General features: G+C 45.4%; 1 long non-coding RNA gene across 2 annotated transcripts; it reads right to left on the minus strand.

The window, feature by feature from the left end:
• Positions 1–25213: 25213 nt before the first annotated feature.
• LOC147109174 (uncharacterized) lies at positions 25214–60679 on the minus strand. Of its 2 annotated transcripts, none has more exons than XR_015080183.1 (6): positions 60294–60679; positions 51249–51372; positions 35000–35042; positions 34149–34263; positions 33162–34055; positions 25214–26404 (listed from the first exon to the last, which is right to left on the minus strand). It is a non-coding gene; the product is annotated as an uncharacterized LOC147109174 (long non-coding RNA). The 2 variants fall into 2 exon arrangements; XR_015080184.1 differs by having other exon boundaries at positions 34849–35042.
• Positions 60680–60948: the final 269 nt, after the last annotated feature.

Here is a 60948-nt window from a genome sequence, read left to right on the forward strand (position 1 = left end):
CTGAGGTAGACGCAATCTGTACTTCGGGCTCATTACCAGGTGCACATGCTGGTGGTACAGGTTTGGCTTGTTCCTGTGACTCTAGAATCTGGTCAGCATGGCGTCTCACGGTGCTCTCTCCAACGTCCACTGTGTACATTAGTGGTCCCTGCTGTGTGCATATCGTGCCTGACTGCCATTTTTCCGTTCGGTAGTCGTGGGCCAAGACTGGTTGCCCTATCTTGAAGCTCCTGGTTGGCTTCTCATTTATGTGCTGGAACTGCTTATCCTCAACATCTCGTCTTATGTTTGGTTTGAGCAAATCCAAGCGACATCTTAGTCTCCGGTTGAAAAACAGTACGGTTGGAGTTTGGTTGGTTACTGCATGTGTCGCATTCCGGTAAGCAAACAGGAAGTTATCCACCTTGTGTTGCAGTGGTATGTCGTCATTATACATTGCCTTTATGGCCTTTTTAAAGGTCTGAACAAACCTCTCAGCCAATCCATTTGTGGCTGGATGATATGGGGCAGATGTGTAATGTTTCACCCCATTATTCTTCAGGAACCTCCGGAAATCCTCAGACACAAACTGTGGGCCATTGTCGGAACAGATCTGTTCTGGCAACCCATTCCTGGCGAAGATGGTCCTTAGGACTGCAATAGTTTTCTCCGTGGTGGTGGAGGACATTTTAATGGCCTCTGGCCATTTCGAATGGGCGTCCACAGCGATTAGAAACATTGAGTCCATAAATGGACCAGCGAAATCAATGTGTACCCGTTGCCATGGAGATGAGGGCCACTCCCATGGATGTAGCGGGGCCTGTGGTGGAGCGTTTTGGACCTTCTGGCATCCTGTGCATCTCTTGGTCATATCCTCGATTTCTTTATCGATTCCCGGCCACCACACAAACGCCCTGGCTAGGCGCTTCATTTTTACCCCTCCCAGATGGCCCTCGTGAAGCTCATTGAGTACTCTATCTCTCAACTTGGGTGGAATTACCACTCGGGATCCACACATCAAGGTTCCCCGGCACACTGACAGCTGTTCCCTCCTCGGCGAGAATGCTGGCAACAGTGAGTCGCCATATGCTGGCCATCCCTTCACCATCAAATCATAGACCCGAGAGAGTGTCGGGTCATTTCGGGTTTCCTTCTCAATACTTGCGTTTGTGACAGGCAAACATTCGACTATGGTTGCATGGAATATCTCCACAGGGTCCACTGCAGGTGCTTCTTCCACCGTAGGCAATGGTAGGCGCGACAGCCCATCAGCGTTTCCATGTTGTTTCATACCTTTGTACTCTATGTCATACTGATGTGCCCCTAGAAAAAGTGACCATCTTTGCAGCCGTTGCGCCGTCATCACCGGAACGCCCTTCTTTGGGTTAAAAATTGAGACCAGGGGTTGATGATCAGTCAGTAGGGTGAATTTCTGCCCATGCAGATAGTGATTGAACTTCTTCACCCCCCACACCAGGCTGAGGGCCTCCCTGTCAATCTGGGCGTAGTTACGCTCGGCTGAGGTTAGCGAGCACGATGCAAAGGCTATTGGCCTCTCTGAACCGTCACGGAATTTGTGTGACAGCACCGCTCCAATGCCGTAAGGTGACGCATCACATGCCAACCGAATCGGTAGTGTTGGGTTGTAGTGGGCCAATACTTCTTTTGAAGTGATTTGGCATTTACATTCCTGAAAGGCACGCTTACACTCATCACTCCATTTCCATGTTACACCAGTTTGAAGGAGGGCGTTCAGTGGGTGCAGAATTGTAGATAAATTCGGCAAGAACTTATGGTAGTAGTTCACCAACCCGAGGAACGACCTCAGTTGCGACACATTTTCTGGTGCTGGAGCCTTGACTACAGCCTCAATCTTGTCCGGCGACTTATGCAACCCTTCCTCATAAATCATGTGGCCACAATACGAGATTTGTCTCCTGAAGAACTCGCATTTGGGACGGTTGGCTCGTAGCCCATATTCCTGCAATCTTGTGAGCACCTGTTCCAGGTTGGCAAGGTGTTCATTTTCATTTTCGCCCGTAACCAGGATGTCGTCCAAATAACACTGGGTCCCCGGGATCCCTTGCAGGACTTGTTCCATTGCCCTCTGCCACATAGCCGGGGCCGATGCTACCCCAAATACCAGTCGATTGTACTGGTAAAGGCCTTCATGAGTGTTTATCGTGAGGTATTTCCTAGATGCTTCTTCACCTCCATTTGTAGATACGCTTGAGCCAGGTCAATCTTTGTAAAACGTTTCCCTCCAGATAGTGAGGCGAAAATATCTTCTATCCGCGGAAGCGGATACTGTACTGTGTGCAGGACTGGGTTCACAGTCACCTTGAAGTCCCCACAGATGCGAACCTTCCTTTGCTCCCCAGGCATGCTGCTCAATGCTTTCTTCATTACAGGAACGAAGGGTGTGGCCCACTCGCTCCAGTCCACCTTAGACAGCACCCCCGAACGCTCCAGACTCTCCAGTTCAGCTTCCAAAGCTGGGAGTATCGCGTATGGCACCGGTCTGGTCTTGAAAAATGTTGGGGTTGCGTTATCCTCAATCTTTATGGTTGCCTTTACTCCTTTTAGAGTCCCAAGTCCTTGTTGGAACACCTCTTCCGCGTCAGATAGAATTTGTGACAGACGTCCAGGTGCGACGTCATCATCTTTTTTGTCAGTCACAGTTAGTGCCAGAATGGAATGCCAATCCAATTGTAGTTTTCGGATCCATTCACGTCCCAATAATGGTGGTCCTCCATCTCTTAGTATATACATGTACAGTTTCTGTGTTTCCTTTCCGTTATATTCAACTGGCACCCTTATTTTTCCTCTGGGGTAGACCTTTTGCCCCGTGTATGTCTTCAATACAATGGACGTGTCCTTTAAGGGTATGTGTGAGAATAGCCGCTCATAGTCTCGGCGATTCATGACAGTTAGGGCTGATCCTGTGTCCAATTCCATCTTTACTGGGGACCCTGCTATCATGAGGGTGACCCAAATGGTTCAGTGATTTTCTTTTGCGATCACGTTGTGTAACTTTAAACAACTTAGTCGCCTGCTCCCGGAGTTCTTATCACTCTCCTGATCTTCCGAACTACTATCTGTCAGTTTCTTTACTTTCCTGTACTGTTCCTTAGTAGTTCTTGTCGTGTTGGTCTTTTTTCCCGACCTGCAGACTCTTGCTATATGTCCCATTTTCCCGCATTGCTTGCATATTTTGTCTTTAAACCAGCAGTCCTTCTGCTCATGGGTTGTTCTGCCGCAGCGATAGCACTTTTCGGCTCCATACGCCATTTCGTTAGCGCTGTATTCTTGTGGTTTCTATTGTATTTCCGCAGCTCCCCGTGCTGCTGCTTCGTAGGATACTGCCACGCTGAAAGCCTGTTCTAGCGTCAGGTCCTTTTTTGAAAGTAGTCGTTTCTGGGTTCCTTCACTCTGGAGCCTGCAGACAAACTTATCCCGTAAGGTGTCTGCATGTCCTGCTCCGAACTGGCAGTGCTTCGATAACTTGCGTAGTTCCGTAAGATAGTCAGCATTGCTCTCATCTTTGTGCTGGTTTCTTTTATGGAACTTGAATCTTTCTGCTATCAGCAGTGGTGTAGGGCTTAGGTGTTCCTGTAAGATATGAACAATCTCCTCAAAACTTTTCTCCATTGGTTTAGCTGGGGTAATTAAATTCCGCAATAGGCCGTACGTACTCGCACCCATCAGATTTAATAATACCGATGCCCTCTTTCCATCAGCCACCTCATTTGCCTTGCAGTACACTTCAATTCTTTCCACATACGTGGTCCAGTCTTCTACCTCGTTGTCGAAAGCAGTGATACTGCCACTTTTCGGCATCTTGGGCGATTTAAAATGGCGCCTCCTGTGCTTTTGCTTCTTCCCCAATGGAATAAAATGGCGCCTCCCGCGCTTTTGCTTCTTCCCCAACGGGATAAAATGGCGCCTCCCGCGCTTTTGCTTCTTTCCCTTACTGCCACGCTGCTCCTAGCGTTCTACGGGGTAATGGCGGCGACCCGCAGCTTCGGCGCATCTCGCTTTCCTTCCCCCCCGTTTAGTTTCTCTCCGCTGTCCTGTTCTCGAGCACCGACCGCACCCTGTGCGCTCCACCCTCTCTCTCTTGTTTTCTTTTCCCGGCGACGCTGCGCGGCCCGATTTGTAGAGCCGCTCGATCGAGCTTGAGCCCGCCGCAGTCCGGAAGGGTTAGCGCGCTACCTGCTACCAGCACGATTCGCTGGAACCACAGTCTCTCCCGCAATTCTCTGAACACCGATGGATTCTTTGGGCGGTTGCCCTCGGTCGACGCCTGTTGCTCAGACTACGACCTTCCAGGACCTTCCTTTCAGGCGAGATCCCCGTGAGATGATGCCACACTGCAGGTGAGTTCGAACTTACTCGTCGCCACTGTAAAGTCCGCGCCTCAATAATACACGGACTTCGGGAGAACAGTTTAACAGGTACTTTACTGAACAGGAGGCAGCGTCAAACTGAAACTACAGAAGCCTGCTAGGGCCTTTTATACAGGGGTGGTCACTGCCGGCACTGCAGTCTAAGACCAGTTATTCCCTTACAGGTACATACACAACACTATAAGGTGTCCAATAAGGTGGAGTAGCACAGTACTCACTCTTTTTAAGTGAAGTCCTCAGAAAATTTCCAAAATAAATGTCAATAGAGTGTTGATGAAATCTTGACAAACTGCTCCAGAAAGTCTCCCGATGTGTTTCAAAAGTCCTCTTCAAACCCCAGCAATAAGTGACCAGTAAAAGGTGAGTATAAATTCAAGTAGAGCGCTCAATCCTCAGCAATGACTTGTTTACTCCCAATCAGCTGATCGCTGTTAGGAGAGGGTGTTAGGTAAAGCGCTATCCATCAAAATGCCATGCAGCCTCATTAATGAGTGCTAGCAGGCAATTTAAGTGGCAATCAGCTCCTTAACAATCCTCCGGGCCGCCGTTCCTAGTGCGCGCTTCAACTACTTTACCAATATGGCATCTTGCGCGAAACATGGGCTAAACCAGCGTTTCAGCTCAAGACCCCATCTAGGCCACCTCGGAGGCTCTTTAGCACCGAAAGGAGCTGGCGAAAATTGCCCCCCTAAGAGTTTCTCCATAATACAGGCTGAGAAGCTGGAAATGCAAAACTGAGGTGCGAACAGGTACTAACTAAGGTTGTCATGTTGTAATTGCACCATCACTGACAGGAGGGTGCAATTACAACATGACCACCTTACAGAGGTAGGCCACGATTTCCCCTACCTCAGCAGGTTCGGTGCGGCCGGGGTCGATGGCGGATCCCGACCTTGCTGCTGGCTCCAGCCCGCTCTGTGAAATGATTTTACGATGATTGGGCCCGCCCAGCGTGTTTTCCGGCCAATTGAAGGAAGCAGCTCTGATGATGTCATTCGATGACGCGTCATCAGCCTGTTTTCTTAAAGGGACCACACGCAAATTTAATTTGACAGTTGTGCTGTCAGTATTCTACAGCATTGAGGTGCTGCAAACACGACAAGCACTGCCCAGAGGTGCAGGGCTGCACCCAGGCTCTCCCATGACTCCCTCCATATGCTTATGAAGGGAGTCACAGCACCCAGGGAGATTCTCTTCCCTTCCCATGGGCGGAAGAGACCTCCCCAGGAGATCAACGCAGCCTGGTTGCACATTGCACAGGAGGGCACAAGCAGGGATGTCTTCAGGCGGACCAGACAAACCTTTAAATGATCTCAGTAGACCACGAAACGTTACTGCAAAGCCACATTCAACCTCATCCTGCTGTGCCACTCATCACATCCCCATCACTCTGCCTTCCCTACCCTACTCCTGCACATCCTTACTCACACCAACTTACCTTGCACCTCCACCCATCCCTCTCTATCTACATTATCACTTCCCCATCTCACTAGCCACCCCTCACACCCACCCTCATCATAGTCCAATCATACCAACTAACAACACACAAGGGTAGGCACTTGTGTGTTTTAACCGACGTTCATGTAAAGTTTCTGTTAATGTGCTGTCAAACATTGAAATCTTTATTTTCAACACTTTGCGTTCTTGAACAGATTTGTGTGCACCTTTGGAAGTGGCTTAGCGAGTTGCAGTGAATGGTGAGACATAATGGTACCCCCCGCAATGGTGATGAGTGTGAAAGGAATGGCTTGGGCATTGTAGGGATGCTTTATGGTGTTGGTGTGGGGTGGTGCCAACCTGGCTCATCATGTGACAGCCAGGGTGTACAGCGTCAAGTGAAGTAAATCTGGCCATGGTGAGACCATCCCTGGGCCTCCCGGACAGCAATGTGGTTGGGTGCTGATGTCCTGTGTCCTGTGCAGTGTCAGTTGATTGCGGAGAAGGTTGGTGTTGTTGTTGCTGCTGCTGGCGTGCCTGGTGCTGCTGGTGTTGGGGCTGATCATGGTGGGATTCTGAGGACCAAGGTGAGATTTTTTCAAGGGCACCGATGCTGATGGAATAGATGCCAGCTGAAGTTGAGATGACAGAAGCGATCTGTCAATGGTGAGAGAGGGGGATCCAATGAGGTGACACTGGATAGAGAGCTTGCTCCAAACACTTGCTAGCTGCATAAAGCTCAACCTGTCTTCCAAATGCAGTAAGCAACAGTTTCTAACCTTGGAAAGTGAACACCTATGAAATGCAGGCTTTTATAGACCATTTGCAGCTGTCAAGTTAGTAAATCATCCCATGCTGACACAACACCCGACCTCCTTACCTGACGTGATCCCCGAGCAGCGGGGAAGCCGTTGGCGAACTCTAAAAATCTAAAGGTAAGCTTAAAATAAGATTTAATTGCCCCTTAACAATCCAGCTAATGATCTAAATAGCCTCCCCCGCCGCTTGGTGTCAGGTCTGTTCAGCGCTGACAGACCCTATGAAAGAATAAGCCATATTCAGAAAAATACACCATTCTATGAAATAATTCTGGTCTTATTAAAACATGACAAACTGGGTTTGAAAATCTGGAAGCCTCAACAATCTAAAGCTGTAAACAGCATACAGGCTATTGAGATAAGATAAGTTGTTGACACTGAATCAATAACCTTATTGAAACAGAAGGTTGGAGGCTCCTGACGGTCTGGATCTTTGGAAAGAGGTGTATCCTGGGTAAGGTGTTCTAAGTTACACTTTATAAAGAGGCACATAAAATTAAGAAACATATGCCTTCGTAAAAATGACATCAAATGAAACACAGGAGACAAGATTCTGTGTTGCAACCAGCTGAAGTGACTAAGAATTGCATAAATCACCTTGGTTGAGGTGTTTTAATTTTCACGTCGTAAAAAGACTCAAACAGAAGACCTTGGTAAGAATGACATCAAATAGATGCACCTGCTGTTACACTGTTTTTTATGATAAGCTTCAAACACCTAAAGGAGAGACATGAGTCTGCATTGCTACCAGCTGAGGTGACTGTAAGAATAGCAGGGGTCAGCAGAAAAATAACTAGAGATAATTAGCTTACATCAGCAGAAAACTTCAAAGGAAATACCACTGAGGAAGGATATAAATACTGAACTTTCAAATGGGATGATAGATTCGCTGTAAAGGGGCAAAGCGATTCTCAGGTTTCAGAGGCAGGCTCTGTAAATCTAGAATTCTTTGTGTCATGGGGATCAACAGTACTGTATTTGATTTTGGTGGATATTCTGAATAAGACTGAGAAGTGTAAAACTGAAGCGAAGTTAAGGTCTGATGATAAGAATTGTAAGCTTTCTCTTTTTGAAATTGTTAGTGTTGCGATTGAAACACCTACTGTAATTACATGTCGGTTCTTTAATAAATCTCTATATTTTTGTATATACTTCTGTATCAAACTCGCGAACTCAATCTCTGTACGCTCTTTGGTGAGGAGTTGCAGAATTCTGGGGGAGTTATCCGGACCCTCATAATATCCGGAACATTACAGTCTAGCTAAACTTATTAAAACTGCTATCTGGAGGACGGTAACATCTTCAGGGTATTCTTTTCCTTTAGGGAGAGATGGTCCGGACCTTTAGACCCAATTAAGCATCTTTAGGATTCAGCTACCTCAAACTTTAGTTGAAAGTGAACATCTGGGAAATACGCCTGATCCGGGGTCCTGCTTTTTGTGGACAGGACATACCTGGGCAGTTTTCCACATTGTCGGATAGATGCCAGTGTTGTAGCTGTACTGGAACATCTTGGCTAAAGGCGCGGCTAGTTCTGGAGCACAAGTCTTCAGCACGATAGCCGGGATGTTGTCGGGGCCCATAGCCTTTGCTGTATCCAGTGTGCTCAGCCGTTTCTTGATATCACATGCAGTGAATCGAATTGGCTAAAGACTGGCTTCTGTGATGGTGGTGACCTCGGGAGTAGGCCGATATGGATCATCCACTCGGCACTTCTGGCTGAAGTTAGTTGCAAACGCTTCAGCCTTGTCTTTTGCACTCACCTGCTGGGCTCCACCATCATGGAGGATGGGGATATTCTTGGAGCCTCCTCCTCCCATTAGTTGTTTAATGGTCCACCACCATTCACGACTGGATGTTGCAGGACTGCAGAGCTTTGATCTGATCCGTTGATTGTGGGATCGCTTAGCCCTGTCTATAGCATGCTGCTTCTGCTTTTTAGCATGCATGTAGTCCTGTGTTGCAGCTTCCCCACGTTGGCACCTCAGTTTTAGATACGCCTGGTGCTGCTCCTGGCATGCTCTTCTACACTCCTTGTTGAACCAGGGTTGGTCCCCTGGCTTGGTGGTAATGGTAGAATGAGGGATATGCCAAGCCATGAGGTTACAGATTGTGGTGGAATACAATTCTGCTGCTGCTGATGGCCCACAGCACCTCATGGATGCCCAGTTTTGAACTGCTAGATCTGTTCTGAATCTATCCCATTTAGCACGGTGGTAGTGCCACACAACACGATAGAGGGTGCTCTCAGTGTGAAGATGGGACTTCGCCTCCACAATGCCTGTGCGGTGGTCACTGCTGCCAATGCTGTCATGGACAGATGCATCTGCGACAGGTAGATTGGTGAGGACGAGGTCAAGTTGGTTTTTCACTCATGTTGGTTCACTCACCACCTGTCGCAGGCCCAGACCGGCAGTTATCCTTCAGGACTCAGCCAGCTCGGTCAGTGGTGGTGCTCGCGAGCCACTCTTGTTGATGAACATTGAAGTCCCCCACCCAGAGTACATTCTGTGCCCTTGCCACTCTCAGTGCTTCTTCCAAGTAGTGTTAATGATTTTAAACATTTTTGGACTTTGTAACTTGCAAAAAGTTTATTTACAAAGGTATCCCATTTCAATGAGTATTGTTTAACAAGCAGTTGGTGAGTTACCCCTATTGTAGGAGTATTGGCAGTGTTGACTCTTTTCAACAAGTCACATGACAGAAATTTTCATTCATCATAAGTTATTACACTTCTGTTTTATTTGATGATTTTTACATAAAGTATTATTTTGATTTTCCTTTCATCATGGGCTCCCCACAACATCCCTAGCCAAGAGGACAGACTGATCTCTGCCAATGCTACACTGTAACTGACCACTAGGAAGCAATGCTCCTTATAATCTGTCCTTTCTCCTTGTGAGGAAGTACCCTGCCTTTTAATTGCAATTTTAGTAAGGCATGGGGGTGATAGCAAAACAAAATCAGGATGTGGGTTAGTATCCAACATTTCTATTGCCTGCTTCACCAGTGTAGGGGGTGGCGTGTGGTGGTGTTGTTTGGCGCGTACGCCCAGTCAGTTATGCCCGACTGCTTTGTGAGCGGTTCGAATCGCGCCCACGCCCCTGGGTTCTAGACACCGGACTTAGGTACAAGGCGGCGGTACAGAGAAGACTCGAGTAGACAGGTGGTTGGATGTAAACAAAACCCAAGATTTTATTGAAGAGGAAAACTGATACAATCTTATGGAAAAATTACTAGCGTACACTTCTACAGGCAAAAATACCAAAGAAGAATAACTATATACTTATACAGGGAATGGGGAACACACGGCACATCGAGTCAAAACAACTATCTTAACAATCCCCTTATCTTTATCGCACCCCCATACCTAACTAGGTTAAGCTATGAGGGGTCAGAACTTCATGCTCACCAATCAAAAGGTTTGTTGGGCTCAAAACAGCGGTGGGGTTCGGGGGTCACTCTTGGTGCTCTCTGGAGCCTGCCGTCGTCACGTGGCCTCCGAGCGCTGCAAGGGCGTTGTCCAGGTTCGAGTACACCAAAGTTAAAGTCTCTGTTTGGGTACTTTACCTTGCAGGGATGATTCTTCGTCGACAGCCGACAGATTGAGTTGGTGTGCAGATATTCGAAGGTCGGCTGAGGCTGAAGGCCCGATAATTCGAAGCCTCCCCTCAGTTCATCTCCTCAGTTGGTCTTCTTCAGCTGGACTTCCTCAGGTGGCCTTCCCTCCGGTGGTCTTCCCTCCTCCCCTCGTCGCGTCCCGCCTCACCTGGCCTGAATTGTCCGTGTCCGCCCGATCCGGTGCTGGGGCGATTCCAGATGGAATGGGGAAAGGCACGGGCAAAGGCCAGGGGGTAAGCGCGGGACAAGGAAAGAGCGACAGCCACGAGGGCGAGGGGCCAAAGAGCAGCAGCACCAGGACAGCACAGCACACCACACCGATTGCTACCCGGGGGCCTTCAATTATACTCCTTTCGAAAACCCTTATCTGCGCGCCAAATCAGGTTAGTTCTTTGTCTTAATCTTGTCGGGCTATTTTAAATAATGGTAGCAATCCATACTAACTGTTTTTAGATGGCTGGTAATCGCATCTACCGGCCCGATAATTGACTTGTATTGTCATGAATGTTCCTTGATGGGCCTGTCCACCCTCGATTGCTCTCTTAATCTGTTTCTGATTATATATGTAGACTGCTTGATGGCCTTAACTATACGCCTAAACTGTGTCTCCAATTCAGTCTAATACATAATTCAGAGTCCTGTCTGGTTTCAAAATACAAAAGCCCCGATTTTCTGCCAGCCGTCGGGCAGGTTTTCAGGCGGGCGGGGGCTGAAAATCGCAGAAAAAGGGGGTCGCGGCCCCCCCCTGCCTGATTCCCCGCCCCTTCCGACTTTCGGACCGCCGTTTCTCTGTGATTCGAATCAGTCCCGCCCGCCACTGGCGGGACTGGCCGTCAGAACACTAATCACCAATTATTACCATGTTTAAACCTATTTTCAGGGGCCGTTGCGATTTTGTGGCTTTCCCCACATAAAACATGCCTTGTGGGAACACTGCTGATGAAACCTGACGTGAAAAGAGTTGGCTTGCTTGCTTTTGTTAAGTCTGTGTGTTATAATGAGAATTACTACACAGACCACAAGAGTAAACTTTAACAGGTCTTTACTAATCGAAGGTCAGGGCGGAACTGCCCAATAAATCATTACACAGCACTTATATACCGGTGTGGTCACCACCGGTATTACAGTATACAGCAGCCAAGATAAAGTAGTGCACCCTTAAAATAGTTCTCTTAAAGGTGGAACGGTTACATACACTACAATCCTCCCCTTTTAGCTTAACAGTATATATTCCCCATTAAACATAACATCATAACATATATACACAACTTCATGTAAAAACAGTTCACAGATTCAGTCTCTCTGGAGGCTTCCTGACTCGGTCCGGATAACGCCTCGGTGGTGTAGTAGTTTTCGGTGATGTAGTAGGTTCTTTTGGCAAGGTCGATTCGGCTTGAATGCCAGTGTCGGGTTCGTCTGATTCCAGTATCACCGGATCGGAGGTAGATACTATGGGTATCTCTGCTTCATCATTAGGCGTATAGAGTTGTGGAGTAGGTTGTCCCTTTTCGGATGACCCTATGATCTGGTCAACATGGCGCCTTATTATGCTTTCACCAATGTCCACGGTATACATCAGCAGTCCTAGTCGTGTGCAAATAGTTCCAGGCTGCCATTTCTCGGTACGGTAGTCCCGGGCCAAAACTTGTTGACCCATCTGGAAGGTTCTAGTTGGCCTTTCATTCATGCCTTGAAATTGCCGGTTCTCTACGTCCCTTCTGATGTTTGGCTTGATCAAATCCAGCCGGCATCTTAGTCTTCTATTGAAAAACATCATGGCGGGAGTTTGGTTTGTAACCACATGTGTTGCATTCCGGTACGCCAACAAGAAGTTATCTACCTTATGTTGTAGATTTATGTCTTCATTACCCATGGCCTTTATGGCCTTCTTGAAGGTCTGGACAAACCTTTCAGCTAATCCATTGGTGGCGGGATGGTATGGGGCGGACGTGTAGTGCTTAACCCCATTGTTTTTTAAGAACTTCCTGAATTCTTCGGACACAAATTGCGGTCCATTATCAGAACAGATCTGTTCCGGCAGCCCATTCCTGGCAAATATGGTCCTTAATACAGTGATGGTTTTTTCCGTGGTGGTGGAGGACATCTTTATTACCTCCGGCCACTTGGAGTGTGCATCCACCGCGATTAAGAACATTGAGTCCATAAATGGACCAGCAAAGTCGATATGTACCCTTTGCCATGGAGATGAGGGCCACTCCCATGGATGTAGAGGGGCTTGTGGTGGGGCGTTTTGGACCTTCTGACATCCTAGACAGCTCTTGGTCATTTCTTCGATGTCTCCATCGATACCTGGCCACCACACAAACGCTCTGGCTAAGTTCTTCATTTTCACTCCACCCAGATGCCCCTCGTGAAGCTCCTTTAGCACTTTATGCTGGAGTTTGGGTGGAATCACCACTCTGGATCCACACATCAAAGTTCCTCGGCACACTGACAGCTGTTCTCTTCTTTGCGAGAATGCTGGCAACAGTGGTTCGCCATGTGCTGGCCATCCCTTCACCGTTAAATCGTAGACTCGTGAGAGAGTCGGGTCATTTCTCGTTTCCTTTTCGATGGTAGAATTTGTTACTGGTAGACATTCCACTATGGTTGAGTGGAACATCTCCACTGGGTCCACTGTAGGCGCCTCTTCTACCGTTGGCAACGGTAGGCGCGATAACCCGTCAGCATTCCTATGCTGTTTTGATCCTTTGTATTCTATGTCATATTGGTGTGCCCCTAGGAAAAGGGACCACCTCTGTAGCCTTTGCGCTGTCATAATGGAAACGCCCTTTTTAGGGTTGAATATGGATACCAACGGCTGGTGGTCTGTCAGCAGTGTAAACTTCTTGCCCTGCAGGTAATGATTAAACTTCTTTACTCCCCACACAAGGCTGAGAGCCTCCCTATCTATCTGAGCATAGTTGCGCTCAGCGGAGGTCAATGATCTGGATGCAAATGCGACTGGCCTTTCCGAGCCATTTGGCAACTTGTGTGAGAGTACTGCTCCAATACCATAAGGAGAAGCATCACAAGCTAAACGAATAGGTAGTGTTGGGTTGAAGTGAGCCAACACTTCCTCTGAGGTGATCAATGCCTTGCTTTTGCGAAAGGCCTTCTTACAGTCCTCGCTCCACTTCCATGGTACTTCTTTCTGCAAAAGAGCATTCAGCGGGTGCAGCACCGTGGATAGATTTGGCAGAAACTTATGGTAATAGTTAATCAACCCTAGGAACGACCTCAACTGGGATACATTTTCCGGAGCGGGAGCCTTCACAACAGCTTCGATCTTGTCAGGTGACTTGTGCAGCCCCTCCTGGTCAATGACATGACCACAGTACGAGATCCGTTTCTGAAAGAACTCACATTTCTGGCGATTAACTCGAAGGCCATATTCCTTCAACCTGGTGAGCACCAGTTTCAAATTTGGAAGGTGTTCCTCATCGTCATCTCCTGTAATCAGGATATCGTCCAAGTAACAGTGAGTGCTTGGAATTCCCTGTAATACCTGCTCCATGGCCCTCTGCCAAATTGCTGGAGCCGAAGCCACTCCAAAAACCAGTCTATTATATCGATACAAGCCTCTGTGCGTGTTGATTGTGAGATACTGACGCGACTCTTCCTCAACTTCCATCTGTAAGTACGCTTGCGCCAGGTCTATCTTGGTGAAGTGTTTCCCGCCAGACAATGAAGCAAAGATATCCTCAATCCGCGGAAGCGGATATTGCACCGTGTGAAGCACCGGATTAACTGTGATCTTGAAGTCTCCACAGATGCGGACCTTCCCCGGTTCCCCTGGCTTGTTACTCGATGAACGCTTCATGACGGGAACAATGGGCGTGGCCCACTCACTCCAGTCCACCTTAGACAGTACTCCTGAACGTTCAAGCCCTTCCAGCTCAGCTTCCACAGCAGGTCGTATCGCATAAGGTACCGGTCTGGCTTTGAAAAATTTTGGGTTTGCATGTTCTGCAATCTTGATTTTTGCCTTAATTCCTCTCAGTGTTCCCAGTCCCTGTTGGAACACCTCTTTAGCCTCATCCAATATTCTGGACAATCGTTCAGGTTTGACATCTTTTTTTCCGGAATCTACCGTTATTGCTTTTAGGGAGTGCCAGTCCATATTTATTTTCCTGATCCACTCCCGTCCCAGAAGTGGTGGACCTCCCTCAGGTAGTACATATAAGTCCATTCCTTGGTGTTCTTTGCCCTTGTGTATCACCTTGACTTTTATCTTTCCGATGGGGTATACTTTTTGCCCCGTGTATGTCTGCAATACTATCTCCGTATCCCGTAGGGGAATATGTTTGAATAACCTTTTGTAATCTTGCTTATTCATGACTGTCAACGCTGATCCGGTGTCCAATTCCATCTTCACTTGGACTCCTGCTATCTGCAGTGTGACCCAGATAGTTTGTCGGTCAGCTTCCTTACTCACATTGTGAATTCTCAGACTACCCAGTTCCTTGCTGTTGGAGTCTGAATCCGAATTCTGTTCATCCGAACTCTTCTCAGCCACCTTATGTACCTTTCTGCACCTTTCCTGCGGTGACTTTTTGTTGCTGGTCTTCTTTCTTGACCGGCATACTTTAGCTATGTGACCAAGCTTGCCACATTTTCTACATTCCTGGTTTTTAAACCAGCATTGGTTCTGATCGTGTGTTGTCTTTCCACAACGATAACATTTCGTTGTACCCAAAGCCATTTGATCTACGCTGAGTACCGCTGCCTTCAGCTGCATTTCCGCAGTGCCTCTCGCTGCGGCTTCGTGCGATGCTGCAATAGTGACAGCCTTATCAAGTGTAAGATCATTCTCTTCAAGCAGCCGCTTTTGTGTTCCTTCTTTCGACAATCCACACACTAATTTGTCTCTCAGTGCCTCTGTCAGACTTTCCCCAAACTGACAGTATTTCGCTAGCTTACGCAGTTCAATTAAATACTCCGCATTGCTTTCCTCTTTCAGTTGCGTTCTCGCATAAAATTTAAATCGTTCCGCTAACATCAGCGGTGTGGAGTTCAAATGATTTTTCAGGACAGCAACAATATTAGCGAAAGCCTGATCCGCCGGTTTAGCTGGTGATAGAAGATGCTTCAATAGCCCATATGTCTTCGCACCCATTGAGTTTAGTAAGGTTAGTGCTTTATCTTCATCTGATATTTTATTTGCCTTACAATATATCTCTATGCGTTCTACATACGTGGCCCAATCTTCCACATCGGGATCGAAATCATTGATGTTACCACGCTTAGGCATCCTCGCAATCTTTTTGAGAAACAAAAAGAAATTTTTCTTTTATTTATTTATTTATTTTTCAAAATGGCGGTTTCCCGCGCTTGTCTTCTTCCCCCGCCTACGAAAATGGCGGCTTCCCGCGTTTGCCTTTCTCCCCTGCTGGCTGTAATGGCGATTGCCGTATTGCTGCATTCGCCCTCCCCAGCGGTTCTCAAATCGTGCCTCCCAGCCCCTCTTGCAGTCCGGTCCTTTCCCCCGGCTGCGGCTGAGTTCTCCGCGGTTTTTTATTTTTTTATTTTCTCCCGCGCCTTACGCTGTCCCGGTCGCTGTGCCTCGCGGCCTCGGTAGCTGCCCGGCCTTTCTCACCGGTCGCGGTCGAGCTCTCTCTCGACGCTGTTGCGTCTCCCAGCCCGCTTGCAGCCCGGTCTTTTACACCGGCTGCGTTTGTATTCACCGCGGCTCCCGTGCCTTACGCTGCCCCAGTCTCAGCGCCTCTGGCCCCGACTTCTGTCCGGCTCTTTTCCCCAGCCGTGGTCGAGTTCTCCGCCCTTATATCCTCCGTTCTTCCCTCCCCTACTTCACAGCCAACGTGGCCGACTTGCTGCTCGTCGCTGATCGGCTTACCCACCACCGTGATAGAAGGGATGATCACTGCCTGTTGCTGATGGAAGGCTTCGTGTCAGAATTCTTCCTTTGCTCTGCAGACCCGAGTCTTCTCTCAGCAGGATGATGAGGGCGGATGCCTCCTCTCAACGCCCGTCAACTGCCTTGGATGTATCTCTGCCGCAGGGTAAGATCGTACTCGTCGCCACTGTTAAGTCTGTGTGTTATATTGAGAATTACTACACAGACCACAAGAGTAAATTTTAACAGGCCTTTACTAATCGAAGGTCAGGGCGGAACTGCCCAATAAATCATTACACAGCACTTATATACCGGTGTGGTCACCACCGGTATTACAGTATACAGCAGCCAAGATAAAGTAGTGCACCCTTAAAATAGTTCTCTTAAAGGTGGAACGGTTACATACACTACAGCTTTTAGCTGCAGGTCAATCAGGACTGAAGAGATTTAAACAGGCAGCATTTGCAGGCTGCAGGACCTTGTTGCTGAAGGTTTGGGGGAACTTTTTGAAGGCTTAGGCACAGCTGTGGAAGGTTGGAGCATCACACACTTCTCCAGTGTGAGCTCCTGGGAAGCCCCTCTCACCACCCTAACTCAGCGCCTCCTCAATGGAGGCATCTGCCAGAAGCATGGGAGGTCTTTTGTACCTTCCCTTCCTGGCATTAGAGGATCTCCAACAGCAGAGGAGGCTGGAGCAACTCCAGCAACAGCATCACCAGCAACAACAGCATCACCAGCAGGAGCGGCAGGCTGCGGCTCAGCCACCTGGGACAGCACAGGCCAGAAGGGGCCAGCGCATGGAAGGCCGTCGGCGCAGGAGATACCCCCCAAACAGGGTCTACAGGCACAGGGTCAGCTACCTCAACATGACTGAGCAGCAGTGCCAGAGGCGGCTCCGACTTTCACGAGAGGTTGTGACTGACATCTGCGCAATGCTGCAGCAAGACCTGGAGCCCAGAGCACCAGGTCCACACTACTTACCAGTGGCCATCAAAGTCACCACCGCACTCAACTTTTATGCCTCAGGCTCCTTCCAGGGATCAGCAGCAGACATCACCGGCATCTCCCAGGCGGCCGCACACACTTGCATCATGCAGGTAGCCGATGCTCTCTTTGCCCTCGCGCACAATCACATCCATTTCAGCAGGGATCGCGCAAGTGTGACAGCGCGAGCGCGTGGATTAGCTCAGCTGGCAGACTTTCCAAGGGTGCAGGGAGTCATTGACTGCACACATGTGGCCCTTAGGGCACCCCACCGCAATCCAGGAGTTTTTGTCAACCGCAAGAGCTTCCACTCCCTTAATGTTCAGCTAATGTGTGACCACAAGAAGGTGATTTTGCATGTTTGTGCCAGGTTCCCTGACAGCTGCCATGACTCCTTCATACTGCGCCAGTCTACTGTGCCTCCGCTATTCAGTCCGCCAAATGAACTTCAATGATGGCTACTTGGAGACAAGGGATATCCCCTGCGCTCTTGGCTAATGACGCAGTTGAGGAGACCAGCCAGCGAAGCTGAGGAGCGCTACAACTCCAGCCACATTACCACCAGATGCATTATCGAGAAAACCATCGGATTGCTGAAGATGCGCTTCAGATGCCTCGATAGATCAGGTGGAGCCCTACAGTACTCATCAGCCAGGGTCTCCAAAATCGTCGTGGTATGCTGTGTGCTTCACAACATGGCACAGCGTCGTGGCTTGCCAATTCTGCAGAACCAAGGGGCTCCTCACAGAGCCGCCTCAGATGAGGATGATGCTGAGGAGGAGGAGGAGGAGGAGGAGGAGGAGGAGGAGGAGGAGGAGGAGGAGGAGTAGTATGGAAACGAGCAACCTGCAGAGGCCCGCCAACCAGCGGCACCAGTGCGCGAGAACATTGCTGGGCGGAATGCAAGGAACGCGCTCATCCTGGGCAGATTTGCATAGCCTGGTACATCAAACACTGCAGCCTCACTGCTTCTTAACTGACCATGGACAGTGGCCTATGCCTACACCTTCCTACCACTTTGACCAGCTTGCTGTCATCTGCAAGTTATCCTAAGGCCTCTATGTGACATCCCCATTCGCCAAATGACAGACGCCATAACTGCAGCAGCTGCCACCAGATTTTTTATGTACAGGAAAATGATGGCATTAAAATTATTTACAAGACTGGATGGTGGAATAGTTATGTGAATGTGAGCATAGAGAGATACGGAATGGGCAAGGGTGCATGGATGTGACTGTGAAGTGGGATGTGGAGGAAGAGATTGCTGAAGCTGAGTGCTGTTGGGGAAAGGCAATGGGGATCAGGTTGAGGGTGATGGAAACTTCGTACTTGCTTTCCCTGTGCGGTGAGGGTCATGGAAGCGCTTCCTGCCCTGCAGCCAGGTGCAACGGGTGACACCCAGAGAGTTTACCTCTGCTGCCACCTCCATCCAGGCAGCCGTGGACTCTTTGGGAGGCCTCTTCCTCCCTGAGCGAGGGTAGAGGACCTCCCTGTGGGCCCTTACCCCATCCACCAAGGTCTGCAGTGACGTCTCGTTGAATTTGGCCGCAGCTCGGCCTCTGCCACTGGCAGCAGCTGGTGCAGGCTCCTCTGCCATTCTGCAAGAGTGGCTGAGAAGCCTGCAGAGGTGGAGAAGCTTGCTGGACACTTTGAAAGCACCACGAATGATGACATCATACTGTGGGGCTTTCTGACTGGAAATGGACAATTAGCAAGGTTGTCCACATGCTGGAAATTAATTGGCCACTTGAGGGAAAATTGCGTGCAGCTGGCTGACCCATTTTTTTGCGGGTCAGAACCTCACATTTGGGGAATCCGACCATTTCCCACATAATCCACAAAATCGGGCCCAAAGTCTCTCTTCACAGAAAACTACAGCTGGGTTTCGATCCACAAGCTGTCTGCGTTGCAGAGTCCATTTTAAAATCTCACAGGCTTTCTGCCACGAGGCACAGACGCCATCTTGGGTACCCCTTTTTGATTTAAAATGTCCACGCGGGGTCCCGTTTATTAATAACAGCCTTCGGGGAAATGTAAAAATGTTGCAAATCTTACACCAGTTTCTAGCTTATTAAGTCAATAAGTATCACCATATATGTGCAGAAAGAGAAACTGAGAATTTAATAGGTACTTGGGCTTTGAAGTCTTCACAGCTTCAAGTGCATTAATTTTCATAGAATCATAGAATGATACAGCACAGAAGGAGACTATTTGTGCCAGTGCTGGCTCTTTGAAAGAGCGATCCAATTAGTTCCGCTCCCCTGCTCTTTCCCTATAGACCTGCAAATTTTTCTCCTTCAAGTATTTATCCAATTTCCTTTTGAAAGTTACTATTGAATCTGCTTCCACCGCCCTTTCAGGCAGAGCATTCCAGATCAGAACAACTCGCTGCGTAATTTTTTTCTCCTCGTGTCGCCTCTGATTTTTTGCCAATTACCTTAAATCTGTGTCCTCTGGTTACCGACCCACCTGCCACTGGAACTAATTTCTCCTTATTTACTCTATCAAAACCCTTCATGATTGTGAACATCTCTATCAAATCTTCCCTTAACCGGCTCTGCTCTAAGGAGAACAATACCAGCTTCTCTAGTCTCTCCACATAACTGAAATTCCACATCCCATATTAGATCCATATAAGCAGTTGGAAATCAATCCAGTTAAAGAATGGTCTAGCTTCTAGGGCTGCGCATTTCCTCAAATACTTGTCCTTCCTTCTTGCCTGATAGTTTTAATCAATCTATAGTCCTAGAAATGAATCACTTTAGAGACCCATTTTTTCTGTTAATTGTTTGCTTATCAAGGGCATTGAATTATTATTCTCCAATGTGCAACATGTGAAAGCAGCCAGACCTGCATCATAAGTAGCAAAGTCACCTGGTGCACTGTGGCTCCAATGTGTTACACCATGGAATGGCAGGAGATGGAATCCGACACACCATTTCCCACAGAGTGTGATGGATCTGTTTTGCCAACCAAGGGAAAGGGGAGTAAGAGGTCATCAGCTTCTTCACAAGAAAGGAGGGTGAAAAAAGGGGAGATACTGTACATTCTCGAGCAGTTCAATTAGCAAATGCCTAGCAGCAGGTAGGTGGCCATCACTCGGAAGAGGATGAGGAGAGATCCGGAGATGAATATATCTTTTAGAAATGCCTCAACAGCACTTTATCTCCTCAGACAGTATACTGTAAACGTACACACCCAGCAAGTCAAGCACGCTTGTATTTCTTATAACAAAGTATTACATCTGCCTGACTGTTGTGTATTTTGAATGTGTATTAGAATTGTCCCACATGGGATACCGTAGTGGTGATTTGCAATGCACTATGGGAAATGTAGTGCATTGAGTGAAGAAGCACATTGTAAATAAAATGGCCGTTAACTAAACTCTCCACCCCGGAGTCCTTCTTAATTGTTATATAGGTAAGGGTATAAAACCCCTTGAGACACAACAAAACTGGCGACGAGGACGACGGACTTGCGCATCACTTTCCACTGGAATCGGTGATGTTTAAAGTAAGAAGTTCCTGTCTTTTCTTAATGGCGCGCCCGCAGTTTAGTGCTGATGCAATCGCCTCATAAAGGTGGCGGTTCGTGTGTTACACAAATAAGAAGGGGGAGAGTAACGATACAGTGAAACGAAGTGGAGGAAAAGGACTGTAAAAATAAAATAAAAAAGTGGAGGAAAAGGACTGTAAAGAAAAAAAAGATAACAAAATGGCTATGCTAACCAAAGCGTTTGGACCATTTGATGAAACGGTGGAGCAATGGAGTGCTTATACAGAGCGTTTCGGATTTTTCGTGACTGTAAATGGCATTAAAGATGACGTGAAAGTGGCGACGTTCCTCAGTGTGATCGGAGCAAAAACATTTGGCTTGTTACGGAGTTTGATGCACCCGGATAAGCCCGGCGCTGAGACATATGATCAGATTGTGGAAGTTTTGGAAACACATTTCGCACCCAAGCCGCTGCTGATTGCCGAGAGGTTCAGGTTTCACAAACGAAACCAAGGGGAGGGTGAGTCCATAGCTGAATATGTTGCAGTGCTAAAGAAGTTAACTGAGCATTGTGAGTTTGGTGAAACTCTAAATGACACTGTCCGTGATAGGTTTGTGTGTGGATTAAGATGTGAAGCAACACAGAAGCGCTTGCTCACGACTGACAAACTGATGCTTAAATCAACAGTGGAGCTCGCTGTGTCTATGGAGTTAGCAGCTAAAGATGCACAGCTGTTGGGGGCTGCAACAAGAGTGCACAGTGTAGCAGCTACACCGGATAAGCATGCAAGGGGCGCCAGAGAGTGTTACAGATGTGGAAGGTCAGGTCATCAGCCATCTGACTGCTGGTGTAAAGACCTGACCTGTCGGAAATGTGAAAAGAAAGGACACATTGAACGTGTGTGTAAAGGGCAAAGCAAACAATCCTACACAGAGACACACAAAAACAAACAAGGAAACACATCCAACTGGTGTTCTAAAAAGAAAAACCTACACATGGTGAAACAAGAACAGGAAGACAGTGACACAGACTCTGATGGGGAGCTGAATCACCACGTGTTAACGGTGAATAGAGGCTCATCAGGCTATGGAGTCACTCCACTACTAGAGAGAATACTGGTCAAAATGGAGCTGGATACGGGGGCCGCTGTCTCCTTGATTTCAGAGAAGCTATTCAAAGAAAAACTGAACCACCTATCACTGACGCCGGCCAAGCTCATCTTAAAGACCTACACTGGGGAAACAGTCCCAATGCTGGGTAAGACGGAGGTCAAGGTGGAGCTTAATGGACAAACCATGATACTGCCAGTTTACGTGGTCAAGGGTGACTATCCATCCCTGATGGGCAGGACATGGTTGGAGAAAATTCATCTGGATTGGAAAAAAGTGAATGCGGTGTCAGTCGAAGAGGCGGGGCTAGCGGCAGTGTTGACAAAGCATGCGGCTGTCTTTGACGGAGAATTGGGGAGTATGAAGGGGATTACGGTCAAACTCAAGGTGAAGCCTGACATCCAGCCACGATTCCTGAAGGCCAGGAACGTTCCCTACGCCCTCAGACCAAAGGTGGAGGCTGACCTGGAGCGTCTGGTCAAGATAGGGGTCCTGGTGCCGGTTTCGCACAGTGAGTGGGCCACGCCTGTGGTACCAGTGATGAAGAGTGACGGCGCGGTCCACTTATGTGGAGATTTCAAAGTAACAGTGAATCCTGTGCTCTCAGCTGAACAGTACCCCCTCCCCATCATTGAAGGTCTGTTCGCGGGTCTAGCAGGCAGTCAGAAGTTTAGCAAGATTGATCTATGCCAAGCCTACTTGCAGATGCAGAAGTACCTCACCATCACCACCCACAAGGGCCTCTACAGATACTGCCGCCTACCCTTTGGTATAACGTCAGCACCAGCATTGTTTCAGCGGGCTATGGACCAGATCTTAAGCAGCATTCCGGGGTACAATGTTATCTCGATGATATCCCTGTCACAGGAAAGGATGACAACGAGCATCTGCAGAACCTGACGAAGACACTGGGAAGACTTGAGGAATATGGCTTACGTGTTCGCAAGGACAAATGCGAATTTTTCAAGCCATCAGTGGAGTACCTAGGCCATGTCATTGACGCAGACGGCCTACACACAGCACCGTCGAAAGTGAAAGCCATTGCCAACGCTCCTGCACCTACAAATGTCGGCCAGCTGCGGTCATTCTTAGGTCTCCTGAACTATTACGGTAAGTTTATTCCACAGCTGGCATCACTGTTGAAGCCATTACATGAGTTGCTGTGTCAGGGCAAGGCCTGGGCGTGGACGAAGGAGTGCGAAGCTGCATTCAAGAAAGCCAAAGCAGCTTTGACTGACCCCAGAGTGTTGATGCACTTTGACCCATCGTTGCAGATTCAGCTGGCCTGTGACGCATCGCCTTATGGCGTCGGCGCGGTCGTGTCCCACATCTTTCCCTCAGGCGAAGAGAAGCCGATTGCGTTCGCGTCAAGGTCCCTGAGCAAGGCGGAGGTGAAATACCCGCAGATCAAAAAAGAGGCTTTGGGCATCATCTTTGGAATCAAAAAGTTCCATCACTACTTGTTCGGAAGGAAATTCACCTTGCTGACGGATCATCGTCCTCTGACATCGATCTTTGGTCCACACACAGGAATACCCTCCCTGGCAGCGTGCAGGATGCAGCGCTGGGCGCTGATGTTAAGCGCTCACAATTACAACATCAAATACTGGAGGTCAGCAGCACGTGGCAATGCGGACGGATTGTCAAGGCTTCCACTGCCTGTGCCCTCTGAAGGCTGTGAGCAGAAGATTTTCTACTTTGACATGGTGAGCAATGCCCCTGTCACGGCCCGGCAGGTCAAGAAAGAGACCAGAGTGGACCCTATGCTATCCAAGGTGCTGGATCGGGTGATGCGAGGAGATGGATCACGGGTGTCAGACGCACCACCTGAGCTCCTACCTTACCTGTCAAGAGGGAAGGAGTTGTCTGTCACATCAGGATGCCTCCTTTGGGGCATGTGAGTGATCATACCACCAAAGCTGTGGAAGCATGTCCTCAACGAGCTGCACTCAGGACATTGTGGTATTGTCCGGATGAAGGAGCTGGCATGAAGCTACTTCTGGTAGCCCGGTCTGGATCATGAAATTGAAGTTGAAGCGAAATCATGCTCATCATGCGAGACAACCAGGGATACGCCAAGAGCAGCGCCACTGCATCCATGGGAATGGCTGGCGACACCGTGGCAACGGATCCTTCTGGACTTCGCGGGACCAGTGGAAGGAACGCTGTTCCTGGTCGCGTTGGACTCCCATTCCAAATGGCCGGAGGTTGCAGTAATGTCCACTACCATTACGGAGAAAACCATCGAGACTCTGAGAGAGATGTTCGGGCGATTTGGTCTGCCGGAGCAGATCGTAACCGACAATGGAACACAGTTCACATCCCAGGAGATGGAGGAGTTCCTCAAGAGCAATGTAATCCAGCACACGTTCTCCACGCCTTATCATCCATCCATGAATGGATTGGCGGAGAGATTTGTCAGAACGCTGAAACGCGCGTTGAAAGCGGCAAGAAGTGATGCTCCTCTAAAGCAGCGCCTGAATGCTTTCTTGCTGAAATACCGAAACACGCCTCATGCTACGACTGGAGCATCTCCTGCTTACCTACTCATGGGAAGGCAGCTACGGACACGCCTTGACCTGCTGAGGCCAACGTCCACAGAAGCAGTGGTGCACGCCAATCAGCAGGATCAAGTCAGCAGACGAGCTCAGAGGTCCAAAGAACGACACTTTGTGGTGGGGGGCAAAGTCCTCGCGTGTAACTACACCACCCCAGAGCAGTGGGTCCCGGCTACGGTCATTCAAAAGACGGGCCCCGTTTCATACTGAGTCTGCTCCGGAGACGACCGAACATGGAGACGGCATGTAGACCAGTTACTGCCAAGACAGTCGCCACAGGTAACCCAAGAAACAGAGGATCAAGGACCTGCTGGGGGTTCCAGCAGGGACTGGTCGTCCGACCCTGAGACGGTGGCACCATCCACTCTTCTGCCATCGAGGGAGGAAGCCACGCCTGCAGGGTCACGGGAGAGCCAGCCAGAGCCTGCTCCTGAGACTAGGCGTTACCCCCAAAGAGAAAGGCAGCCTCCAGAGCGCCTTAGTTACAGTTAGTGCTAACCTGTGTGCATGGGGCAGAATAATCCCCAGGGTTAGCGGAATGTAGAGGCAGTCTACCCTCTCTTCCAAAGTTATAGTCATTTTCAGTTATTCTGTTTTGTGGACATTCTATTTTAAGGGGGAGGAAATATGTTGTGTATTTTGAATGTGTATTAGAATTGTCCCACATGGGATACCGTAGTGGTGATTTGCAATGCACTATGGGAAATGTAGTGCATTGAGTGAAGAAGCACATTGTAAATAAAATGGCCGTTAACTAAACTCTCCACCCCGGAATCCTTCTTAATTGTTATATAGGTAAGGGTATAAAACCCCTTGAGACACAACACTGACCTGCTGAGTATTTCCAGCATTTTCTGTTTTTATTACATCTGTGCTGTTAACCATCAAGTTTAATACAGGTTGAAATCTATGATTTCAGTTCCAGAGTAGACCCATTGTGCTGAAGTCTTTGACACTGAACAAAAATATATTTTAATTTTTTTTTTGATGTTACAAGTTTTCATTAAAGAACAGCTTATAGAACATTAAATACTACAATTACCCCAGAATAGTTATCGGTTCTCAATGACACTTTACAATATGTGAAAATAAAAAGTAGAACAGGAGAAACTACTGAAACATGGTTTATATATGTCATCATATAGTTATGCCACTCTGCACATTTTACATAAATAATGATCAATTCTGATCACATTCGTTACATTAAGGCACATTTACTTTACGAAAGTACTGAACATCACCATATCTGAAGAGCGTATGCATTACAGGCCATGCACAGCAGGTTACAAAAAGCACGCTGGTGATATTAAACGTTTACAGAAAGTTTTCCATAATCAAACAATATTATTCAGCACTTAACCTGGCAATTTTGCACATTGGTTTCATACACATAAAAGTTAATTCAAAGTATATATATGTTTTAAATGAAGAGGCAACACAGAGAGGATTAGCACCTTATGCAGATCCCCAGTATATCACATTGTGTTCATGAGTTGAATTGCTTTTTGCAAGCTGGGTTTACGATTTAAAAATATCCTGAAGAAATTGCATTAATCCTAATGTTTTACTTTGAATCTTTAACATATTTATGTCGCGATCAAGTGCTCTCATTTCTAGCTAACAATTGCAAAGTAGCTGAATTCAGTGAAGTGTTAAGAATCCAAATGACATTTTCGTGGAAAACACTTTTTAAAAAACTGGCTGATATGCCTTATTTCTTACCCTCTCATCCCATCCCCCACCGCACATTAAATCTCCACTATTGCCACTCACCTCACTTTCCCTCTACAGCTGAGTGACTTGGATTGTCTATCATTGCCATTCTGTGATTGTGATGACATAAGAAAGGTATATAAAAGGTTAATCCAGTGCGCTACATCAAATTAAACTACGTCAAAGATATGGGGGCACAGGGTTCAAACCGGCATAAGGCAAACTTAGGACTAATGTAAGAATGTTCTTCACACAAAGAATGACCTACACATGGAATGGGACTTCCTGATAGGATACTGAAGGCAAAAGCCCAACATTAAGAATCCTGTGATGGGACTGTTGGAGTTTTCTGGGTGGATGAGTTAGGATAGGTTGATAGTCTTCCTTGTCCTTCTTTATCTTACATCTGTTCTTCACATGATTCTAAAATAAGAGTTGTAAAAGGTGGTAGTGAACACTGCATGGGCTAGCGTGCAGCATCACAAGCAGTTACTTTTTAAAGCTTCATTTTAAAATCAGGTAGAAAAGGAGCATGTAGAACCTAAGCCCCAGTAAAATTATCTGAAGGCAGATTCCAAATGCACGTCGGAGTGTAAAAAAAGTGATAAATGAAGCCAGATTGCACTAACAAGGCTACCAAACTGAAGCAACAGTTAAGAATAGTGGGCCAGATATATTGCAGATTATACTCCAGAAATAGCACAGCATCTGAACCATAGAAGCTTACAGCACAGAAGGTAGACATTCGGCCTATTCTGTCTGGGCTAGCTAGCTAATTCAAAACTAATGCCATTGCCCAGCTCTCTTCCATTGTCTGTTATCTTTCTTCGCTTGAAATATTTAGCCATTTTTCCTTTGAAAGATGTAATGGTCTCTGCCTCAACTATTCCCTATGGCAAAGCCGTCTATGGTTCAACAACTTTTCATAAGGTAACTTCACCTTACCCTCTTAATAACAATTTTAAGTTGATGACCCCTCCCCACTAATTCACCAACTAGAGAAAATAGTCTTTCCCTATTCATTTTATCAAAACCCTTCCTAATGTTAAAAACCTCTATTAAATCTCCTCTTAACCTTTTCAGCTCTGCTGGAAACAGTCCCAGTATTTGTCGTTCCCCAATGCTGGCATTGTCCTGGTGAACCTACACTGTATGCTATCAATATGTCTTTAATGTGCTTTCTATGATTGGGTACCCAAACTGCACAAAGTGCTTTAACTGTCGCCTAATCATTGCCTTGAAAATTTATTATCTCTTTGCTCTTTTATGGCTTTATCCATTTGCACTTTCAGAGAATTATGTATTTGAACCCCTAAGCCTGTGCAGTGATTGCTACCCAATACAGTTTAACAGAAGTACTGCTTCTCAAGGAGATTGTCTCACACTTTTTCTGCTTCACTCTGACTGAAATAACTGCAACTGATGTGAAGCAAACTTTTTTAAATTCCAACTTTTTAAGCTTTATTGAGTTAACTATCCTGTCACTAAAAATGTAAGTAGCATTTGGAGACCAGAACATGAACCATCCATCCAAAGAACTTTGGCTCTTTCTGACCAAACAACAGTGTAGAGCCAGGAGTTTAACTCCAATCCGCTGGCTTGCAATGCTAAAGCAAATACCCATGTCCAACTGATACCTACAATATAGCAGGCCTGTTAGAACTCTGATCTATGGAATGGGAGTATTATGACCCACTGCTACAACTGTCTCAGCTGTGGCTCAGTGGGTAGCACTCTTGCCTCTGAGACTAAAGGTTCAAGTCCCACTCCAGAGACTTGAGCACAAAAATCTAGGCTGACACTCCAGTGCAGGGCTGAGGGACTGCTGCACTGTCAGAGGTGCCGTCTTTCGGATGTGACATTAAACCGAGGCCCCGTCTGCCCTCTCAGGTGGACGTAAAAGATCCCATGACACTATTTCAAAGAAGAGCAGGGGAGTTATCCCCGGTGTCCTGGTCAATATCTATCCCTCAATCAACATCGCTAAAACAGATGATCTGGTCATTATCACATTGCAGTTTGTGGGAGCTTGCTGTGCACAAATTGGCTGCCGTGTTTCCTATATTGCAACAGTGACTACACTTCACAAAAAAAAGTTTTTCATTGGCTGTAAAGCACTTTGGGACATCCACTGGTCATGAAAGGCGCTGTATAAATGCAAGTCTTTCCTTTTACTTTTATAAGAAACACACAATTAGATGACAGTGAGAGGGAGGAATATTTATTTATTATGCTGAAAAAGATATGACTGAATCATAGGGATTTCAACACAGGAGCCAGTCGTTTGGCTCATCATATTAGGCTGGTAATAGGCCCACATCAGAGCTAGTTGTACAAATGAGTCTGTGTGGTTGTACTAACCCTGTGTAATTGTGCAGACTAGATAAGTCCAATACCAGTTTACAAGGGTTGTCGGTCTAGCAAATCACCAGCTTAAACCTTGAATTTGGACATGAATACTGGTTTACATAATGCTGTAACAGTCAATACTGTTAGTCATTTGTAAAGAGTTTTAAAAGGGCTCAAATCAAAAATAAATTTGCAGAATTGCAAGTGAATTTAAATGTTATCTTAAGGTAGCAATATAAAACTAGTGAAAAGTACCTAAGCTATGAGGGACTTCAGCACTGAATCCAAGCCTTAGTGCTGAAGAGTGCAACTCAAGTGCCTGCAGATTGTCAACTTTATTAGAATGAAAACTCCTGGACAAAGGCTTTGGCTTCAGACGTGAACATTTATACATCAGACCTGAGACTGAGACAAATTAAGATGATGAAACAAAAATAAAACGTGAATAGATTTCCAATGCCTTCTTCCTTCTTAGGCAGTCCCTCGGAACCGAGGATGACTTGCTTCCACATTAAAAATGAGTTCTCGGGTGACTGATGAGTCCAATGCGGGACCTACAGTCTCTGTCACAGGTGGGGCAGACGGTGGTTAAAGGGACGGGTGGGTGGGGTGCTTGGCTTGATGTGCGCTCCTTGCACTGCTTGCCACTGCAACAATGATCCCACTGGATTTTTAGTTCTGGTCAGACCATTAATCTTCTGAGAACTAAACAGGTTTTTAAAATGTACACAGCGTGTAACAAACACAAATGATTCCTGTGGTATAAAGTACATTTAGAGAAAGGCACAGAATCATAACGATGATTAAAGAAGAAAAGTTGACACAATTTGATTCAAAATGCTGCTAAGTGCTTCTCAAGAAGATTGTCTCGCACTTTTTCTGCTTCACTCCGACTGAAATAACTGCAACTGATGTGAAGCGAACTTTTAAAAATTCCAACTTTTTAAGCTTTATTGAGTTAACTATCCTGTCACTAAAAATGTAAGTAGCATTTGGAGACCAGAACATGGACCATCCATCCAAAGAACTTTGGCTCTTTCTGACCAAACAACAGTGTAGAGCCAGGAGTGTAAGTGTTCAAAAGGTAAATTTGGCCTCTTTTGTAAGCCTACCTTGAAAGTTTATTAAAATCATTGGAGGTAGAAATTCAACTTGTGTCCAAACCGGGCAGTTCTTTCCATGCTGGCCTCAGGACCGAACTAAATTCGGTATCAGACCTCATTTGAATGGAAGCGGCAAGCTGCGGGCACCAAACAGGCATCCCAGTGCAGCTCACTGATCGTTGGTTAGGCCGCTCTAGATCTTGTACAACTAGGAGGAGCTTGCGTGACACAAGCTCGGCCCATTTGTGCCTGAATTTTTCAATCATGGTCCTACAACCGGCGTAGGACCTCAATTTTCATAATAAAGCAGCATTCTGCCCGTTTTAGGTAGTAAGGCTGCTTGCCCAGATACAGACGCCCCTGAATATGACATCAGGGGGGCATTGGGCATCAATGGGGTGACCAAGTTGAATCCCACTCCTCCAATTTCCAACTCATTACTGTCAGTTTCTCAGGCGCAAAACAGATAGCCGAGTTGATTTTCTCCCCCAATGTCTGCTATGCCCCAATTTATTTATTTTTAATTAATTTTATCCTAAGCTTATTTAATTTCATGCAATCTGATTATATGAGACTAATTTAGAAGAATCTAAAGTAGTTTTAATTACAAATTACAACCGTGACTACTCTTCAAAAAAAGTACTTAATTGGCTGTAAAGCTCTTTGGGATATCGTGAGGTCATGAAAGGCGCTATGTAAATGCAAGTTCGTTGTTTCTTTAAAGGGGAATCATCGATTGCACTAAGGAGGGAGAGGAACTAGAAGAGCCTTGCATCATTTAGCACAATGCCATTATGCACAAGCAATGCAAATGATGCTTTTTGTGATGCTATCATGTATTGACATCAAGTAAATGATTAAACCAAGGGTAGGCTATCAAGAAACTGATTGTCCAGGGCACCAGTAGGAGCACCACAATTGACCACAGTACTTTTGGCCCAGTAAGATAGAAAGAAAATCAGCCAGGCTTCCCACTCCTGATTCCCATCCAGTGACCACTGCTGGGAAATGCACAATGGGTGAAGACAGGGATTGAGCTAAGCTGTGATACCTGCCAACAGACACTGTCTGGTCTCACACACGAGGAATAATCAACTGGGTGAAGTAGCAGAGGGCTGTCAGCACCGCGGAACCCAACACCAGCATCAGTTATAACATTTACAAGAAGAGGATAAAGGGAAGGAAACAAAATGGGGAGATTCAAAACTGTCCAATTGCAAAAAGCAAAATATTCAAAACAAGCAAAGCAACGCAGAACTCTAGGGGTACAAGTTCTGCCTGGCCAATCCTTGGCTCATGCTGGGGGTGCCAATTGCAAAGTTATTCACTCCCAGCCTATGATTATCCGTCCATTAACTTTAATGAATGGAAAAGCATGGACTGGGAGTGCTCAGTTTTGCCACATGCACTCCTGACTCGAGCCTAGGAGCAGTGCAGTGGAATTATTACCCAAAGTGCCCAGCCAACTAGAGAACAAAGCAAAAATGGCAGAAAGTGAAGTCATTGACAACTTAAACTCAGGTTTAGCAAAGAAATGATTTTTCATAGAATTAGCCTCCAATTAGTTTTCAGGGGGAAAAATTGAGTCGCGCCCCCTTTGGGGCACTAACTTCACTGGGGCTCTACTTTTAGCGCCACGAAAAAATTAGCGCCCACACGGCCGAAATTCATCGGTAGTGCCCCAAGAGGGAAGCGGGGCACTACTGGAAGCAGCCCGCCTCCCTCTTGGGGCGCTGCAAGGGAATATCGCGGCACTATGTGCCGTAGCGCCATGCACTGCGGCACGTCGCACCGCAGTACTGCAGGCCTTCCTCCCCTTCTTAAAGGGGAGGGACCTTGCGCAGCGCGACCTGGGGCCAGCTGGGCCACCAGGGATCGGAGTGCTGGCAAAAGAGCCCGGCACTCAAGAGTAGTGCTGGGCTCACGGAGCGCAGCCAGCACTCCACGGGGGGAGGTGGGGGGGGGGGGGGGGGAGTTCAGGAGGCTGGGGACGGCGGCAATGGGGGCAGGTGCTGGCAGGCGGCCAGCAACAAAAATGGCCACCCAGCACTCGCCTTTAATTAGCGCCGCCCCGGCCACAGGTAGGCCCCCCTGACCCCGTCGAACGTAGCGTCCGGCGGTAAGTCAGGGGGCGCTACCGAAGATCACGGCCGGGGTACGAGCGGGGTGCTGCGCACGGTGATGACGTCATCACCGGCGGTGCAGCGCCCGGGGCGCTAACGGTTACTGCCGCTGCTAACCTCCCACTGAATTTCGTGGGAGGCGTTGGCGGCGCCGCGCCCAGGCACTAGTTGCTTTGCGCCCCGTTAGTGCCTTCTTAGGGCGTTAACGGGAGGCGCAAAGCAACCGAATTTTTCCCCCTCAGTCTTTTCCAGATTGTGCTATGTTGAAAACTGATGCCCAATTTCAGAGGCACGTTGATTGACAGTAATCAAGTTTGCCAGGGAGTACGGCTTGTGATAGATTATGGAAAGTTTACCACAGCATTATGGGATAGTTGCAGGTGAAATTGGGAATGTCATGTCAAATATAAGAACAGCTAATTGATGTTGAAATGCACTACGGACAAACATAAAGCATAATAGCTAATGTAATTTTTTTTTTAAAACATCTATTCAATCAGCAAATTTGGCTGTTAAATTGTGTCTTTTAAACACGAGCTGGAGTTCAACAACAACAACTTGCATTTATATAGCACCTTTAACGTAGCAAAACGTCCCAAGGCACTTAGCAAAAGCGTTATAAATAAAAATATTTTTGACACTGAGACACAGAACAGTACAGTATCTTACCAGCTATAGTGTGCTCTTCAACCAAGCTACAGCTACACCTGATACAGTTACAGTACTGCCATTGTGCTACAAATGATACCGCAGCTGATCCCAGTGTTTAAGTTTAAGTTTCTATTGTATGAAAATCCACAGTTTAACCAATTTGTTTATAGTTTTCTCTTAAATCCCTTTAGGTCCCTGATGTTAGCTTTCTGGTGGCGCAGAAGTGTAGTTCAACCACTATCGCTTTCTGTAATGTATCAGGTGCACCTTTAGTTTGGATATGTGCCACATTATAGCGGATACAGTACAGGACTCCAGACGACACCAGGGCACAATTTAACAACCAAGTTTGTTGATAAAAGGAATCCATAAGAGATCAAAATTAAAAAGGAACGCTCACCATGATAAGGTACGAAAGTCAATGGAGTTTGTTACTGGATGCCATACCATGATAAATCAGTGGCTTTACCAGTGAATCAATGAATGGTGATTGCATTCCTATCAATACGGACTTTGGAGTCAAATGGTGTACCTTCCCAATTGCTCCATCCTACAAAAACCCTTCACAATAGATTCATTCTTTCCCTTCACTTCATACTCCCCCAACTTTGGATCTTGTTTCACTTTCCAAGTCTGACCATTCAAAAAGTAAACCCATTTTTGCTTTTTGTAATCCTATATTGCAGATTTGATCCAAACAGAAGAATCTATTGTGTATTGTTGAATGATTATGCGAATTAGCATTACAATGTATTTCAGGATTTCTGCAAGGGCTGAGCTTCCCAAGCAATCACCCATAGTGAATGTTTGTTTTGTGAAGTATTCATTGAACCACACTCACTATATAGTGCTGGTTTTATGATGGTCTAAAACGCTCCAGAAACAGAGCACCTAAACCCCTCTGGAGGGTATTGTTCAAAATGGCAGCCTCAATGATTATTCAAGCATACTTACCCCTACTTAGGTGAGATGTGCTGGTTCCCAGTCATGTCACTGGACACCGTGCATCATCAGGGGCAAGAAAAAGCTGGCAGGACCCAACCTCCAGAAGCAGCATTGAAGGTGGCAGTGAAGCATCCATCTCACCTCCTACCTAACTAAAGGAAGAGGTGAAATAATGGAAACAATGACAAAAACAGGCAACAAAATACAAAATACAAAGAAACACCAATAAATCACCATTTTATACTGCTTCTATTAAAAAACCTCTATATAGTCCATAACCCTCAAGAAAAAAAACACTACATGTTAAATACATAATGTTCCAAACAGATCTCATCAAAACCAAAGCTTATCTTAAGTGCTCTCATTTTATTGATTTATGAAGTCACCAATTTTCCAACCAGAGGATATCCATTGGGCCTTGTATGCAGATTCATTGTTACTTTTCAGTGAATGAATGTCGGTTTACAAAGCACTAGCATATGACAAAGACAGAGTGAGCGAGGTATAAATGTAACAGGTCATCCTGTTTGGAATTCCAATTTAGGAAGTACTTTTTCCCAAATGGCCATTTGGGTAGCCAAGTCCATAGATGACATTACTTGAAGAAAAAGGCACAATGGAGTATGAACCAATCTCTTCGTAATACAAAGATTGGGAACATCCATTACAATCCTTGATCATATATTTCACTCTTTTCTGCGCATCAGAATAGAAATGGTTTGAGGCCTTATTAAACTGTTCAGCATAGTCATACACTTCTTTCTCTGTTTCAATGTGGATTTTCCTCAATAAATTGTTTATTAATACAGCCCTTCGAAGATAGATTTCAGGATCTTCAAGAATCCTTAGTTTTTCTAGTGAAAGCCTCAGAATACATGTTCGATCTTCTGGAAAGATCAGGTTCTAAAAAAATGAACATGGGATGTTTAAAGTAACACAGCAAACATCATTACATTCATTACTTTAATTTATTTTTAAATGACAAAAAGCTCTTACTTTTGGAAAGTACCCATTGTAAACTTTATGTAAATCTTCTTCTTCTGCATATTTTCTCTTGAAGTACGCTACTTTCGACGTTGTTAATGTATTTGGAAAATTTTCTGTCAATTTTCTGTATGAGAAACATAAAAAAACTCTTACACGTCCGAATAAATAGAAACTTTGTATAATGACCACAACAAGTGTAAGACTGAGTTATGTATTTTGGGTTATTACACTAGATATTTTCTCCAGCACCACCAGTGACTCTGTAAGCAGACCTCACACCCCCTATGATCTGGAGTGCACCTTTTCCTACCCAATATCTAGGTAAGTCATAGTGGGACCCAAGGATCATAACAGAGAACCCTTATTCTGTACACCAGCTACTAGAATATATCACGTATCATCACGTGAATGCTCTCTTCAAATGATAGGCTGGATAAACACTCTTGCTGAGGCACAGGCTTTGAAGCAACAGTGGTTTTATAAATAGATGGATGAACAATGCACAGTTAAACACAGCAAGTTATATATTTCCCTACACTCCTTGATATATAAAACAAGAAAGACACAACTTGTTTTCTCTCTAAGCATGCACCTTTAAACAGAAGACCACTTAGTGTAAACTCTCTCTAGCCTACCTCTCTGGCTAAGCTGCCAGAGACTTTAAATAAAATGGCCTTGTAGCTCTTGGCTGTGAGGTTGAACCACTGACCTCAAGACTCACTGTGGTCTGTCAATACAAGTCTGAGAGGAAGTCTCGGTCCCCGAGCCATCAATCATAACGAATATTAGCCAACCAATGACTCTATTATCTTCTCACAAGCAACTGTCAATCAAAGTCACTACACCAGGCTGGGACCTACCTTTGATCTGCGACCAGGTGGCTTGTGAACACCCCTGCAGATCCTGAAACAAAGAGAGCAGATGATATAACTTTCATGATTTAATTACAACAAATAGCAATTCATCAATATTGAATGAAGGAAATCTCCAAGAACAGCCTAAGACACTTGTTGTAAAATTTGAATGCATGGCCAGGTCAAATCCCACTGCAGGACTTTATCACATCATTCAGGCTGACACTTCAATATGGTACTGAGGCAGTGCTGCATTATCGGAGATGTCTTCTTTCCGATGGAACATCGAATCAAAGTCTCATCTGTCTATTCAAGTGGATATAAAAGATCCCAAGGTACTATTCAAAGAAGAGCAAAGGAGTTCTCTCAATGTCCTAATCAACACTTTTCCCTCAGCCTGCACCACCAAAAACAGATGAATTGGTCAATTATCTCAAGTGATGCATTGGCTATGAACAACGTTGGGATCCCTGAGGCCCTAAAAGACATGAGATAAATACAAGTTCTTTCTTCTTCCTTGACACCTGAAACATGCTATTGTCCTTAGTCTTACATAGAAAGAACATCATACTCAACACGTTCAGAACTGAACTGATGTGCTTTCCTTTCAGAAATGCCATGTAGGATCCAGTTTACCCCTTAAATGCTGATGGTAGCAATAAAAAATATAACTTCAAAATTCAGCATAGACAAAGAAGTATTTTTGCCATAAAATGTAAGTAAGAACTCTGTACAATGACCACAATTGTTTAGAACTATTAAATGGTATCTTGACTTTGTGGATAACAAGGGGCATAAGATAACCAATATTAAACAAACACTCTGCAATGATACAAGTGGAGGAGTACCATTATTAGATTGTGAAGCTCTGTTCCTGATTTAGAAACAACTAATGTAGAGCACTAACCCGACAAGAAAGAGGGAGGTTGTATCATTAATATTCATTATATAATTTGAAAAATTGACATAAGATTTTGTTTCCTTTCTAGCTACCAAATTCATTCCTCAAAAAGAAGCCCACACATAGGTCAATGGATCATTTTTATTTCTATTATTCAGTGTGTTGGATATTCTGTGCAAATTGGCAAGTTCGAGTGTGGATTTAAATACATTACCTGTTGGTTTATCTGGTTCCATTTACAGATGCACAATAAGCTTTTAGCACACAATGCCACTTACATACACAAATTAGTTCATATCATAGTTATATGTGATTCAGAATTACCATTTTTTCACAAGAAACAAATAGTAATATTTTAGCCATCTTAATAACAGCATAAGAACATAAGAACATAAGAAATAGGAGCAGGAGTAGGCCATTTGGTCCCTCGAGCCTGCTCCGCCATTCAATAAGATCATGTCTGATCTGATCTTGGCCTCAACTCCACTTTCCTGCCCGTTCCCCATAACCCTTGACTCAGCCTGCCATGCCGCTCTTGGAGCAGCACAGCACTCAGGCTGACCCCGCTGGCTGCTACCTCCAGGAAGAACTCTTTCCCCCCATCTATGGCCCCTAGAGCTGCTGCGGTCTGCAGGTCTTCCTTGAGCCGGACAAATGCTCAAAAATCTGTCTATCTCCACCTTAAATATATTCAATGATCCAGCCTCCATGGCTCTATGGGATAGAGAATTCCAAAGATTCACAACCCTCTGAGAGAAGAAATTCCTCCTCATCTCCATTTTAAATGGGCAACCCATTATTCTGAAACTATGCCCCCTAGTTCTAGATTCACCCACGAGGGGAAACATCCTCTCTACATCTACCCTGTCAAGCCCCCTCAGAATCTTATATGTTTCAATATGATCACCTCTCATTCTTCTAAATTCCAATGAGTATAGGCCCAACCTGCTCAACCTTTCTTCATAAGACAACCCCCTCATCTCAAGAATCAACCTCGTGAACCTTCTCTGAACTGCCTCCAATGCAAGTATATCACTCCTTAAATAAGGAGACCAAAACTGTACGCAGTACTCCGGGTGTGGTCTCACAACGCCCTGTACAGTTGTAGCAAGATTTCCCTACTTTCATACTCCATCCCCCTTGCAATAAAGGCCAACATTCCATTTGCCTTCCTAATTATTTGCTGTACCTGCATGCTAACTTTTTGTGATTCATGTGCAAGGACCCCCAGATCCCTCTGTACTGCAGCATTTTGTAGTCTCTCTCCATTTACATAATAATTTGCTTTTTTATTTTTCCTACCAAAGTGGATAACCTCACATTTTCCCACATTATACTCCATCTGCCAAATTTTTGCCCACTCGCTTAACCTATCTATATCTCTTTGCAGATTCTTTGTGTCCTCCTCACAACTTGCTTTCCCACCTATCTTTGTATCATCAGCAAATTTGGCTACATTACACTCGGTCCTTTCATCCAAGTCATTAATATAGGTTGTAAATAGTTGAGGCCCCAGCACTGATCCCTGTAGTTACCGTTTGCCAACTGGAAAATGACCCATTTAACCCAGCTCTCTGTTTTCTGTTAGTTAGCCAATCCTCTATCCATGCTAATATATTACCCCCAACCCTGTGAGCTCTTATCTTGTGCCTTTTATGTGGCACCTTATCGAATGCCTTCTGGAAATCCAAATACACTACATCTACTGGTTCCCCTTGATCCACCCTGCGTGTTACATCCTCAAAGAACTCTAGCAAATTTGTCAAACACGATTTCCCTTTCATAAAACCATGCTGACTCTGCTTGATTGTATTATGGTTTTCTAAATGTCCTGCTACTACTTCCATAATAATGCCAAAATTGCCATTTGCCTTTCCATTTTAAGATGAATGATTTGATGAATCCAAAACATATCTGATCTTTGGTAGCTCCAGTAATATCAGTAAATTTGCTAATGACATCAAGCAAGATATGGTCAAATGAACAGTATAGGGCAAATTGAAGAATTGCTGATCAATGTGTAAAAATGTAAGGTATGTTCACTGGTACAGGAAATATAAAGTGTGTATGATAGGTGTTCCTTAACAAAGGTTAGAAAAGAGAAAAAGGTTTGCATGTGGTTTGTAATCATTCACAGAGTATTAATATAAGCCTTGTGACAAAAAGATTAACTAAGGCAGAAGATGTATCTTTATGGCAATAGATTCCAGTCTAACCAACTTATTTTATCATTTATTGATAAGGGCTGATTTGGAATATTGTATGTACGTCTGCTCATCTTATTTGCAGATTTTCTTGATGAGTTGCAAAGATTCAAAGGGCACGAAGGATGATTCAGGGACTTAAGATTATGATGATAGAATTGAATTAGTTCTCGTTAGAAAACGAGAAAGGGTATATGATTCAGATCTTAAGAATCATATAATCATATAAAGATACAGCATTGATAGTGCATTCCAGATCACAACAACTTGCTGTGTAAAAAAAATGTTTCCTCATGTCACCTCTGGATTTTAGCCAATCTCCTTAAATCTGTGTCCTCTGGTTACCGATCCTTCTGCCACTAGAAACAGTTTCTCCCTATTTACTCCATCAAAACCATTCATCAACACCTCTATCAAATCTCCTCTTAACCTTCTCTGTTCCAACGAGAACAACCCCAGCTTCTCCAATCTCTCCACATAAATGAAGTCACTCATCCCTGATATTCTAGTAAATCTCTTCTGCACCCTCTCCAAGGCCCTGACATCCTTCAAGGCCCAGAATTGAACATAATACTCCAGCTGAGGCCTAATCGGTGCTTTATAATGGATTAGCATAACTTCCTTGCTTTTATACTCTATTCCTCTAATTATAAAGCCAAGGATCCCATATGCTTTTTTAAACAGCCTTCTCAACTTGTCCTGCCACCTTCAAAGATTTGTGTACATACACCCGCAGGTCTCTCTGTTCCTGGAACCCCTTTAAAATTGTATGATTTAGTTTATATTGCCTCTCCTCATTCTTCCTACCAAAATGTATCACTTCACACTTCTCTGCATTAAATTTTGTGTCTGCCCATTTCACCAGTCTGTCTATGTCTTCCTGAAGTCTTCTACTATCCATCACATTGTTTACTACATTTCCGAGTTTTATATCATCTACAAAATTTCAAATGATGCTCTGGATACCTTCCTTGTTGGGCTGGTACCACATGGGTCAAGGAAGTTCTCTTGAACACATTTCAGGAATTCTTCCCCCTTTACACTGTTACAATCCCAGTCTATATTAGGATAATTGAAGTCCCCTGTTATCACTACTCTGTAGTTCTGGCACTTTTCTGTAATTTTCCTGCAAATTTGCTCCTCTATCTCCTTCCCACTATTTGGTGGCCTATAGTAGACACCCAGTAGTGCAATAGCTCCTCCATTGTTCCTTAATTCTAACCAAATAAATTCTGTTTATGACCCCTTAGCTACATCATCCCTCTCCAGTGCTTTAATAGTTTCTTTGATCAATACTGCCACCCCTCCATTTTCCCCCATCTCTATCTTTCCTGAATACCTTGGTTGCAATATACCAAAATTCCCTGGACTCTGGAGAGGTCCCAGCGGATTGGAAAACCGCAAATGTAACACCCCTATTTAAGAAAGGAGGGAGACAGAAAGCAGGAAACTATAGACCAGTTAGCCTGACATCTGTCATTGGGAAAATGCTGGAGTCCTTCATTAAGGAAGCAGTAGCAGGGCATTTGGAAAATCATAATGCAGTCAAGCAGAGTCAGCATGGTTTTATGCAAGGGAAATCATGTTTAACAAATTTGCTGGAGTTGTTTGAGGATGTAACAAGCAGGATAGATAAAGGTGAGCCAGTGGATGTGGTGTATTTGGATTTCCAGAAAGCATTCGATAAGGAGCCACATAAAAGGTTACTGCATAAGATAAGAGCTCACGGAGTTGGGGGTAATATATTAGCATGGTTATAGAATTGGCTAACTAACAGAAAGCAGAGAGTCAGGATAAATGGGTCATTTTCCGGTTGGCAAATGGCAACTAGTGGGGTGCCACAGGGATTGGTGCTGGGGCCTCAACTATTTACAATCTACATTGATGACTTGAATGAAGGGACCGAGTGTAATGTAGCCAAGTTTGAGGATGATACAAAGGTGGGTGGGAAAGCAAATTGTTCAGAGGACTCAAAGGGTTGGATTTTCCAAATTGTGCAGAGGACTCAAAGGGCTGGATTTTCCAAATTGTGCAGAGGACTCAAAGGGCTGGATTTTCCAAATTGTGCAGAGGACTCAAAGGGCTGGATTTTCCAAGCCCCGAGGAGGCGGGCATGGAGGCAGGACAGCAGGTAAACTCAGAGAAAGTGGGGGCGGATGGCAAAGCCATCCCCATCCCATCTCCGTGCCCTTTTGCCAGGAGGCAGGAAGATGTGCAGCTTCGGGTCCCATCTCCTGGAGGCGGGAAAGGCATTTAATCCTTTTAACCAATCGTACAGGGAACCCCCAGCTTCTGTCGCGACACTACAGACTTCTTACAGAAACTCAGCACCCACGGACCAGTTGAACTAGGAACACTCCTCACCACGATGGACGTCTCAGCACTCTACACCAGTATCCCCCATGATGACGGCATCGCTGCGACAGCCTCAGTACTCAACACCAACAACAGCCAATCTCCAGACACCATCCTACAACTCATCCGCTTCATCCTTGACCACAATGTCTTCACCTTCGACAACCAGTTCTTTACCCAAACACACGGAACAGCCATGGGGACCAAATTCGCACCCCAATACGCCAACATCTTCATGCACAAGTTCGAGCAAGACTTCTTCGCTGCACAGGACCTCCAACCAACGCTATACACCAGATACATCGACAACATTTTCTTCCTATGGACCCACGGCGAAGAGTCACTGAAAAGACTACACGATAACATCAACAAGTTCCATCCCACCATCAAACTCACCATGGACTACTCCTCAGAATCGGTTTCATTTTTGGACACACGAATCTCCATCAAAGACGGACACCTCAGCACTTCACTCTACCGCAAGCCCACGGACAACCTCACGATGCTCCACTTCTCCAGCTTCCACCCTAACCACGTTAAAGAAGCCATCCCCTATAGACAAGCCCTGCGAATACACAGGATCTGCTCAGACGAGGAGGAATGCGATGGACACCTACAGATGCTGAAAGACGCCCTCATAAGAACGGGATATGATGCTCGAATCGTCGATCGACAGTTCCGACGGGCCACAGCAAAAAATCGCATAGGCCTCCTCAGAAGACAAACACGGGACACAACCAACAGAGTACCCTTCGTCGTCCAGTACTTCCCCGGAGCGGAGAAACTACGCCATGTTCTTTGCAGCCTTCAACATGTCATCGATGATGACGAACACCTCGTTAAGGCCATCCCCACGCCTCCACTACTCACCTTCAAACAGCCGCCTAACCTCAAACAGACCATCATTCGCAGCAAATTACCCAGCTTTCAGGAGAACAGCGACCACGACACCACACAAACCTGCCACGGCAACCTCTGCAAGACATGCCAGATCATCAACACAGATACCATCATCACACGTGAGGACACCACCCACCAGGTACATGATACATACTCATGTGACTCGGCCAACGTTGTCTACCTCATACGTTGCAGGAAAGGATGCCCCGGAGCATGGTACATCGGCGAGACCATGCAGACACTGCAACAACAGATGAACGGACACCGCGCAACAATCGCCAGGCAGGAGTGTTCCCTCCCAGTCGGGGAACACTTCAGCAGTCAAGGACATTCAGCCTCTGATCTTCGGGTAAGCATTCTCCAAGGCGGCCTTCGAGACACACGACAACGCAAAATCGTAGAGCAGAAACTGATAGCCAAGTTCCGCACTCATGAGGACAGCCTCAACCGGGATCTTGGGTTCATGTCACGCTACATGTAACCCCACCTGATGTAGGGTCATCCAGACTCGAGTCGTTGTTGGCTTGTTCTCTCTACACAGATGCGGCCGGACCTGCTGTGATTTCCAGCAAAGAAAATGTTTTTGTCTGTTTTTTGTTTTTCATACAGACCCCAGCATCTGCAACATTTGACCCCTTGTGACCCCACCTCATTTTTCTTTGATGTAATGTTTTCCTGACTGACCTGTTTGGACACCATTCACACCTTTGATTGCTGTGATTATCTCTCTGCCGAGGTGTGATAAATGGCAGTTAGAAAGATTACTTGTAATCATCTGGCATTATTCTCTGACTATATAATCTGTGTCTATAGGCATCTCTCCACTTCACCTGACGAAGGAGCAGCGCTCCGAAAGCTTGTGATTTCAAATAAAACTGTCGGACTATAACCTGGTGTTGTGTGACTTCTTACATTTGTCCACCCCAGTCCCACACCGGCATCTCCACACCATTGACGTGATCTGTCAGTGACTTCTTCCCTAATTGCCCTGCTGAGCCCGCAGGGCGGGCTTAACAAGCTCAATCAAGGGAAAATCCCTCTGGTTGGTCAGGCGAGGATGGAGGCGGGACAGTAACATGACAAGCAGCAGTCCCGCCTCCAACTCGCCTCCATTCACAAAATCCAGCCCAAAGAATCTGCAAAGGGATATAGACAGACTAAGTGAGTGGACAAACATTTGGCAGGTGGAGTATAATATGGGAAAGTGCGAGGTTATCCACTTTGGCAGGAAATATAAAAACGGAAATTATTTAAATAGAGAGAGATTACAAAATACTACAGTTCAGAGGGACCTGGGGATCCTTGTGCATGAAACACAAAAAGTTAGCATGCAGGTACAGCAAGTAATCAAAAAGGCAAATGGAATGTTGGCCTTTATTGCAAGGGGGTTGAAGTTTAAAAGCAGGGAAGTCCTGCTACAATTGTACAGGGTATTGGTGAGACCACACCTTGAGTACTGCGTACAGTTTTGGTCTCCTTATTTAAGGAAGAATATACTTACATTGGAGGCAGTTCAGAGATGATTCACTAGGTTAGTTCCAGAGATGAGGGGGTTGACTTATGAAGAAAGGTTGAGCAGGTTTGGCCTATACTCATTGGAATTTAGAAGAATGAGAGGTGATCTTATTGAAACATATAAGATACTGAGGGGGCTCGACAAGGTAGCTGCATAGAGGATGTTTCCCCTCGTGGGGAAATCTCGAACTCAGGGGCATAGTTTCAGAATAAAGGGTCGCCCTTTTAGAACTGAGATGAGGAGGAATTTCTTCTCTCAGAGGGTCGTAAATCTATGGAATTCTCTGCCCCAGAGAGCCGTGGAGGCTGGGTCATTAAATACATTTAAGGTGGAGATAGACAGATTTTTGCAAGATAAGGGAGTAAAGGGTTATGGGGAGTGGGCAGGGAAGTGGCTTTGAGCCCAAGATCAGCCATGATCTTATTGAATGGCAGAGCAGGCTTGAGGGGCCAAGTGGCCTATTCCTGCTCCTATTTCTTATGTTTTCTTATGTTTTCCCCTACAGTACTAGTTACCCTTCTGTGAGGACATTGGTCCCTGCTTTCTTGAGGTGCAACCTGTAGTGTATGTACCCGTCTACCTTTAAGAGAACTATTGTATGTAACTGTCCACCTTTAAGAGGGCAGGAGATTTAGGGGGGATTTGAGGAGGAACTTTTTCACCCAGAGGGTGGTTGGAAGCTGGAACTCACTGCCTGAAAGGGTGGTAGAGGCAGGAACCCTCACAACATTCAAGAAGCATTTGGATGAGCACTTGAAATGCCATTGCATACAAGGCTATGGACCAAATGCTGGAAAATGGGATTAGACTGGACAGGGAGGGATGGGCGGCGCAGACACGATGGGCCGAAGGGCCTCTTTCTGTGCTGTAAAACTCTATGACTCTATGACTTTAGGTGTTGCACTACTTTGTTGGCTTCTGTATACTGTAATACCGACGGTGACCACACCGGTACATAAGTGCTGTGTCAGGATTTATTGGGCAGATTCGCCCTGACCTTCGAATAGTAAAGTCCTGTAAGTTACTCTGGTAGTCTGTGTATTAATTAACTAAACAACCCACAGACTTTACAGTGGCGACGAGTCCGATCATACCCTGCGGCAACAATACTTCCGAAGCAGTTAACGAGCGTCGAGAAGAGGCAACCGCCCTCGTCATTCTGCTGGGAGAAAACTCGAGTCTGCAGAGCTGGAAAGGAGGAAGAATTCAGAGACAAAGACTTCCATCAGCAACAGGCACTGACTGTCCCTTCTGCCACAGTGAGGAGTGAGCCGATCAGCACGAGAAGCAAGCCGGCCACGGTGACTGTGAGTAAGGGAAAAGTAAAAAGAATAACCGGAGGATAAGGGCGGTGCACTCGACCACGGTCGAGGGGGAAAGGAGCCGGACAGAAGTCGGGTCCAGAGGCGCTGAGACTGGGGCAGCGTGGAGCAAGGAAGCTGCGGTACAGGCAGGCTGGGGGACGCAACGGCGTCGTGAGACAGCTAGACCGCGACCGGCGAAAAAGGCCGGGCAGCGACCGAAGCCACGAAGCGCTGCGACCGGGAGCGTAGGCGCGGGAAGAGATAAACTCAGACGCAGCCGGGGAGGGAAGCACCAGACTGCGAGAGGGCTGGGAGGCGCGATTGGGAGCCGAGTGAGCGGGAGAGGCAGAGCCGACCAAGGGAGACTGAGCGAGAGCCAGTCCAGCGGCTGAAACTGTTCACCGTCAACGGGGTGTACCCAGCGCCGGTAGAGCCGAGCGAGCGGGAGAGAGACAGAGCCCGAGCAAGGGGAACTGAGCGAGAGCCAGCCCAGCGGCTGAAACTGTTCGCCGTCAACGGGGTGTACCCAGCGCCGGTTGCCCTGCCGAGAAAAGGGAAAGCACTGAAGCCGACGCGCAGGCTGTGAACCTGAAAGCCAGCGGCCGTCGCCCGTGGGGAAAGTGTACCCCTCCCGCCAGGGAAAGAAACGCGGGAAGCCGCCATTAGGCGGAGAAGAAGACAGAAGCGGGGAACCGCCATTGAAGTGGGCGGGGAGAGAAGATAAGCGCGGGAAACCGCCATTTTCGCGGGAACCGCCATCTTGAAGAAAAAAAAAGAAAATTTAAAGAAATAATCCGTGGTGTTATCAGGAAGAGAGGAAGATGCCTAAGCGTGGTAACATCAACGATTTTAATTCCGAGGTAGAAGACTGGGCCATGTATGTGGAACGCATTGAGATCTATGGTGAGGCCAATAAAATAGAAGAAGATGACAAAGCTATAACCTTGCTAAACTCGATGGGTGCGAAGACATACGGGCTCTTGAAGCATCTACTAGCACCAGCTAAACCGGCGGATCAGACTTTCGATGATATTGTTGCTGTCCTGAAGGATCATTTTAACCCCGCACCACTGATGTTAGTGGAACGATCCAAATTTTACGCGAGAACGCAACGGAAAGAGGAAAGCAACGCGGAGTACCTGATTGAACTGCGTAGGCTAGCGAAACACTGTCAGTTTAGGGAATATCTGACAGAGGCACTCAGAGACAAATTCGTGTGCGGAATGTCGAAGGAAGAAACACAAAAACGACTGCTCGAAGAGAACGATCTTACACTTGATAAGGCTGTCCTTATTGCTGCATCGAACGAAGCCGCAGCGAAAGGAACGGCGGAAATGCAGCTAAAGGCAGCGGCACTCAGTGTGCAGCAAATTACTTCGGGTACAAAGAAATGCTATCGTTGTGGGAAGACAACACACGACCAGAACCAATGCTGGTTTAAAAACCAGGAATGTAGGAAATGTGGCAAGCTCGGTCACATAGCTAAGGTATGCCGGTCAGGAAAGAAGACCAACAATAATGAGTCACCACAAAAGAGGTACAGGAAGGTACATGAGGTGACTAGGAAGAGTCCAGATGAACAGAATTCGGACTCAGACTCCAACAGCAAGGCACTGGGTAGTCTGAGGAGTCATAATGTGAGTAAAGAAGCTGACCGACAAGCTATCTGGATCACACTACAGATTGCAAAAGTCCAAGTGAAAATGGAAGTGGACACCGGATCGGCGTTGACGGTCATGAATAAGCATGATTATAAAAAGTTATTCAAGCATATTCCCCTACGGGATACGGAACTAGTATTGCAGACATACACGGGGCACAAAGTATACCCCATCGGAAAGATAGAAGTCAAGGTGAGATACAAGGACAAAGATCACCAAAGGATGGACCTGTATGTGTTGCCTGAGGGAGGTCCACCACTTCTGGGATGGGAGTGGATCAGGAAAATAAAGATAGACTGGCATTCACTAAACACCATGACGGTAGATTCCGGAAAGGAAGATGTCAAACCTGAACGGTTGTCCAGAATATTGGACGAAGTTAAAGAGGTATTCCAGCAAGGACTGGGAACACTGCAAGGAATTAAAGCAAAGGTTAAGATTGCAGAACATGCAAGCCCAAAATTTTTCAAAGCCAGATCGGTACCTTACGCGATACGACCTGCTGTGGAGGCAGAACTGGAAGAACTTGAACGATCAGGGGTACTGTCAAAAGTGGACTGGAGTGAGTGGGCCACGCCCATTGTTCCCGTCATGAAGTCATCACCAAGTAACAAGCCAGGGGGACCGGGGAAGGTCCGCATCTGCGGAGACTTCAAGATCACAGTGAATCCGGTGCTTCACACGGCACAATACCCGCTTCCGCGGATTGAAGACATCTTTGCTTCGTTGGCTGGAGGGAAACACTTCACCAAGATAGACCTGGCACAGGCATACTTACAAATGGAAGTCGAGGAAGAGTCGCGTCAGTACCTCACCATCAACACACACAGAGGCTTGTATCATTATAGTAGACTGGTTTTTGGGGTAGCTTCGGCTCCAGCAATTTGGCAGAGGGCCATGGAGCAGGTATTACAAGGAATTCCAAGCACGCAGTGTTACTTAGACGATATCCTGATTACGGGACAAGACGAGGAAGAACACCTCACAAATTTGAAACTGGTGCTCACTAGGTTGAAGCAATGTGGCCTTCGAGTTAATCGCAAGAAATGTGAGTTCTTCCAAAAACGGATCTCGTACTGCGGTCATGTCATTGACCGAGAGGGGCTGCACAAGTCACCTGACAAGATAGAAGCTGTCGTGAAGGCCCCCGCTCCGGAAAACGTATCACAGTTAAGATCGTTCTTGGGGTTGATTAATTATTATCACAAGTTTCTGCCGAATCTATCCACGGTGCTGCATCCGCTGAACGCTCTGTTGCGGAAAGAAGTACCATGGAAGTGGAGTGAGGAATGTAAAAAGGCCTTTCGCAGAAGCAAGGCGTTGATTACCTCTGAAGAAGTGTTGGCTCATTTCAACCCAACGTTACCTCTTCGTCTAGCTTGTGATGCTTCCCCCTATGGAATTGGAGCAGTACTTTCACACAAGTTACCAAATGGCTCGGAAAGGCCAGTGGCATTCGCGTCCCGATCATTGACCTCCGCGGAGTGAAATTATGCTCAAATAGATAGGGAGGCCCTCAGCCTTGTGTGGGGCGTAAAGAAATTCAATCATTACCTGCAGGGCAAGAAGTTCACATTACTGACAGACCACCAGCCGTTGGTGTCCATATTCAACCCTAACAAGGCCGTTTCCACCATGACAGCGCAAAGGTTACAGAGGTGGTCCGTGTTACTTGGGGCACACCAATATGACATCGAATACAAAAGGTCCAAACAGCATGGAAATGCTGATGGGTTATCGCGCTTGCCATTGCCGATAGTAGAAGAAGCGACTACAGTGGACCCGGTAGAGATGTTCCACTCATCCATAGTGGAATGTCTACCAGTAACAAATTCGATGATCGAAAACGAAACAAGAAATGACCCAACTCTCTCACGAGTCTATGATTTAACGGTGGAGGGATGGCCAGCACAGGGCGAACCAACGCTGCCAGCATTTTCGCAGAGAAAAGAACAGCTGTCAGTGTGTCGAGGAACCCTGATGTGTGGATCTAGAGTGGTGATTCCACCCAAACTTCAACAGAAGGTGTTAAAGGAGCTGCATGAGGGACATCTGGGTGGAGTGAAATTGAAGAACCTAGCAAGAGCGTTTGTGTGGTGGCCAGGCATTGATGGGGACATCGAAGAAATCACTAAGAGCTGTCTAGGATGCCAGAAGGTCCAAAACGCGCCACCACAGGCTCCTCTGCATCCATGGGAGTGGCCCTCATCTCCTTGGCAAAGGGTACACATCGACTTTGCTGGTCCATTTATGGACTCAATGTTTCTAATAGCGGTGGATGCACACTCCAAGTGGCCGGAGGTAATAAAGATGTCCACCACCACCACGGAAAAAACCATCACAGTGTTAAGGACCATGTTTGCTAGGGATGGGCTGCCGGAACAGATCTGTTCTGATAATGGACCGCAATTTGTGTCCAAAGAATTCAAGAAATTCTTAAAGAGCAATGGGGTTAAGCACTACACGTCAGCCCCATACCATCCCGCCTCCAATGGATTGGCTGAAAGGTTTGTCCAGACCTTCAAGAAGGCCATAAAGGCCATGGGTAATGAAGCCATTAACTTACAACATAAGGTGGATAGCTTCTTGTTGGCGTACAGGAATGCAACACATGCGGTCACAAATCAAACTCCCGCCATGATGTTTTTTAATAGACGACTAAGATGCCGGCTGGATTTGCTTAAGCCAAACGTCAGAAGGGACGTAGAGAACCGGCAATTCCAGGGCATGAATGAAAGGCCAACTAGATCTTTTCAGATAGGTCAACAAGTTTTGGCCCGGGACTACCGTACCGAGAAATGGCAGCCTGGAACTATTGGAAAAAGGCTAGGGCCGTTGATGTATACGGTGGACATTGGAGACAGTATAATAAGGCGCCATGTTGACCAGATCATAGGGTCAGCCACAAATGGCCAACCTACTCCACCACCTTACACGGTTAATGTTGAGACAGAGATACCCAGAACACCTACCTCCGATCTGGTAATACTGGAATCAGATGAACCTGACACTGTCCTTCAAGCCGAATCGACCTTGCCAGAAGCACCTACTACCCCGCCGGGAGTTACGACACCACCGAGGCGTTATCCGGACAGAGTCCGGAAACCTCCAGAGAGACTGAATCTGTGAACTGTCTTGCATAAAGTTATATATATGTTATAATGTATGTTTAATGGGGAATCAGTATGTTGTAAGCTAAAAGGGGAGGATTGTAGTGTATGTACCCATCTACCTTTAAGAGAACTATTGTATGTAACCGTCCACCTTTAAGAGAACTACTTTAGGTGTTGCACTACTTTGTTGGCTTCTGTATACTGTAATACCGACGGTGACCACACCGGTATATAAGTGCTGTGTCAGGATTTATTGGGCAGATTCGCCCTGACCTTCGAATAGTAAAGTCCTGTTTTAAGTTACTCTGGTAGTCTGTGTATTAATTAACTAAACAACCCACAGACTTTACACAACCCATCCACCTTGAGTAGGTCCCTCTTGCCCCAGAACTGGTCCCAATGTCTCAGGAATCTGAGGTTATGTACCATTTCTCCAGACACACATTAACCTGCCTTATCCTACTATTCCTATACTCACTAGCGTGTGTCACTGGGAGTAATTCGGAGATTACTACCTTTGAGGTCCTGCTCTTCAATTTCATCCCAAGCTCCTGAAACTCTGACTGCAGGGCTTCAACATTTTTCCTACCTATATCATTGGTTCCCACATGGACCATGACTTCTGGCTGTTCCCCTACCCCCCTCAAAATGTTCTATGCCCTCTCAGTGATGTCCTTTACCCTGGCACCAGGGAGGCAACACACCATGTATCACATCGACAGTCGCAGAGACGCCTGTCTATCCCCCTGGCTATTGAACCTCCTATGACTATTGCATTTTTATACTTTGCTGTGCCCCCGTGCAGTCAATTGCCCCACAATGCCATGGATGTGCTCTAGACTGCAGCCCCCCTCAAGGTGTTGTCACCCTCACCTGTATTCAGCACTGAAATCCAGTTTGAGAGGGCCACACTCCCAGAGGATTCATGCACTGCCTGCCTCTTCCTACCCTGCTGGGTGGCCATCCATTGACTATCCTCCTGAACTCTCTTTAGCTGTGGGGTGACCACCTCCTGGAACGTGCGCTTTAGGAAATTCTCAGCCTCCTGTGTGCCCTGCCATGACTCCAGCTGCTCCTCAAGCTCAGAAACCCTGAGTACGAGCAACTGGACACATGGTTATCCAGGATACATGGAGCGTCCTGGAGTTCCCACATGGCACAGGAATTGCAGGCAATGGATCTCAGCAGTTCCATCATTTTACTTAAAGGTCTATCTACTTATGTTAGTTATACATTTTTAGTTTAGTATCCCCTTACTCCTATTTAATATTCAATTATTTATGTCTACCAAAGTTTTATTTAATGCAATTTGGATCTCTTTAATGTTGGTATCCCCTACTTAGTTAATTTTAATTTTATCCCCTTAGATCAAATTAATTACTCTGATTATTTATATATTTACTTATTTACTGTTGCCTCTTGCTTTAAAGTACTTAGCACCTCATTTCTCCTCTGCACCAAATTCCCACTCCCGCCAAATTCCCGTCGCCACTCCGTTTAGCAGATTCTCCCAACTCTCTGTGTACAGTTCAAAGTGATAAAGGTCATGGAGTAGATTTGTAATAATAATTCCCATTAAAACTTGGCAATACTACCACAGTTAATTACTATTACTAGGAAGTAAGACAAAAACCTATTTAGGTTTATGTGAATAAATATGGCACATAGATGGCCTAATACTCTACAGAGCACTATGGTTCATGTCTTCTTCTGAACATAAATCTTTTGCACTTTGTAGCTTTGGTCAGGATTAGAATGTGTCTTCTAATCTTTGAAGTTTCACCTCTGATTATTTACTTCCACTGAGAATCTATGACAATGCAGATTATACATGGTCCACTGAGGAGTGGCCTTTTCATGTTCCATGCTTTCTCACTAAGGTTGACCAACCAGCTTAACCTCAACTGGTGCCTTTAAAGTGCTTTTTTCTTTAACTGAAGTACTTTCTTCTCCAATTATACCCTGAAACAAGAAGTAGTCCTGTTTTCAATTGAAATAAATATTAAAATAAATTTTAAGTTGGTTTAAGAAAAACACAATTCAATAATTTTGATGCACAGTATAAGAGTGGTGACCATTCTACACATGACAGTGTATGCAGACCTGAGATACAACAAAGTATGAAGGAGATTCCTGACAATTTTTTAATACTGGGCTGTTAAAAAATCATCACCGAGCTGGTGGGAGCAATGAGGCTTTTGAAAATAATTCTCGGTGGTATCCTGGAACATGAAAAGATCAGTTTAATGCATATCTAAGTTCTTAGCCGTGTTCTTAAAAAAACTAAGCCCAAACACTAACCTTAATAGTTTCTTCACTCTATCCCATTCGGTCTTCCACTTGACTAATAAGCTATTAGACTGCCCAGTCAAAATATCCCAGCACCCCTTTGGATGGTCAAGTACTGGAAGTACCTTCTTGGTTACTGGAAAATAAATCAGAAAAAAGACTGATTGCTTCCCATTTCTGACCTTTGGATGGTCAATGCCTAGATCATTAGGCTGTTCTGATCAAAATATTCCACTATACATGGCATCCATGAACAACAACAACATGTGCCACTGTAAAAAGGAGAAGCATTGCACATACCCATTTACCTCTCTAGTTTAAAGCAAAATTATTTTGCTTGTGTTTGTTAATCAGATTGCTTTTCAAAGATCATCTGGCAGTTCAGTTTTAAAGGACAGCCCTAAAGAAAGACACAGATAATGCTTTACATAATCCACATCCATCCAATTTGGCTGCCAGCTTGTGTTTTGACTATATATTATTATGTACAGTCATAACAACATGGTAATGAGCTTGAATGGATAGCAAATCAAGATAAGTCACTCTAGGTGGCAGTAGATCTATGGATATGAAGCCAAATCCAGTGAAGAACTGCAAGCAATTCATGCTTAAGATTAATAGAGCTCATTAATCTTGTCAGAATTATTCAAGCGATACTTACACAAGGTTATCAGTTCGAATGGGGCAGTCCCAATTTCAGCTCACCCAACCCAGTGATCAATAAACGGTTTCAGAAATGTTACATGTCCCATTTGTGACATTCTCTGCCTCTTATTAGCAGGTTCCCGATGTGTGACTGAACTGTAACCACACATCTGCAACCTGCTAATGGGGACTGCGAACCTATAATGGGTCACTTAAACGAACTATGTCATCTGGTATATTTTCTTGCATTGCAACACATTAGGTTAAACAAAAACGTGCAATTGATTATGTGATTATTATTGAATTTCATGTTGCAAATTAATTTTTGAACCATACTTTGATAAAGATTTTTAAAGTGGTTATGAAGATTGCTTTGTTGCAGATACAGTGGTTGATGCAGCACAAATCTGCCACGGTTTTAAAAAATGGTGACACAAAGTTAACAATTTCATAACTGGCTGCACCTGGTTGGATACCTGTCCTAGTTTCACAGACTGCATAACTGAGCAGTTTAGCCTAAAGAAGTCACTTTAAGATCTCCCATTATAAAAGACACACACTTTTTAATTAAGACTGACAGATTTCTCCAATACATTACAAAACTTGAAATACTCGGAACTATACGTTCCACACCACGCACACAATGCAGCCACTATAAAACCAAACACCTATACCAGTGAGATTAGCAGCCCCTGGAAAAATCTCCCCGAGCTGCTTTAGCAAATTTGAAAGTGAACACAAACACCATCTGCTAAAGTTACTACATAGAAACAAGCACAGTCATACATCTCTTTTGGATTTGCCCACGTGTAATTCTCATCGGAAACAATATCTTTGCATTTATGGACAAAATACAAAGAATACACATTTTTAAAAGACAACCTGAAGGCATCCTAGGGCTTGCAGTGAAGAGAGACCCACACCACCACATTTAAGACTTCCGAATCAGCCTTTTGACTGCCTGTAAAACCCTGTTGTATACGTGGAAACGTTTGCTAAAGTCTAACATTGCAAAACATGACCACATCAGAAAATGTAATAAGAACTTATGGTATCCAAATTATGGCCCATGGGCCAATCCAGCCATCTGGTCCCTGATCACTCATTTTCTATTTGCATGCTTAAGATGCAGATCTTCTACGGTTAGCTTTATCTTTTTGAAGTTTACATGTTTGAATTTAGTGGCCTAGCAGATTGGGAAAAGGTCCTAAAGTTAGTTGCTGAATCCATCAATGAAGAAATGGTTTTTTCCATCAATGAGCGGAGAAAGAATTTCAAGTCTCCAGGCTGACGAAGTTTTAAAAACAACAAAAGCGAAAGAAATATTATCAGTGAGCCAGCAATGAGCAGAGAAGAAATATAATCCAGCCAGCAAAAGAGAGTGGGGAGCAGACAGCTGGCAAAAAGGTGAGCAGCACATTTGATGGCCTTTACACTGCTTGCTGTTCCAGGGTTTCAGTTCTTATTAGTGTCAGCAGAGCTTTATACATGTAATACAGACATTTTATATATTACACATACATACACACAGTTTATTTCTTTATTTATACATGGCCCACAGACTCTATGATATGCACAAAGGAAACTGGACACCCTGGCCTAGCCTCAGAGCCAAAGGCAAAATCTCAACCCACTCTGAAATTGGTGGAAAATGGATTCTCCTTCATTTGACTCTTTTATATTCCTTGAAAGGATATTTATCATCATGTAAAATAATGACAAACATAATGCAATTTAACCCTATTTTATGAACCTTTCAATAGGGAGCAAAAACACCAATTGTGCCCTCATTTGTACTCTTAGAATCCCTCTTCTTTCAATTTAGTATACTGTATCTGCTGCTCACGATGCGGTTTCCTCTACATTGGGGAGACCAAATGCAGATTGGGTGACTGCTTTGTGGAACACCTCCTTTCAGTCCACAAGCGTGACCCTGAGCTTCCGGTCGCTTGTCACTTTAATTCTCCACCCCACTCCTACCCCGACCTCTCTGTCCTCGGCCTCCTACACTGTTCTAATGATGCTCGAGGAACAGCATTTCATTTTTCGATTAGGCACTTTACAGCCTTCAACATAGAGTTCAACAATTTCAGATCATAACCACTGCTCCCATTTTTTTTCAGAAAGCAGTTGCTGGTAATGATTCTGCTGTTACTATTTACAGCTCTTCTAGACACATCTTTTGTTTCTTTACATCCCATTACCTCCCCCTTTTGCATTACACCATCATCCCTTTTGTCATTTAATCACTCCTGCCTTTCACCTTATCACAGACCTTCCCTTTTGTTCTTTCCTCCCCTACCGCCCCTTTCCCTGGCTCTGTACTTGCTTAAAACCTATTATATCTGCAGCTTTTTCCAGTTCTGACGAAGGGTCATCAATCTGAAACGTTAACTCTGTTTCTCTCTCCACAAATGCTGCCTGACCTGCTGAGTATTTCCAGTATTTTGTTTTTATTGCATTTATATAGTGCCTTTAAAGTAGAACAAATGTCCCAAGGTGCTTCACAGAAGCAGAATCAGACAAAAATCAACACCAAGCCAAAGAAGGAGATAGTAGGAGGGGTGACTGAAAGCTTAGACAATGGGGTAGGTTTTAAGGAGAGTCTTAAAGGAGGAGAGCGAGATGGAGAGGTAGAAAGGTTTAGGGAGGGAATTCCAGAGCGTAGCGCCTAAACAGTTGAAGGTACGGCCATCAATGGTGCGACAAAGGGAGCGGGGCATGCACAAGAGGCCAGAGTTGGAGGAACACATGGTTCTCGGAAGGTTTTAGAGCTGGGATAAGGAGGGGCGAGAACATGAAAGGATTGTTCAGGCAGCTGTTGATAGAGTCCTGGTAGAGTGAAGGTTATAGAAATAAAATAAATCTAGGATGGAAGGAATCAGTTATATATTAGTTAACAAACTTCCACCAGCTTGGAGCAGAGTGTACAAACTACAAGAGTTCCCTGCAAAATTATTTCAAATGTGGTCTTGTCAGTGAGCCTGCTCTCAAAAATAGGTAGGACAGATTTAGCAGGCATATCATCCTCATGGTAGTTTGAAATGGTAAAAATGGTACAAATTGGACAGCCTCCATTGAAGAGTGGGTTGATTTTCATTCAGCAGTCGGGAAGGAGGCGGGACTACAACTTTCGGGTTTTAGTCCCGCCTCCATTGAGATGCAGCCAATCCACGCGATTTCCCCTTGATTGACCTTGTTGAGCCCGCCCAGCGGGCTCAGCAGGCCAATTAAGGGCCACCCGGCAACAGGTGATGTCACAGACTGAAATTTCATCTGTCAAGACGTCTTGACAGATGAAATATCAGTGTTTCACAGCTATTTGAAGCTGTCAAACACTGACAGTCTTACTTCTAACCTGAGTCCTTCTACGCAGATTCAGTTAGAACTCTCGCCGGCACTGAAAGCTGAAGGCTGTCACTTTTAACAGCTCGCGGCCATTCAGCTTTCAGTGCCGGCTGAATGATGGACTCCCGAAGCCTAGAGGAAGAAAGGCTGTAAAGGTAAGTACAGGTAATTTAAACTTCTTTACACACTTTAGACACACCAAACACACTTACCTTTGCACTCATGCACCCATCACTCACCTGAACACCGACATCTCGACCCCTCCAAGTCCTTCAACCCGACGGCCCGCCTGCTCTAACCTGGCGTGGTTCGGAGCCATTGGGAATCCCACATGACACCCTTCAAAATAGGGATTAGGCTAAAAGCTGCCTGTTAACTACCTGTTAACAGGCAGTTAATTGGCACTAATCCCTTCCCACCTCGGTTCGGCGGGTCCCAGTGTGGGGCGGGTACCTGCCTCCTTTGAAACTTACGTGGAGGCGGGTTTTGGGTGGGATGGTGTCTGGACCCCCGAATTCGGGATTTTTGCCCCCCGCACGCCTAAAAGCCCGCTTCACAGCACACTGAAAATCAACCCCATGGAGTAACCCTTTTCGCACATATACATCAATCAAAAAGAAATAAAATGGAGCAAGTTGAACTATCTTTAGTACTAAAACACAGTACAGTGTAATAATAAATACCAGAACTGTGAGATAGGTTTGTTTGCTAATAACAATAACTTGCAGTTTTATAGTGACTTTAATGTAGAAAAGCATCCCAAGACACTTCACAGAGGTGTAATCAGACAAAACTGGATGCCTAGCCAAAGAAGGAGATATAAGGAGGAGTGTTCAAAAGTTTGGTCAAAGAGATGGGTCTCAAGGACAGTCTTAAAACAGGAATTGGATGTGGAGAGGTGGAAAAGCTTAGGGAGGAAATTCCAGAACATGGGGCTATAGACACAGCCGCCACTGCTGATAGAAAGACAGGGGGCGGAGGCATGAAAGATTTACAGGCCAATGTATGTGCTTCTTCAAGAAGTATGTTACACTGTTCAGCGACTATATGGTTGTAAAATTATCTTCACTTCTGAAGAATAACATTCAAAATTATACTTTTCTAAAAACAAACTTCAAATAAGTTAACGTTTGACACTGCAAGTTATAACTGTACGGGCTTCATCTCGTGACTTCCAATTTGCACCTTAGCTGATAGTGTTCTGCTATAACAAAAATACTTATGAACCTCCTGCTTTCATAAATAGGTAAGGATATTATAATTGAGAAAGTAAAAGTCTATGAATTGTTTAGGTCTCAAAACAACTAAAGATGTGCAAGGTAAGTATCAGGAATAAACTCAGCTGTATGTGTAAGCTGTTTTTTTCTCCAATGCTCAAGCAGAACTACATGTCAATTTGTTATAAAACATGATGCAATACAAACACATGATTATGTTACTGTTGACCCATCTGTCTTTATTCTCTCCACTTCTTCTCACATATACTTGTATTAAAAAGGGATTACACTGACTGTTATTTACACATTCATTGTGCCACCCATGAGCCAACCTAACTTTCCTCAGAGGAAATAGCTTCCCCTTTCTTTAAGGTGAACAATATATAATTATTTGATATTCATTTATTTATGATACAGACAGAAAACAAACTCTCATATGCTTCTGCTTTTGGTTAGAATATGATGTTTTAATGGTCTCCCATTGTTCTATTTTAAAGCAGTTTAGTATATGTCAAGAAGTCCATGGTAAAGCGAATCATAATGTTAGACTTGAAGATTGTTTGCTTTTCTTTAAACTATCCCAATCCCTTTCTTACTATATTTTCCCTCCGATTTGTAGGTCTCCCACACTATGTCCCATTCCATGATTAAAAGAACAGACAGGCAACCTACTCCCAGACCTCTGTCTATGCTGTTCTTGAGCATCTAAAGAACAGACATGCTGACTGGCTCATCCAATGTCTTTGCCTCCATATGAGGAAGGACTAATGTTTCAGGGAGCTTCCCCCATGATGGCACAGCTGAAATAAACAACGTACTGAGTGGCAGAGAGGAGGCACAACCCTCATAACCATGGAACACTGGAGCATCAACATGGTGCATTATCATCTTATTCAATCTCTTACTGTAATAGAGTAGTATGACATCCATTAAAAGAAGGTAAATGCAAGTTAAGTGTCAAAACTGGACCAAGGTTTGTCTTGGTTTTAAACTGATTTACAGCATACGGTAGCATAGTGGTTATGTTACTGGACTAGTAATCCTGAGGCCTGGACTAATGATCTGATAGATGTGATTTCAAATCCCATCACGGCAGCTGGGGAATTAAATAAATCTGGAATAAAAAGCTAGTATCAGTAATGGTGACCATGAAACTACCAGATTGTCATAAAAACCCATCTGGTTCATGAATATCCTTTAGAGAAGGAAATCTGCCATCCTTACCTGGTCTGGCCTATGTGTGACTCCAGACCCAAAGCAATGTGGTTGACTTTTAACTGCCCTCTGAAATGGCCTAGCAATCCACTCAGTTGTACCAAACCACTACTGCAGCGGTTCAAGGTGGCGGCTCACCACCACCTTCTCAAGGGCAATTAGGGATGGGCAATAAATGCTGGCCTTGCCAGCAACACCCACATCCCATGAATGAATAAAAACGAACAGAAGTATGCATTTTTATTTTTTTAGTTTCAATTCTACCTCCTTGCAGAGACTCATTGCCACTCTAGAAGATTCCTACCACCACTCCATTTGTCAGTTACCTGACTCTTAAAGGGAAAGTGGCCGGTCCAATAAAATGACAACAACTTCTCACCACAGTAAGTATTTTCATTAGAAGAGTCGGTTTTAGATCTCTTACTTTGGAGAATTTGGAATTCCAATAGCCTCCCTCCTACAAAGATCTGCCATTTTGCATCCCAAATTTAACAGAGACCATTCTTGTAAGCATCAGCTAGAGGCTTTGCCAGGAAGCAACACAGTTCTTTAAAACAAATAATAATAATTGGGTGTATTTGCTGTAAGCTCGATCAGAAGCTGCTACATACAATCAGCAGGGATTGTCGCCCATGTTAGTGCTGCACACCCATCAGGAGGAGTCAAGTAGCAGCCAGGCCGCCAGGATTTTGCTAGTATGGAGCACATGCACTAAAATAAATACATGTGAGCTTACGCCTCAACTGCTCTTTTGGCCTAGGACTCAATGCAGGCAGTACAATTAAATGCACTTCAGGTTAATGGAATTCCCTTTTCTCGTGCTTTCTTTGCACGATGAAACAGGTATAATTTCCTATTTTCTTCTAATGTTTGAGGTTGCTATTATTTTCACAGCTCCCTTTGGTAACTGAAAGATAGTAACCATTGATACAAATTTTAAACTCCAGCACCAGAAGTTTGTCTTTGTTTCTGCGATGAAATATTCCCACCCTTCCTCATCTCACACCCACAAGAGCAGCCAGTCAAAGCTGGGCTGAAAACATTTAATCAACTGGTCATCTCACAAGTAAAGAGTGGACAGGATAGATACCACTTGGCAAAGCAATGAATGGGTTCCATTATATGACCATCAGGCAACAACTAGAGGCTGGACTTGATTAATTCCAATATTTTGGTCTTCAGATCCCTGGCAATAGTTTGGCATTACCTGGTCTCTAGGATCAGAATCTGATAGAACGGCAAGCCCCATTACTTGATCTCTCAGCTTGGAGGGTACTAGGTACCAGGCTACATATTGTGTGAGCAGTAACTCGGACCACACGGCCTGCAGTGGTTCAAGAAGGCAGCTCACCACCACCTTCTCAGGGCAACTAGGGATGGGCAATAAATGCTGGCCTTGCCAGCGATGCCCAGATCCCATAACCTTGGGTGAATGGATACCATTACCTGATCTCCAAGCTCAAGGCTGCCAGGTAACCTTTGGGCTGAGTGGATTTGATTACCTCGCCTTCAGCTTGCAGACTCACTCCAGGACCTATTATACATCTGCACCAATCACTTTTTTTGAAAGGGGATTGATTTATTTGTATATTTTACTGATTTACTTCCAACTGATCAGAAGGCAGAGGTTTTGTGAACTGCCCTTTTTTCCCCTATATAAGAATATTATGCGTCTGATATGTAATCAAACCCTGGAACCAAGGATAGTACAAGACTTTAAACGTATAAACGCCAATTAAAAACCACAGTTCAGAACGAGAAATTCATAAAATACAAATAAGCATGTCAGAATCATATCCAGGAAAAAAGGTTGATTAAAATCATCCGCCTTAAAAAAACTCATAAAAGATTTATCCCTTTTCCTTTAGAAAATAATTGGAAAAACTAGAATAGAATGTGCAGTGGGCAATCTAGGTAAATTGGCAAATATATGTAAAACTGAAGTGCGTGAATTGAACTGCACTCCTGCTTTGATCAAAAGCCACAGTGCATTAGAACGAGCAGAATACTCCGAGACTCAAATCGATTTTTGTTAACCAGATACATGGTGAATTGTCAGATAATGCAATTATCTTTGAAATTGGAAGGTGTTTGCAATTCACCCTTTCTCCCCTTTCTAAAGTTGGGTCTCCGCCGGTTTACAAACGAAGGTAGTTAAAAAAAAAACACCTCTGTCACAGTCATGCATTTTCATTGAACACCACTTACTGTCCGACACTCGAAAGATCGGTGGGGATGGATGGCAGTGTGAAAGAGCCGAGACTGAAATAAGTCCAAGGCTGGAAACTATTACAACACGAATCGGTTTGACTGCCTATCGGACGGAGACCTGCAAACAGACCCGGAGAGGGAGGTAACAAGAATCAAATCTCACACTCTAATCATGTTACATGGCCCTAGTTCTGAAATCCCCGAGGATATTTTAAACAACTTATCTCATTTGTAGATATGGAGAAAGTTAACTGATAAAATTTAAAGGGGAGAAAGACTCTATCGGACCCGGTGTGGAAGCTAGTTGTTTTCAGTAGTGCAAACTGTTAGACTGTGTTAACTTTTCTGAGTTTTCAACCCATAGCCTTCTGAGATCACCTGCTCGCTCAAGCAGGTAACTCTTGATCTTGTTCAGAATTACCTTGCCAATAATCAGACTAACGAAGGTTTGATCCCATGAGACGAGCGGGTTTATCCCCAGGTGGAAATGAACCTTTTACCGGACCCCTCCCCCGCGTACGAATGAGATCCACAGCTTCTCCTGGGCCCGCCAAGTTGCTTCTCGCAGCCAGGTCCTCCTCCTCCTGAGTCCTGCCCCGGGGAAATGTCCAAGCGGCCGCTCTCCTCCCTGGCTTCTGAGCGACAATCTGTTAATGAAGAGAAGCATGAAACTCACATCACACCGCAGCGTCCCCGCCGATTGGCCCAATGGCGAGCAGAGGTTGTCTGTTTCCAAGCGAGTTGCTAGGAGCTTGTTGACGCTCTCGGTATCTCAGGTGCGAGCCCGTTCCGGGGGAGCTGAGCTCTGTCACCCATTCAGATCTAGGGTGGGAAGGGGACGGGATAAGAAAGCAATGGAGGTCCGCAGGTAAACACTGGCGTGCATCCAACCCCCTTTTTTCTTTTGCTGCGGTTTAACACTTTATTTTAATACAATCTGAACCGATTAAGATTTTTTTTTGCTGCAAAACACCACAACTGCAGCAAATAAAAAAGACCCGTCAAAGGGAACAATACTTAATAAGTTACTTGTAACCTATTTCCAGGCGGCATTTCACGGAGGCTCGTGCTCAATA

Source organism: Somniosus microcephalus, chromosome 12 (genome assembly GCF_052327205.1).
Source record: "Somniosus microcephalus isolate GS21.2 chromosome 12, FLI_Smic_1.0, whole genome shotgun sequence".
In the NCBI taxonomy this organism is placed as follows: Eukaryota; Metazoa; Chordata; class Chondrichthyes; order Squaliformes; family Somniosidae; genus Somniosus; species Somniosus microcephalus.